The sequence below is a fragment of the Ambystoma mexicanum genome, chromosome 5p (assembly GCF_040938575.1).
Source record: "Ambystoma mexicanum isolate Mex_15411 chromosome 5p, UKY_AmexF1_1, whole genome shotgun sequence".
Lineage (NCBI taxonomy): Eukaryota > Metazoa > Chordata > Amphibia > Caudata > Ambystomatidae > Ambystoma > Ambystoma mexicanum.
The window spans coordinates 500,071,995-500,144,083 of NC_090930.1; the positions used below are offsets into that span (position 1 = coordinate 500,071,995).

The window sequence follows — 72,089 nt, forward strand, 5'->3', positions numbered from 1 at the left end:
TCTTCGACCCATGTCAGTAGTTTTGCAAGCTTTGGTCATAATGGCTTGCATCCATTCTGTACGATGTCAATGATGCCTTGGTAATGACCAGTGACCATGCAGGCTCTACAAATTACTACTCCTTTCTCCCATCCGTCCGGTGAAAGCACTGTTCCCCAAATCTGCATTTGGCCTCTGTTCTTCCAACTTTGAGCCTCTTCTAGAGTTTTTCCTTGGCCATTTAGCTTCTGATTCACTTCCCATCTTATTTCTGCTCCTTTCACTCCAGGTTTCTCGTACCGGATTACATGGTTCCTAGTATGAGCTCTGTTTCTTGTCTTTATGTCTTGAACATAATCATCTTCATCGGGATAGGCTGTTTCAGTTGCCCATATTAGGGAGGCATCACTACCCATGAACTGGTCTCTAGTCTTGCACATGGCTACGTTCGAAAGACAGTGTGCTGTCTAGATATCAATTTCTACAGCTACAAAGATCTTGGACTTCCCCATGCTGTATGGAAAAAGTGCACAAACAAAGCATTCCCCTTCAGAGTTTTGTCTTCCAACCTCTTTCATGTGCTGGTACCAAATGTTTTTTCCCAAATGTGCTGTGCAGTCTAAGTAATTGTTTAGTTTGTTGTCGTCTCCATGAATGCTTCTCTTGATTCTTAAGGTTTTCATGTAGTTTGCTGGGTATCAGGTAATATTATCCCCATATATATGGTCACCGTACATAATATCGCCAGGAAAAGGTTGTGGCGATATTATATGGGTGACCATATATACGGGGATAGGGGCAGTAAAAAAAAAAGGGGTTTGAGGGTTGCGGGGGTGTCCCCCGCATGTTCCAAGCAATAATGTCCCCACAAAAAACTGCCATTTTTTGGTCGATATTTTTGCATGCCGATATTTTTGTGGGACATTATTACATGGAACCGTCTGCTATCACTACATCCCGGAATGCATCTATATCGCTCCTTCTTGCTGGAGGATTCTCAGGTATCCTGGCCCATGGTGCAGGCCTCCTCATTTGCGCCATTTGAGTGGAGGAAAGTCCGGCAATTCTTTCTATTTCCTCTTGCCTCTTCCTGGCTCTGGCTAATGACAGCTATATGGATTCTGCTATCAGCTGTGCTCGTGAGATCTTCTTTGAGTTTGTCTTCATCTCCATAATGGTCTCGTCTCAGGGGTGTTCATTACTGCCATTTCTGTTGGTCTCTTCTCCAGCTCCTCTAGTCTTTCCACTATGTCTGCTTCCTTCATTTGGCTCTTCACTTTACTTGTAGTGATATTTCTCATAGTAGGCAGTCTTTTCTTTTCCCATGCTTTGGATTGTGGTTCTGCAGTCATTGACATTAGGCCTGTTGCGTGTGCATTCTGTGCTTGCATGTGTGTGGTTGTCAGTAATCTTGTCACATTCATGCTTTGCCGACCCTGTCTCCAGCTTTTCAATTCATCTGTCACCACAAGTGTATGTGTGTCATTGCTAAGCACATCCATCTCAAGTTCATTTATTCCATCATCAGATCTTCTAGGGACTGGAATGACTATGTAAGGTCTGGGAACTTTCGTGGGTTTCATGCGCACATCATTAGGTGGGTGCACTGGAATATGAACGCTTTGTGCACCAATAAAAAATGCAGTTCTGATTGTTAATGACAATAAAGCAATGATAAATATAATACACAAATTCATTATGCCCCTGTATGTCAGACGACAGCATTTACTTCCAGAGAAACGTGGACTTCTGTCCTCCTACGGGAGGACAAGGTTGCTGCTCTGGATCCCCATCTCGATCATTCGCCAAAATGTTAACTTTTATTATACTCCTTTAAACAATATTGTCTTTCAGATTCTTTGTTGTGAGTTTCAGGTGTTACACAATTGTTCCCCCTCTTGTGAATAATGAATCGTCTATTATCTCAGGATACAGTTATTTTACTAGAATATGGGAAGTGTCAAAATTAAGTGATAATTCAGCAAGTCTCTTTACTGTGCATGTTCAAAGTATGTCAGCTCCCAGTCTGTGCCCCAGATCTGCTTCATTCCCGAAGACATGTTGCCTTTGTTAATGGAAAATAAGAAAGGAAATCTCTGGCAATGTTCTCTCGATCTGTCCCTCGGCAGAAAGTCTAAAATCTTCTCAAATAGTTCTGCTGATGGTTGGAGGGTTCCACTTGCATCACTATTTCATGCAAGAGCATGCCCATCTGTGTAGCTAGCTGGATCTCTGATGAAGGTTAGGATGTCAACATCGACAGGTCTCCCCACTAGCTATGGAAAGTAAGTAATTAAATGAAAGAAAATGTTGCTGGCCAACCTACTGTCTTCTGGTGACAGGGACATTTGTCTTGTCTTGCTGAGGTTTGGTACGATTTGCTCTCATTCAATATAAACAGTGTATGTATGTTCCGTTTGCGTGGAGTGCAACTAAGATCACAATGTTATTTAGAAGTTTGCTTAGATGTTCTGTATTTGCTGGATCTCGAAGAAACGTGAGTACATCTGTTGTTCTTCTGACAAGATTTAGACAGCCTTTAATTATACGAAAGAACAATGTATTGACAAGCTCATTTACTTCCTTCTCTGCTTGGGACATTTGGCTTCTCCTTGCTGTATTCAGGAAGTAGGAGGAATTGCTCGGTGATTACAGTAAGCAGTCTCTTTATGATCTTTTCGTTTTCAGGATCTTGAAGAAAGACAGTGACACTTGTGAGCCTCCCCACCAGTGACAGGTACGATCCTAGCACTAGATTGAAGTATCTCACCACATCTTTGGTGAGGTCACTACTGTGGGACACCATAAGTGATTCCAAACAAGGTCTCTGTGTGGAATGAGTCGGGGTACTTTATTTTCTTCCATTTTATGTGTCTTCGATCAAAATTTGGCATGTTGTTTTCTCGTCACAGTTTTAGTGTGTCTCAATCCAAATTTCAAATTAAAAAACTATGTTATGTTGTTGTTTTGTAAGTACAATTGTCTTCTTCACCCTGCAACTAGGATGCACAGAGTGTCCAGTTTATCTGTCCTTATCCTCCTTTTTTTTCTCAGAGGGCTGTCCAAAGCGAAACCACAACTTTCTCACAAATGTTCCTTTGTCTTTACTTTGCTGTTTTGTCATGCGTCCTTTTTCTTCCTCATGGATCTCATCTGCACGTGCTGTGATTCTTCCCCATCGCTCGTAGTCTCCTCACGGTGGGGTGCAGGCAGGGGGGCTTCTCCGATGTAGGGTTTGTTATCACCCAGAAAAACCCAAGCTCTCCTGCCTTGTAGTTTCACTGCAGAGGGAGTGCAGTCCTCCACTGTAAAGGGACCGTTAAACCTTGGCTCGTCCCACCTTTTTTTTCCGTATGGTTCTTTACCAAGATGATATCTCCAGGGAAAACGGATGGTACACAAAGTCATTGAGCTGTGTCTGTAGTAGTATCTCCTTCTGTGTTCCGTGCTGCACTGCACCCTTTTCGTCATCGCTGCAGCTGGTCTGAAATTACAGTAAGGCACAATGTCATGCAATTCAGGTAATTTTGCATTTCAGACCCTAAGATTTCTCCTGTTGACTGGGCATCACATCTAGCTCTATCTCAGGATATCAGGGGAGTGCGCATTCTTCTTCCTGTGGCTATCTCGTGTGGCGTAAGATGATGGTCGGAACCGGGTTGCCAAGGGAAGGCAGTGCAACCATCCCTTTCTTAGAGTAAGCTTCAACTTGACTATCCTTTCCTTTAATAAGCCATTGAGCTTCTCACAGATTCCATTACCTTGCAGGTGATATGCTGACGAGAACTTATCCTTTATACCAAGCAGCAAGCTAATCTGTTCGAAAGTCTCATTTACAAAGTGAGCTCCATTATGTGATCTCATGAATTCACACACCCCCCACCTGGGGAATGCTTCTCTCACTAAAATATGGCCGCAAAGGTAGAGTCTGGGTGTGTACATGGACCTGCCTCTATCCATCTAGAGAATGGACACACCACAACAATTAAGTATCTGTACCCGTTACATACTTGAATCAAGTCGACGTAATTGACATGCAAGTGCTGAAAAAGCCCATTTGGCCTGGGTTTGACTCCTCTCATTACTTTTAATGTGTGTCCAGCTGTAAATTGTTGGCAGATTATACAGTTCACTATAAAAAATGCAACGTGCTCGGTTATATTCGGTATGAACCAGTCTTCTACGAGCGCTGCCGCTAGATTTCCCTTTGTCATGTGTGCCGGATAATGTAGCTGCTCCAGCGCTAATTTTTACAGGGCTATAGGCATCACCAGTTTACCAGTGCTGTCTTGTCGCCACAAACTGTCAGAGGGGTTAAAGAACACCCTCACCTTTTCCATACATTTTTCTCTTCCTGTGGTGCCTCCCCTTGGAGTTCCATCAACTGTGTTTGCCCTTGATTGTTAAAGCTCTCAGGTCTAGTTCATGCAATCATCATTCTCTCATTGGTATGGGTGACTTCCACTTCCATGTTCGTCTCATTCTTGGATGCCATACATTTGGCTTCCGTGTCTGCTGCTTGATTTCCGCGTGAGATAAAATCTGTCCCTTTCAATGGCGAGTATCATCACCAATAATTCTGCAGCCTGTGCTGAACAGTGAGATGGTATTCGTGCACTAAGGAGTACTCGAACTTCTCCATTTGCGGTGTGTTTCATTACAGCGACGCCTGTATATCTTTGCCCATCATTTTGACCGATTCTCGAAGAACCGTCAATAAAGACACTTTCGCCTTCTTCCAAAGCATTTTCTTTTACCCTGGGAATTTCATCATAGAATTCTTCATAGTTCGCACAGTCATGTATTGGTTCTCCTTCAGTGGCTGGCTCTGCTGTAAACGTAGCTGGGTTCACTATCTTACATCGGACTACCTTAATCGATGGATTTGATATAACCACTTCATAAGCAGAAGCTCTCTGAGATGTCAGTGTGCCCTTTGGTTTCTCTGGAATAGCAAATAGCGAGTGCTCGACGTACAACGTCATTGAGAATCCCATTACAATGGTAGTAGCTTTTTCGATGTGAACGCTGTGGCAGCCAAACTTTGTTTGCAAGGGAAATGGCCTTTCATCACTGGGACCAAATTCCCATTGTAATATGCCAGGGGATTGTGCCCCAATGTGGTTCTCTGTGTGAGCACTGCCGTTATTACGCTGCCATTCATGTGTGAGAACAAGTAAAATTTATCTGCATAATTGGGAATTCCTAAAACTGGTGCCGTGCAAATAGCTTTTTTGAGTTCAGCAAATCCTTCCTCCATGGTTTCAGACCATTAAATTTTTCCTTTCGTTACTTGGGCCTTCTTTAAGGCCTGAAGCAAAGGCTTGGTGCCTTTCATAGTTGAACAGGCCTAAGAAGCTCTGCATCTGTTTTATCGTGTGTGGCTTAGCCATGTTCAATATAGCTTCAGCCCTTTCTGGGGTCACTCTTTTTCCCTCATGCGAGATCAGATGGCCAATGTACAGCACTTCTTGTTGACAATATTGTAGCTTTTCCTTGTCAACCTTATATCCTTTCTCAGCCAGTATAGTCAATATCTGAAAAGAATCGTGCCTGCATTGCTCCTCTGTCGTGCTGCAAATTAAGATGTCATCCACATATTGCAGGACAACGCTTTCCAATGTAATATTGCTTAGGTCCCTCTGTAGGAATCTGCTAAAGATAGAAGGAGACTCACAGTATCCCTGGGGTAGCCTCGTGCTTTTCAGACGCATCTGTCTGAATGTGAATGATGTCAGATCTTGTGAGTCACGGTGCAATTGAATTGAGAAAAATGCATTTTTCAAGTAGTCAATCACCGTGAAATACTTTGCCTCAACAGGAATATTACATAAAATTGTAGCCGGGTTAGGGACTAAAGGGAACTCGGCCTCAACAATATCATTTATTGGCCTCAGATCTTGAACAAGCCTCCAAAACCCTCCTTTACTTTTTTTCACAGGGTACACTGACGTATTATGTCAGAAATTGTCTTAAAAATCCCTTCATCTGCCTCTCTGGACATGGGATATTGTTTTGCTTTGGGTAAAATTGCTCCTGGTTTTAGCTTACTTTTCACCTCTCCAACTCCTTTCAATAGGCCTACGTCATAGGGTCCTGTGGTCCACACTGAGACAGGCACCTGGGCCATGTCGTCATCAAAATATTCAGGACGGTTTCGTTCCAACATCATTCTCTGAGGCACTTCCCTTTTGATCATTCTCACCCAAAAGGTGAGACTGACCTCCACTATGGTCTCTTCCATACCTGCTTGCTCTTCAAACAGATCGTCATCAGTGACGTCAGTCAATCGGTATCCTTCTTCAATGGCAATTACTGTGCACCATTGTCGGCCTTTGTCGTCATAACCATCTATGAAGGCCATTTTCCCTCATACTACAGCTGTGTGTATCATCAAGGGAAATACTTGTCCCTTTTCCTCGTGCATAGGTATTCTTGGCCTGAATAAAAATTCATCTGGGGTCCTCATGGTTTTGTCTGCAAGACCTGGCAGCCCTGCCATTAGTACACACATTCCATACACAAATATTTCTGGCTCTAATGGTGTAGCCCTCATAGCTGTGTGTCCTGCGTATGCTCTAATCATTTTGCAAACGTTTGAATAGTGCATTCCTGGAGTTGAACATATGCCCTCTTCCGTGAATGAGATTGTCATATTTAGCTTTGTCATTAGATCTCGCTCCAGAATGTTTACTGGGGTCTGTCGTGAGTATAATAAAGGCACATTCATCTCACATTCTCCTATAGAGACTGGAAGTGTGTTTGTGACGGGAACACGACTTGTAGCTCCTGTGAAACTCTGGGTATTTATGGCATCACCAGACAAGGAAAACATGCCTTCGCGTATGCACCAACATGATGCACCTGTGTCAACCAAGAAGGAATATTCTTTATCCCTATAACAACATCCACCCTAGGTTCCCGGTGAGGGTCTGGTGTCACTGATAGGATAGAACACATCAGGGCTCCCAGTGAGCTGTCCTAGTCCATATATAATTTGAGCCCACCGTGTGCTGATGGATTTCCCCCATTCCCAGTGTTACTTCCCATTCCAGGGTTCACTGTCTGCTCTGCGCTCATCGTTTGTGGCAATTGCAACAGTGACTGTTGGGACTGCCCTCCTGGAAACCTCACTATATTCTGAGGTTGCAAACCTTGTTGCCCTCATGACGCTTGTTGTTGTTGCACCGTGTGATTCTGTGCAACTCCCTGTTGTGTGAAGGCAGGTGGATTTGCCACGCCTGCTCCTATTCCTGGACTGTTTTGCATCATGCCTTGATTTCTGCATGTCCGTGCTAAATGCCCTGTCATTCCACACAACCAACATACTGGAGGTGGTCGGATCATTTGCCCATTTGACATGTCTGGATTGCCATTTTGCATGTTTTGGAAACATCCTTGATTATTCTGGAAACCTCCCTGATTACTCTGCCATCATCTTCCACTAAATCCTCTTGCCCTGGGGTAAAATCCAGTACTGCACTGATTATTCTATTGTGGATTATTGACCTGCTGCATGCTCGATTCAGCTGTGCTAGTTATCATGGCTCCCTCAAGAGCATATTGAAAATTTCTTCTGCGCCAATTTTGCTTCCTCACCCTTTCGTGCAGCTTCCCTTTTGTGATTCTTTTCTTGCAGTAGCCTGCAATAGTGTGCGACGGTCAGCCGTATTTCTGATCAAGGTTTATCCTTGATTCCTACCGATTTCTTGAGCTGTTTCTGTACCGGCTCTGGCAGCCCTTGGCACAATATATGGTAGAACACAGGCATAGATTTCCCCCAAGATTCATGAGTCTCGAGTACCCACACGTCTTGAAAATTCGGTATGTAAATCAACGGATCCTCAGACTCCTTCATTTTACGTGTCCTTATAGCTCCCATGTCAGAAGTGCCTGGGTAAAGCACTCGTAGTACCTTCCATACCGCGGCTTGGCAATTGTCAAATGGAGCTCCGTCATGCGTGGTATTAATTGTGGTCACACTAGGGTAACCTGCCGTGTCCACACATCGTCTGCTCTCTCACCAAGTATGGCAATTAAGAGACCCTTGATATCCGCTTTAGGTAACGTGTTCCCTCCCGTCATTTTTTCTAACTCGTGTATCCATTTTCCTGCTTCCGATGTCAACATTGGAAACTTGTTTTTAAAATGTTCTCAATCCATGTGTGGCCATGGAATATATTGTGGTCTTGCTCCCCCTGTCTCGAGTAACGGAAATTGGGATGTATAGCGCTCTCTCTCTTCTCTCATTGTTCTCCTATCTACTGCAGGGGTAATGTTCCTGCATCGCCGCCTGCCTGGCAATGTCCTAAGCCTGTTCACATAGGGCAGTGGTGGCACCCCCCTCTGACCATGAGATACTTCTTCGTGTCGGTCTGACTGCGTGACTGAATCTGATGCCCTCGGTGCAGACTCACTAGTGTCTGACCATCTTATCCCTTTTTCCCTTGGGAATCGTCTTTCGCTCCTTCTCTCTTCCTCCTTTTCCTCGCGCTCCTCCCTTTCGGAGTCGGACATGATCTGTCTCCAACTCGTGCCACTTCTTGTGTCTTCTTTGTTCCTACTTATTTCTAGTCTATCCAGGGATAGTTCTCTATTCCCACTACATCGGGAGACATCCTCAGTATCATAAAGCTGAGGGCTTTCTAGGCGCTCGTCTTCCCCCTCCCCTTGGGGTGTTTGTTCTAGCCCCAGTTCATCATATATTCTATTGATCATTTCTCCGATGCTTCTGGTGTTGAAGTCATCTTCAATATCCGCCCTAGATGTGCCTGGCACTGAATTGTACGCAGGAAAGAATTCTTTGATGTCTTCCTGATCTACCACTGGATCAGGTTTTTTAACCTCTCTCTCCAGATATTAAAGATCGCATGCTCTCTGTCTTCGTTTACGTTCTACATCGTCATCAAATTCTCTGTGCTTCCTCGCCTCTTCTCTGACCCTACCTTCTTACTTTTTCTTTTAGTTTCTACGTTCATCTGCCCTTCAGATTTCCTATTCCCTTTGTCTCTTTATTCTTTCCTCTCATATTCTTTGCTCTTCCTCTAACTTACTCTGCTCCTGTCTGTCTTGATCACTGGCTGCTCTCTGTTTGCGATCGAGCTGTCTTCCTTGCTCTTCGCGATATAACTGTTCTCGACTTTGCTTATCTTTTTTCCTTATTCTTTCGTCTCTCAATTCTTTCTCCTTCTCCTTATTCTGTACATTGTCTAGACTCTCCTTTTGTTTCGCATCATCAATGCCTTTGCCATCGAGTTTCAATAAAAGTTGCCCTCCCATCCATTCGTTTTTTGCAAATGCTATCTCATCAGTTCTATCTTCACTTCCTTTCCATCTTTTACCTTCTCTCTCCTTGTCGAGAGATGCACTTGTCTAAGTCTGGTCCCTTCTCTCATCATCGCGTCTCTCCTTGTCCCTTGGGACTATGGAGGTGATATCCTTATCTTTATCCTTACCTTGATTTTCTTCACTACTTTGCTTAGGTGACTCATATGCCGGGTTGCTATACCCTGTAGCTGCTTTAAGTTCTCTCAGTAGGTATAACCCCTCGTCTTTATTTTCTTCAATCTTTGTTTTGGATAGGGCGGGTGGCGCCGTAGGCATCTCACCCGCCTCTGAAGATACATTAAGTATCCAATCTATTGGCGGCTCCTCTCCCTTTTCTTGTTCATACATCTTCTAACGCTCTAGAACAGCTAGGCGTTTGTCTAACTTTTTGCCCGTGTATGTGGCGTGCAAATATGTCATCATCTGTTGCAAGACAGCTTTAGATAAGGACCCGCCCTGTGGTCATGGCATAAACATCTTGTGGGCAGTTCCTTTAAGCCACTCTGTACTGTATTGTTACAGTTTAGGTGCATTTTCGGCGGTGTCCGGTCAAATGTTCGAATCAAAAGGATCGAATGACCTTGACAGTAAAAGGACCGAAAAAAAGGATCGATTTTTTTAAAATGTATTTATTTATATTTTTTTTAGTTTAGCATGTATAAAAAACTTTTTTATAAAAGGAAAACCGGGGGCTGGGTGGGGTGAACCCCCCCCCCAAAAAATGTGATCCTTTTTTTCGGTCCTTTTACTGTCGAAAAAAAGGCATTCGAGGCTTTTGTTTTCGAACATTTGAACTATAACCTGTTTCGGCAACTGTTTGCACAGGTGTGCTAATGGAGTTATGTCCTCATTGTTTAAATCTGTTCCCTTTCTCCTTATATAACACTTGCCAAAGCTTCACGTGACTTAAACAATTCCCACAATATGAGCGAGCACCAATCACTGCAAGCTTCAATCACGATTTTCTCCCCCAAAATTTTATATCTTCTATTTTACTCAAAAAACATCAATTTGTATACTATGATATCTCAGTTATTCAATCGGGTAAAATTTAAGTCAGTTCTTCTAAAGAAAATGTTCAATTTATGACCTCACAACAAATAACATGTAAGACAGATATTTAACAGACTAAGCGAACACCAGCTGGTCACATGTATCTCTGTCTCTAAAATTACCCCGACATGGAGTTTAAACGCATCCCTTTCGCGGCACCTTAAATCGCTGTGGTAGTCTATTCGTTCCCCTTTATTTGGGACTCAGGATACACATTTCTTCTAGCTGCTATATTAGCGTAGGAATAAGACGAATCCTCTCTCTTCTCGGGTGTCCTCCCCGGTATCTTTCCTCTGTGTATTTCATTATTCTCGAGTCATTATTCCCTTCCCCCTATATATATACATTCTTGGTATATTTTGTTTTCCCACCTCTCTCCGTCACCTTTTCCCTTCGTTTGTTCTAAAGCATGCACTTTTGCCAAAATACATAGGGCAACATTACGAGTTGGCCGGTAAAAGCGGGTTCATTACCGGCATGCCGGAATGAGCGGGTCCGTGCTCGTATAAACCAGCTAACAGAGGGTGATTACGAGTGCGCGAGCACGCGCGTTCCCCCATGCCGGTTGTGGCAATACCGCCATGCCGGTAAAGGGCCACCAACCCCCTATACTGGAATTGCGGGGCCCGCCCATAGCGTTACCGCCTCATAACAACCCCTAAATACCGGCACAGTAATACCGGCACAGTATTACGGTGTTCGCCAAAAACGGACCCGGAAATTACGTCATTGTGCAGGAATGGGAAATGGGCCGGCGGCCATCTTTAAAAAAACACTCCATTGCCATCCTCCACAACCACGAGTTCTTTTGTGTTGTTCTGTGGCAGGATAGAAGCAGGATGTCCAAGGCTACCAAGAAGGCGACCCAAAGGAAGAGAAAACAGCGTTTTTCAGACGCTGAACTAAGCATGTTTGCTGACACCCTGGCCCAGCATGCGGACACGATCAGGAGCACTGACATGAAGCATGCAGCCCAAACCAAAAAAAAAGAAGTCTGGCAGGAGGTCGCACAGAGGGTGTCGGCAGTGGGAACCACCCCAAGTAGTGTGCGTGACTGTAGGAAGTGGTGGGATGACCTCCGCCTCAGGGTGAGGAAGATCCTGGCGGATAACAGGAGGGCCGCAATGGCGACAGGCGGGGGCCCACACTCCCCAGTGAAGTTGACGGCATGGAAGGAGACCGCCAGTACCTTCATTGACCCTGAATCCATCGAGGGATTTGGAGACCAGGAGGCGGGCGCCGCATTATCCACAGAAGAAGGTGAGTGACCCATCACATCCATGTAGGCTAAACCATGATGTGGCACAAGTGATGTGGAAGTGAGACTAGGCAAGGCAATGCATGTCCCAGGCCCACATCAACATATCCAATCAAGAATGTGTGGCACACCCTGCAACACACGCATGCTGAGTGCCAATCCCAATGCCTACACAATTGCAACATGACCCAACCGCGCCCATGGAACTCACCACACAGACACCATACCAATGCCATGCCACCAGCCATGCATTAATTGCCCATATGCCCCCTCAGAACACCAAATGCCACAGCCCAGAAATAATTTGATGCATGAATGTATGAACATATCGCAGCGCAATACATCATAGCTGCCATGTGACACCATCACTGATGACCTGCATCCCTTCTATCCCCCAGACACCGATGAGGAAGATGGAATGCAGGACAGGGGTGCAAGTTCATCCACTGCATGGCAAGGGACCAGGGCCACCACCACCCCCCAGCCCAAGAAACTACCCAGAGCAACAGGCAGTGTGCCACACCGGGCAGTAACCCTGCAGGAGACACCTGCAGCCACAGTACAGCATCAGCCACCCACAACAGTGGGAGGCGTTTCCATTCCTGCTCCGCCAGCCACCGTGGACGTTGTGGATACAGAAGTGGAGAATGAGGGTGACATTGTGTCCGGCACACCCACCCCAAGCCCTATTACCAGCCTACACCACCCTACAGAGGCCGAGAGCATGGACGATCCCTGCCTCCACGACTCGGACCTTGGAGACTCAGACATACCCCTCTTTGAGGAGGACTGTGCATTGGACATGGGCCCCGCGCAGGTGCCATCCTCGACCCTGCCTACCACCACCCTGCCATCCACCACCCTGCCTACCACCACCCTGCCATCCACCACCCTGCCTACCAACACCCCGGCCACCAGTACTCCTGCAGCCAATGACTCCTTCGAGGCTCGCCTGTCAAGGGTTGAGGCCCAACAGGAGTCGATGTTCGAACTCATGCGGCAACAAATATCCAATGGGAATGACTCCATGAGGGCCATTGCCACAGCCATTGCAGCCAACACTGCTGCTGTAGAGGCATCGACACGTGCCATGAGGGAGTGTATGGGGGCACTTACACAGGCCCTGCTTGCGAATCTACCTCAAACGCAGTGCCCACACCCTGGGGCAGGCATGGGACTGATCATCGACACCTCCACTGCCACATCCCATTCTACCTTGGCCCAATCGAGCCCTGTGCGGTTGACGCGGAGGAGTGCACAGCGCTTGACCATGGCACCCCTGGATCCCAAAATTGCTAAGAAATAGAGTGGGCAGACAATGACATTTTGAAAATGTACGTTGGTGAAGGGACCAGTGTTTGTTGGACATATGGGGACATTTGGGGTTTGTAGGGTGGGTGAGGGAGTTTACTTGGGTATTTGTGGGGTTTGTAGGGTGGGTGAGGGAGTTTACTTGGGTATTTTCGGGGGTTGTAGGGTGGGTGAGTGTGTTCACTGGGGGTTGAGAGGTGATTATGTTCACATTATCACGTGTCTGGAAAATATACCCGTTGTGTGCAAGAAAATCATTGGCTGGACATACTTAATTTTCTACATGTACATTTAATCTGTGATGGTGTACAGTGGGGCAATTCTAACAAAACAAGTGTGCATGTCCACATGCAGACAGTGTGTCACAGGCACATTACATTTATGGTCCCTGTGTTTCAGAAGTATTCATCAATTAGTGCTTGTCGTACAGCATGGCCATCCCGTGCATCACGTACTGGCAGGGGGGCTCCTTCGCCTCCGTCTCCATCCCCTTCATCCTCACCCGGCCCATGCATGTCAATGTCAGGTGGCAGTGGTACATTCCTTCGGACGCACATGTTGTGCAGCATGACACAGGCCATGGTGATCTTCGCCACCTTCTCAGGCCTATATAGGAATGCCCCACCAGACCTGCTTAGGCAATGGAACCGCACCTTCAACAGGCCAAAGGTCTGCTCAATCACAACACGGGTACGAGTGTGCACACAATTGTACTCCTCTTCATGGCTGTTCTGCGGGTTCCGCACAGGGGTAAGTAGCCACGGCCTCAAGGGATATCCTCCATCACCTGCAAGCAGATACAAATAGGTGTGTGTCACTGTGAACTGCCACCTTCAGGGAGCACAGTCATGGCAGCAGCTATTTGGTGTGGCATGCACATGTCCCTGTACATGTACAAAATAGTCACCTAGATGCAATGTATACTGTAATGCGGTGTGGTACACTGGATGGGGTTCAATAGATGATGCAGGGTGTAGTCATGCATGCTCTGGCAGATGTGCTGTGGTAGTGCAAAAATGTTTGGCCTCCAAATCATGCTGTATATTCTTTACTATGCATGGTCACACTAGCCGCATTGCCACTGTTGCCATCCTATTCAGTCATGCATTGCTTGCCATCACCATGGTGCCCTGGTTGTGCTTCTTACTTGTTGTCATCCATATGCAATATTTGTGATATATGGCCCAGTGATGTGTTATGCTCCGTTTGGCTGGTTCAGGTGAGGAGTGTTTAGCTCTGCATGCATTCTCCACTCACTGGCTAGTGCCACCCAGGTGCACTATTCCCCCCCTTTTCCCACCCAGGTGCACTATTCCCTTTTCCCACCCGGGTGCAGTAGGCTCCCCCCCTTCTGCATCTGCACACATCAGTACCCCACAGCATGGCCATGGCCTTGTTGTGCAACTCACCGAGCAGCCAGGCACGTGGTCCAGCATGTCGCTCCATGTGACGGGGTAGCATGGAGTTGCGCAGTACCGTGGCATCATGTGTGGATCCAGGAAATCGGGCACAGCAATGTGTGATGATTTTGCTGGAGTCACATACCATTTGCACATTGATGGAGTGGTATTGCTTGCGATTGCGGTACACCGCCTCTATGGCATGGGGGACTACCAATTCCACATGGGTGCAGTCGATGGCACCAACACATTGGGCATGCCTGCCAGTGCATGGAAGCCTACTTTGGTTTCGGCTATCTGGGTGCTTGTGTGCTTCAGGAGGGCATCCAGCACTTGGTTCAGCACGCGTGAGAATAGTGGTTGTGAAATGCCATGCAGCTGGCCCACTGTGTGTTGGTAGGTGCCTGTGGCCAGGAAGTGTAGCACAGACACCACCTTTAGTAGTGGGGGGATGGCAGTGCGTATTTCTATGTGGCTGGCAATGTCGTTCTGTATCATGTCCACTATGGTGGTGATGGTGTCACGGTTCAACCGGTACAGGGTGTGGATCTGCTCAGGGGTTAGGTTGAATGGGCTGGGTCTGGTGCGAGGGATTGGTGGCTGCCTACGAGGCACTGGTGGCTGCACTGGTGGTAATTGCTGGGCCTGTCTCACCCTCCTTCTCCTCCTGCATCTCCTCTGTGCTGCCTGTTCTTGATCCTGTAGTTGTTGCTGTTGTTGCTGTTGTTGCTGTAGTTGTAGCAGTATAGGCATGTCCTCCAGCGCCATGATTGCAACTGCTAGTGGTAGCATTTTGGTGTAGGAAGGGGTGTGGTGTGTAGGTGTGCTCCTTTTGTACTGGGCCAATCTACATTGCCTACACCTGTGGGGGGGGGGCGTTGTGGTGTGTGGGTGTGCTCAGTTTATACTGGCACAGCCTCCATTGACTCCACCTGTGGGGATTGTGTGCACCTGTGGCAGCTGCCTTGTATCCTTCTTGCTGTTTGCGGGTGGTCCGCGATGCCTGTATGGCTGGCATGGTGCAGCCCGTGATTACCGGCTTCGCGATGCCGGTATTTGCATGTATGCGTGGGTTGGAATTACCCCCTATTTCCGGCATGCCAGTATTTGCTCCCTGAAGGGGTGCGTGTACGCGCCTATGCCGCTATTAGCGGCACTGTTGTTTAGTGTGCCGCTAATACCGGGTTTGCGGGTCGGAATGCAACGGGACGGTAAACGATGCCGGTATTACCATACCAGCATCGTTTTGCCTTACCGGCATACCTCGTAATGAGGCCGATAGTCTTTTTCACTCACCGTTCACCTGTTTCTGCTCTGGACCCTCGGGATCACCGCCTTTGTCACCGCCTTCTTCGGCTTTTCTCCCGCTCAGCTGCCTGTAGGAATGGGAAGGGGTTACGTGGGAAAGCACAGGTCCCTTCAGACCTTGTTCTTCAGGTTTTATTTTCTTACACTACTACTGTCTATGGGGTGCTTCACGGTCTACTCAGCCGAATGGCAAAGGATTTGTGATATTTCCGAAGACCTGGAGTTACTTTATGTCGACGGTCAATGGGTGTCTTATTCTAATCGATAATCGATAATCATCAATCTCTGCTACCAAGTGTACTCCGAGACCCCCGGCCGGCCCAGAGAGCCGAGGCTTGCTCAGAAGTACTTTAAGTCAAGATAGCTGCACCCATGATATGGATGGGGGTGCAGATTTCTTACTCCAACACCAATCAATAAGGACAACTCAATGGTTTGGCAAAGGGAGTCCGTTTAATGACAAGTACAAAAAACAAGGAGTTATGGATATCAGCAGTGATGCGATCGTCCTTCTCGCTTCAACTCCAACGAAATTCATTCAAGTTCTAACATTTATACTCTGAACTCGTCATCATTGACGTATAACACTCAAAAGTTAACATGCAATTCAATTAGTTAGGAAAAGGTAACTTTACTATAGGTACTATATCTGTATATGGTAACGGAGTGAGGGGATTGGGTAAACACTGTCAGGTGGGCGTCTAAGCCCTTCGTTTTAAAATGACTACTGTAGACATCACTAAAGGTACAACGTCTCATTGGTTCTACTAACTATAGGACCCTAGATTATTTGGTCCATTGTGATTGGGTTGGCACCAACCCCATGCATACTTTTCCACTTCGCTTAGCAGCATGCAGAATGGTCAGCCAGGTGCGGGGTGCCCCTTAGTTGCCCAGTCTTCCTCCAATTATGGTTACAATCAATCATCATTTTAGTAGCCTTGTGTCAATTATTTCACTGTGATTGGCCTCGAGACTGCATCTTCTGTCTTGAAAAGTTGTGATATCTCTGCCTGTTCAGGTGCCAAGCGTAGGTGTGAACCCTCGCTTCTTCTTGCTCGGCTTGTCACGTGATTCTGACACCATGAATTTGTCTCTTTCCTCTCAATTTGTGTATTTGATTTTCGATTCACCCGCCACCTGCCTTTGCCTTCTTATCTCGACCTTTCAGAGGCAGGATATTCTGTTCTTAGTTTCAATGAAATGTAGCTACTGTTTGCTTCTTCTATTGGTATGACCTTGGCTTTCCTGACACGAGTTGCTTCTGCTGAGTTTCGTTTCAGCCGTCTCTTCTCGTTTTTGCTAAATATTAAGCTTTCTCGTGTGGCCTTTAGTAACCTGGGTTGATTCTGTTTCTTAGAAATATACTTATAATACTGCGCTTCATTTGAGGTAGATTATATATAATGGCGCTTGCCATACTACTCTTCTACTAAGCATAGCAAGCCACACTGTTTTCTTAGCTTTCTTGCGGTTCCAATATATTTACAGGTGTAAACTGGTCGAATAACTTCATCTTGCTTACAGCTTAATCTTCTTTGCATTTCGACATCATCCTTTCACTTTAGATTCACGATATCCTTATTCATGGCGTTTTGTCTCTTTGCATCATTCTCTGGTTTTTATTTCTTCTATCTGCAAGTAAAGTCTGGGCCATCGTGACGTCACCATTCGTCTTTCATTAAGGCCTTTTTGGTTTCTTCAGGGACTGTACTCAGACGATCTTCATTTTGTTTCATTTGTTGGTAAGGTTTTCTCAATGGGTACCTTACTGTCCATGATTTTCTTAGTACTGGTAGGTCAACAGGTGCTGTTCTTCTAATAGGTACTGGGCAGAGCCCTACTGCGGCTCTCTGCTGGTTTATTTGCTCATCATACGTCACATATCTCGGTGCGAACGTTCCTGGTACTTCAAAATGGGCAACAGGAGTGCAGGCTTTATTTGGGACCACCTCTACACTGCTTTAAACCCTCTTTTCTGCCGTATAGTCTGATCTTCGACTTCCAAAATTGTTCAGAATCTGAGATCCGTGACATTATTAGGGGCCTTAAGCCCACTAATTGTGCAGGGGATCCTTGCCCTACCAACATCTTGCGAGACGCCCTGGATGCTATCACTCCATGGATCACTGTGTTCCCTTTCTGACTAAAATTCCTGATAGAGCTGCATACTTACAATTGCAAAAAATGTGTAGAGGCTAATAAACTCCTGAACACTCACCAGTCTGGCTTCAGTGCTCGTTATGGGACTGAAACCGCCCTATTGAACCGTAAGTCTAAGATTCCCGTGATCGTTGAAGGAGAACATCCGGCATTACTTATGTTGCTGGACCTCTCTGCAGCTTTTGACTTGATCGACCATGATCTGTTACATGAGAGACTACTTAACATCGTCAATTGCTCAGAGGGGGAAGCTAACTGGATCACATCTTTCCTATGTCCGAGAACATCCAGGGTGACAGCTGCAAAGTTTGAAGCCCTTCATTTTCTTTCTTCCTGTGGTGTGCCACAGGGGTCATGCTTGTCTCCCATTCTGTTCAACATTTATATCAGACCAATTATGGATCTTCTAGACAAACTAGGTGTCCAGTATGCTGATGACACACAGGTCCTTTTTCAAATTGACTGGTATGTATGACAATGATACTAATACTGTGAACAATATCTACCAAGAAATCCAGAACTGGATGGCTTACAATTCCTTGGCACTCAAAAACAGTAAATATGAGTTGGTCATATTTGACTCAGGGCTGTGTCTTAAGAAAATTGATGCGAAATTCTCTCAGTGTATCATCATGGACAATATCATTCCTGTCTCCAAAAGTGTAAAAACATTGGGTGTCACTCTTGACTCTGAGTTATCTATGAAAAAGCATGTCTCCAACATTCGCTCCTCTTGAGGTCTTGTTATCAAACTCCTCCATCAGATGCGTCCCTATCTTAACATTAAAAAATGCTCTCTTCTTGCTACAACGCTAATCAATTCCCACCTGGATTATTGTAACAGCCTACTTATTGGCATCTCTAAAGTTAATTTTACGCGTCTACAGGCGACACAGAACGGTGTCATTAAGTCAGTCTTTGGTCGCGCTAAGGGTGACCATGTCTGTGATTTTAGGAGAAAGCTTCACTGGGTGCCGGTCAAAGAGAAAGTTAGGTATAAGACTCTGTCCCTTGTTTTTAAATGTGTACACTCAGTTGCACCTTGCTACTTTGAAAAAAGAATCTGTACCCTTGTATGCTCGCTTCCCGATGATCATAGTTTTTAATAACATTTACCTTAAGGCCATTTTACCTCGCATAGCCACTTAGTGCGTTCAAAGAACACTGTAACCCCATAGTTGTTCGATCAAGGATGACCGTGTCATCTGCATAAGTGAGGCAATTTATGGGGGGGTGGTTATTCACAGATCGTAAACATGGTTCAAAGTCGGACACATAAAGACTATATAAGGTTGGGGCAAGCACACAGCCCTGCTTCAACCCTCTGTTTGTAGAGATAGGTTTTCCCAGGTTGCCTGTTTGTGAGAGGTGTATCTGTACCTGAGTATTGAAATGCAACTGCTTAAAGAAATATAGGACAGAATCATCTATCCCCCAACTCTCCAACTTACACCAAAGTTTTCCTTGATAGACACTGTCAAATGCCAAGCTATAATCAACAAAGCACATATACAATACTTGGTCCGGGGTTTGTAGTGTATCTGAAAGTAAAGTGAAAAGAATCCACAGAAGATGTCTCATAGAGCAATTTTTCCTGAATCCCGTCTGCATGAAATTCAGTAGGGCTCGGTTTTTGGCCCAGTTTGACAGTGTCTCAAATAACATCTTCAAAATATCTTGGATCCACTGTCCAACATAGCCAATAGTCTATAGTTCTCAGGCAACTGCCAAAGGCCCTTCTTATGGACACGGATTAGCACAGATTGTTGTCAGGTCCTGGGGACGATGCCTGTCTCATAGATGTGGAAAAATAGTAGCTGCAAAGCCACTTCCCAATATTCGGGTTTGCTCTTGAAAATTATGTTACAAATTCCATCCGGGCCAGCTGACCAAGAACCAATAGTTTACTGATTACCAGGTACATATCTGCTTCCTCCACCATCCTCCCAACCTCAGTGTTGACCATCAGCATGCAGGATGGAGTTGGAGAAGAATCCTGTTCCACCCAGTAGTTTTCCCTGACATAAATTTCCCAAGGGGTCTCAGTTACAGCACACACTTCAGGGGCCGCGCCCTCAACCATGTTAGATCGAATAAGGTGCCAACCTATCCTGGAATCTTTGATTAATGTATTCATCATTATCCAAGTGGCGCTAGCCTTGCTGTGTCAGTAATTTATAAGCCAACGTTTATATATATACCTTTTAGGACAGAGATTTCTCCTTTCCGCACTTTAAGGCTAGTATGGTATTTCCTTCTAACCAGGCAAATGACCACCCTTAACGCATTGTGTATAGGCGCTATATAAATAAACTATCATATCATATCATATATCTCTTCCTGCTGTCAATCACTGCATCATAAGGGGTTCCCGGCTTTTTTATTCCACACCTAGTAATGATGGACCTGTCATATTGTGGTGCATACCTGGCAACCAAAGTATCCAACTTCCAACTACAATACTGTACTGTCAAAGTCCCCCTAGCTGCCACCCTCATCAATCTAGCATTTAGTTCTTGTATATATCCATGCTGAAGGGGGCCCCTAAGGGTCCCTCGCGATATGGAAACAAGGCAATAACCATACACGAAAAGATGCGCCAGACACGAGGTTCAAATTCCCAATGCTAGGGTTTATTGCAAGCAAAAATAGTCCCAATTGGCCAATTCTGGTCTCACGCCCCGTGACGTGAGTTTCCTAGACCTCGAGGGACGCAAGAGAGCGAACTACGTACATCAGTTACATATATACAAAATGCATATCATACAATCAGCTATGTCATGTTTAACACCCTCCTTTATTAAGTTTCTTTGAACTTGGGATGACGATGGACATTTCCGACGGATATGACAATTATGACACTTTCGATGTCTATTCTAGTAACAATGTGCAATTTAGAAAGTGCGGAGGCATCTTTTAGTTGTTGAACAGAGCACGGTGGTTCTGTTCTTGGAAGCAAGCTGTACACAGGGGAAGAGCCACATTCCATGCTTTGCTATCTATGAGGTGCTGTTCGTGTCGTCGGAGCCGCCACGCTCTACAGGGTTTTGCGAAGGGGGGCCGTAGGAAGAGCATAATTCAAGCCTTTAGCTGTTTTATTCTAACATATTCTACCATTTTACGAGACTGGCTGGCAGCTGTGAAGTGATTAAATGCCCTGCAGCTCTCCCTGAAGGCTACAGCGAGGGAGCGTGGGCATTCCTTTCTGGGCTACTCATGAGGAGTTTCAACAAACTCCTCAGTCCCGCGACCTTGCCCTTTCATATTCAGACAACAATGTTAACAGTTGAGCAGAGTAAGCAGAATCCCCAAGAATTGCAAGCTGCAAAGCAGTTTTAGACAGAAAGCAATGAGCAGTGGTTAACAAGCAAAATGGCGATTCTTGCTACATTTAAAATGGCCGCTTGTTGGTCAAGCATAGCAGTCTGTATTTCTATAATTCGGTGCATAAGACGGTTGGCCTACGGCCATCAAGTTAAGTCTGTCATTCAAATGAAGGGTATTCACTTTTCCAGATTGACAAACCCTCCTTTTGGCCGTATGCCAAACGTCTTATTCATTCATTGTATCCTCCTCCAATGAGGATAAGTCTGGGGTATCTATGTCTGAACCTTTTATGCTATCATGAGCATCATCTTCATCATTAATGTCTATAGCCATGAATTGTTTTACTGTTTTTGTTTCATCAGTGTCTCTGTTATTCTGGCCATGCGTTTGTTTTCCCTCGACACCATGTGCATACATCCCTTAGTACATCCATCAGTTATTTCAGTGCAAACTATTGGTAGGCATTGTATGCAACAGCCAAGTACCACCATTAGTATCGAAATTAACTTCCATCCCCAGGATCGCAACAGTCCCCACAACCAGGATCCTATCCCCCAACCCCCTTCTTCAGTAGAGAGTGTGGAACTTAGGACATGTAATTTCCGGATTGCTTTAAATATTGTAGGGGAGTAATCATCTATATACACACAGCATGCAGTTTTTACGAGTTTGCAAACTCCCCCACGATCAACTAATATTATATTGAGAGCCATCCTGTTTTGTAGTGCCAATTAGTCTTATTCCTTTCTCTTCTAATGTCATATTCAATAAAATATCTGTTGTTGAATCTATTGTATTTTTTAATATTCTAGACAGTTTTCTCATATTGTAGGAATTTTCTATTTGGGACAAGAATGGTATAAACGATTTGGCTATATCTATTGCTATCATTCCATCCTCGCTACTCCTTTGAGTTCTACCTTTTGTTTGTCTGGCTACTTCTGCTGTTTCCAAAAGGAACACTCCTGGAAACAGTAGACCTAGGTGGCATGTACCTCCCAAGTTCCTAGGTAACCATGGATATGCTTTTTCCCCACATATAAAGTAAACAGGGTCCCCTACGTACACGGGTTCTATTTCGTGCTTTAAAACCACTGTGTTCAGGCAGTTGCTAAACATTCCTACTTTATAGGAACCTTTTTTCTGCAAACATAGGGGAGCAGTTTCGGGGCTGTGATCCACTGTATAGGCAGGGGGCACAGCATCTTTATTCCATTCATCCCTCATTCGAAATGTCATTACTGATGTTTCTTCTGCTGGCGGGGTTGGTCTATTCTGCCTATGTAATCTATCTCGTCTTGTTGTCTTTCGTGTATTCTTCCTCATGGGATCTGGTGAAAACACGCAAGCTTTGTGGAATATGGAACAACCCACAGGTCTCATGATCACTTCCTCAAATTCATTCATAGTGGTCTCATCTAGCTGACCCGTATTACTCTTGTTCCATTTCCCAAAGAACATTGCACTCAACGATACTTCACATGAATAAACCAATGGTAACGGTTGTACATACCAGCCTATCCCTTTCCCTCCGTGCTGTGGTAAATGGGCACAAACCCAACAATGTTTTTTCTTTAAAACTGCATGGGTCATGTTCATGATGAGCAACAATGTATTGTTGCTGTATCCTTCTCTATGTCTTTCTTCCATTGGGGGCAAAGTACCAGTGATTACATGAACCGGGCTTTCAGTAGCTGCTTTTAGCAAAAGTGTTTCTAAGGGGTGCGCGGACTCCAGGAACCATAGTGTAATAGCTGTTATTGGTGGTACTACCATACTTAAGAAACACAGGACCAATGTCCAAATCAGTACCTTATTCCTTTTACCATGCTTTTTCCCTAAATTTACAGTCTCTAAATCTATCATCTTTTCAGCCGGGGTGCAGGAGGAGGCTGAAACCGGTCTTGACTTGTTCTTCATCGTCCTTCTTATTGCTGGCAAAGTTCGTCGCAAATGTCTCTCGTTCTTGATGCCAGAAAAGTTCAACAAAAATTTCACCGTTCAATTCTGCCAGCTCTTTCACAGCCTAGATCACTTATCCACTCCGAGCAAGATTAGTTGTTCTTTCTCCCACTGCTCAGACGATTTCTGAACAGTTCTTTATTGATAGAGTACTATGTGCATCCAGCTTGTCCCGCTCTGGCTTAGGACACATATACTCTATCAGCCTTAGTACTTATGTGCGTCCAGCTTGTCCTGCTCTGGCTCCTGGCACATGTACTTTTATAAGCGCACCGAGGAGCCGTGAGTCTTGAATTGTCCGACTTGCACAACTCTCACACTTCTCTCCTCTACCCCCTGGCTCCTACTCCGTCCGTGAGTGGAACCAAAGGCAAAAGAAAATCACCAAAGATCTGCGGATTACTTTGCCTGTTGAGGCCGCAAATTATACCGTTTCACTCCTGGTATTGTATGATCCGTGAATAGTGCCGTTGCACTTTCAGTATCAGGCTCAGTGTCAGCCTACAGCACAATGATGGGTAGCGATGAGCGCCGTGGCAATGATGTAGTTTCTTTCGTTGGCTTTGGTGCGTTTGCAGAGACTGGTGGGCGCCAAAGGGGTACACGCGTTGTTTCTGCTCGTGTTTGCAAAGCAGGGTTTGTGTCGCTCGGCAGTGATGTTGTTCCTTCTGAGCAACGTTGGGGCAATTTTCGCCCTTTCCCCTTACTGGCAGCCTCCTCGGGCTCTGTTTCGAGTTTCGCTTCTCGCTTGGGTTTTGTTTCAACTTTCACTTCTCGCTCAGGCTGATGCTGTGGCAGTGGACTGGCAACAGTTTCTTTCGTTTCCGAGATCATTCCCTTTCTCTGGTCGTCGGAAGTTGTCAGCAGTCCTGGGAATCTTTTGGCATGTGTTGCATGGATCCATGCCGTCAGCCCGTCCACTCGAATGGCCGTTTGCGCTGGCAAAAGTACTTGGTAGGGGCCGCGCCACCTGGGTGCTAATGCTGTCTTCTGCTCAAAGTTCTTTATCAGGACCCAGCTTCCAGGCTCCAGCGAGTGCCCCGGTCTGGTGTATCGCACTGGTAACGCCTCCTGCACCTGCTGATGAATTAAACGCAACTTCTGCATTAAAAGGCCACAGTACGTGCTTAATATAGGATGCTCAACCTCACATAATCTTTTGGGCTATGGTGCACACCATACATTTGCCGGTCTCCCCATTATAATTTCATAGGGGGAGAGCCCAGTTTTAGCCTGCACAGATGTGCACATGCACAATAGTGCTAGGGGTAATGCATCCACCCAACTCAACTTGCTCCCAGCACAGATTTTAGCTATCTTTGACTTTAAGATACCGTTATGTCTCTCAACAAGCCCGGCAGAACTGGGATGCCTGGAACTGTGGAATTGTTTCTATATTTGTAGACCTGCACAGATCTGTAGTACTACTGCGCCCACAAAGTGTGGGCCGTTGTCTGACCACAGGACACAGGGCAACCCAAACCGGGAGAAATACTCTTTCAACATTACTTTTGCCGTTGACATGGCAGTGCAGTCTTTTAAAGGGTATGCCTCCACCCACTTGCTAAATGCACAAATCACAACTAACACATATTTGTAGTTCTGGCACCTTTCCATTTCTATGAAATCAAAATGGATCACCTCAAATGGCATAAAGGGTGGGCCAAAACTACCTACTGGAGTCACGGTTCTCTTCCCTACATTGTGTTGCAGGCACGTAATACAATTCTGAACTAGCCTTTCTGCATTCTTTTTTATGTGCTCATTTTTCCATACTGTGGACAAATGCTGTACCATTTTCTTCACGCAAATGTGGGAAGGGCTATGCGCCATCGTAACCATTGCGGTCACGTAACAATTTGGCAACATCCAGTTCTTTGTTTCCTTGTCCACCCAACATCCTTCCAAATCTAATTCAGCAGAGCCCTCAGCCCACCCCTGAATCTCTTCGGTCGTAGCCTCAGCCTGCATTTCTTTGACTGTGGCAACTCCATTCTCTATCATACAAGGTACTTCCTCAGTCTGTACTGTCATCATTTTATTTCCCAAATCTGTGGCTGTTTGCTTCGCAATCCTGTCTGCAAATGCGTTTCCCTCTCCCACTTAACATGTTACTTTTTTATGCGCCTCGCATTTCACTATAGCTAAGCGCTTTGGAAACGTGAGTTCAGACAACAATCACACAATCAAAGGCCCATGCTGAATCCTGGCCCCATGTGATGTCAAGAAACCCCTCTCAGCCCAGAGTCGGCCAAAGTTATGAACCACGCCAAAGGCGTACTGGCTGTCAGTATAAATGTTCACATTCAGATTCTCAGAGAGTTCACAGGCTCGGGTCAGTGCTATTATTTCTGCGGCTTGTGCCGAATTGTAGGGGATTCTTCTGCTTTCTACAACACTCTCTAGGGTAGTAATTGCATATGCGGCTGTTGATGTGCCATCAGGTAATTTAAAACAAGAGCCATCACAAAATAACTCCCCATCTGGCTCTTTCTGTGGGATGTCGCTCAAGTCAACTCTTCCCTTCGTTTCTTCTTCAGTGACCATTGAACAATCATGGGGTGGTGATTCGTTGTCACCAATTTCTGCTATGGGCAGTGGCATTAATTCTGCAGGATTCAATGCGCTACACCTCATAATTTGGATGTGGGGTGCAAACAAGATGAGCTCATATCTTGTTAGTCTAGCAGAGGTGAGGTGTTGCGTCTGTGTTCTATTTAATAGAACGTCTATAGCACGTGGCACCATCAGAATTAAAGTGTGCCCCAATACCATTCCTTCCATTTGTTTCACTGACGCAGCAGCCGCTGCGACGGATCGCAAACATCGTGGTAGTGCGTGCGCTACAGGGTCCAGCGCGGAAGAATAATAGCCGCATGGCCTATTTCTTCCACCTTGTTCCTGTGTCAAAACCGCCAATGCACATCCTTCACTCTCGCTCACAAATAGTCTAAAGATCTTTTTATAGTTAGGAGTGCCTAAAACTGGCGCAGCACACAATACAGCTTTCAATTGCTCAAACGCGTTCTGACATTCCTCATCCCACTGTAAAGGCATCACTGCATCCTTTTTAGTTAACTTTATCATCGGCTTCATAATCAACGCAAAATTACTGATCCATTGCCGACAATAAGAGGCCATGCCTATTACAGCTCTCACTCCTTTTTGAGTTTTTGGAATAGGCATACTAGAAATACTTTCTATGCGTTCTGGTGTTAATCTTCTCCCTTCTTTCGAAAGTAGGTAACCCAAATAAGACACCTCTTTTTGATTATACTGGAATTTCTTCAAACTTGCCTTGTGACCATGGGTCGCTAGGTGTGTCAATAGTAATATAGTACTCTCTTTGCAGATCTCTTTTATGTCAGCAGCTAGTAATAAGTCATCTATGTACTGCAAGAGTACGCAACCTTCGGGTAATTCTAGCATGTTTAGCTGCTCTTTTAGCGCTCTGCTGTCAATGCTCGGGCTTTCTGTGTATCCTTGTGGAATGCGTGTAAATGACCTCCTAGAGTGAACGCAAACAGATATCTACTGCTTTTATCCACTGGAATGCTAAAGAACGCGTTCTTCAGATCAACTACACTAAAGTATTCTGCAGTGGCCAGTATCATTGTCAGTATTGTTGTGACATCTGGGACCAAAAGGGAATTGTGGGTCTACCACTTTGTTCAATGCGCGCAGATCAATTATGAAACGATAGGGTACTTCATTGCCTCCTTTCTTGTAAACTGGAAGAATAGGGCTGTTGCACGTGCTACCTGCAATTTCTTCAACCACCCCCAATCTCACCAGGTCAGTAACAATACTTTTTAATCCCTTCTCACCTTCAACAGAAATTTTATACTGGGGAATTCGTCGTAATGTAACACCTTCTTTCAAAGTTATTTTTGCTGGCTCTATTTTCAAACATCCTACATCGTTATCATGCATTGCCCACAGACAGGTTGGTACTCTAATTAGCTCTTCTCGTAACACTTTTGACATAAATTCCGTCACCGGTGCATCGTGAGGCCACATCGTGAGGAACACCCCATCTGCCGTACAATGTATAACTGCCCCCAATTTTCTCAACAAATTTAATCCTAGCAAGTTCTCCCCACAATTTTCTGTCAGAAGAAATGGACATTGTTCCGTAAATGGTCTTATTGTAATTGGGACAGCTTTGGACATGGGGTTAATTACTGGTGTACCTGCGAACCCTACAGAAACATTCTTTTGCCCCGACAGTGGGATCTCCGGAACCAAGTGGTAGTCTATCGAACACTTCTGTGCCCCTGTATCTACAAGGAAACGGTGCTCCTTATTCCTGACTCTCATTTCTACGTAGGGTCCTCTCTGATTCACGGGAATAGACACTGGTTCCGACCCCTGCCGTGGGCTGTCCTATCGCGAAAGTAACACATCGTCCGATGTGTAGTCACCGCTGCTGCTATAATACGTGTTTGGCTGTGTATCAAAAATATTCCCATTTCCCCCTCGTTGTCCTCCTCTCTGATCCTTTCTCTGTTGGCCCTGCCCGCCCTGATTTTGGTTCGAAACACTTTGGTTCAATGCCTGGTTCTGTTGAGCTTGGCTTTGACCATAGGATTCGTTTTGAGTACCTCCATTGGTATATCCCTGCTGCTGCTGCATGCTATTTCTGCTTGGGCCATTTGACCCCTGATGTCCTCTATGAGGCCTTCTCTGACCAAACCCACCTCCATTCTGTAGGTGCGGGCATTGCGCTCGCCAGTGTCCTTCCTCTTTACAGTATGCACATTGATTTACTCCCAATGACACCCCCTGCATATTATTCAAATTTCCTCTGCCTTGTGCATTTCCTCTACCTCTATTGTATCCAATGACCTGCTGCAGTAACACTCCTACTATCGTTCGGATCGCTTCTTTTCTCATCTCCAATGGGTACCCATTACATATCTCACTTACTTCCTTCACTGACGTTCTTTTGTTCGACATCCATCGCATTGTTTCCCCCACCCATGCCTGCAATCTTTGTTTATCACCTATTTGTCCCGGTACCGGCAAATGCTTTGCACCACCTGAAAAAACTCTCGGCCACGATTTTTGCATATACAACCTCGACGCCTCCTTCCTACCTTTCTTAATACACTCACTACTATATTCAGGTATAGCAAACATTTCAGCATATCTATCTTCCATTTCATTTTTCAGTTCAATGAGTTTGTACACATGTTTTCTTACATCCTCATCTCTTTGGTCACTGCGTGCTAACTTATTCAAATCTAACAATCATTGTGGCGGTAAATTCCCAAGTATCTTTTTCCATTCTCCCACCAAAATTTCCCCCATGCATTCCAACACTATCTGTCTCTCGTTACTTCTTCGGTACCCATACAATGAGGCCAAAGCTGCCGTCCCATCGTTTCCTTCTATGTACCTTTCTGCCTCTCGCTGTAATTCAATCTTTCTTTCTTTGCTGATCGCGCTTCGAGTTACTTGTCCAAATCTTGTTCCTTCAGCCCCGGCTCTCGCCTCCCCGGTCTCAATTTCGACTTCAGGAGGGGCGGATGGTGCTGAATCTGTCTCTGGAGCGGGAGATGCAGATGGGACAAGTGACACAGGTGGCATCTGTGAAGGGCCTTCCTGGGTGCTGGGAAATTGTGTGTCTGCGGTCTGCGCTTGTGGGAGGGCTCGAGCTGTGGGTGGGGCTTGGGTTAATGCTTGCGTGAGGGGAAGTGCTTGGGCTTTGGGAGGGGGTATGGGAGCTACTGGTTGGTCCTGCGCAGTCACTACTGGCGTGTTTGGTTTCGATTCTGGTTTTGAGCCTCGACCCGTATTAGTTAACAAATGTTCCATTAATTCGTCTGCTATGTGTAGTTCGCGCTGCGGGTATACTCCTTCTATGTTCATTTGCTCACGTCTCCCTTCCCGTCTTAGACTTGCCCTCCACTCCTCCTCTTCCTTTTCTTCTGCTACCTCAACCTTCGATTTGTGCCTACGCGAATGCTTCTCTCTACTCCTAAGTCGGAGCATTGCTTCCCTCCTCCAATCTTTGACAGTCTCAAAAGCTGCGGGTCACGCTTTTTTCCTAATCAGCACCCTTTCTAGGTTATCTATCCTCGCAATCTCAAAACTACCATTAATCGGCCACTGATGGTCCTGTTGCTTTCTAGTTTGCCTATGCCAAATTTCACAAAATATTATCGCACCCACACCACATTTTGCATACATGTCATAAGCCGGTGTTCCCCCAGGCGGTGCACTTTGGCCATATTCCAAGGACTGTCTCAACCGCAGCTGAAAAGCTCATCTAAAGTGGACAGTACTCCAGGCACGTTTTTAACCTTCCCCTTTGGTTAGCTAACCTTTACCTGGACGTGTGAATTTGCAAAATCAACACTCTACCAAAAATCAGGTTTTTATTTGAATCGGGGAATGACTCACCTGATAAAACAAGTCGCCTGTCCTAACGCAACCTCTCCCAACGTCGTGTCTGTGCTTCTCTGGCTTCTGCCTCGTCTCGGGACCCTCGCCTCCTTTGCCCTCTGGCCCGGTACGTCGATCAGGGATCAGATGTGTGCAGATCTGCGGAAGGAATCTCTCCTCACTTCTACAGGGCGCCCCATACACCTCTTGATCCCGGCTCGATCGTCCCGTCCTCGCCGTTCGTCCGCCTTTACTCCGTTACAAGGTATACGATGGGGCAAGTGGGGGAGGGTCCCTGTTCGGGCGCCATCTTGAAGGGGGCCCCTAGGGGTCCCTCGCGATATGGAAACAAGGCAATAACCATACACGAAAAGATGCGCCAGACACAAGGTTCAAATTCCCAATGCTAGGGTTTATTGCAAACAAAAATAGTCCCAATTGGCCAATTCTGGTCACACGCCCCACAACGTGAGTTTCCTAGACCTCGAGGGACGCAAGAGAGCGAATTACGTACATCAGTTACATATATACAAAATGCATATCATACAATCAGCTATGTCATGTTTAACATCCTCCTTTATTAAGTTTCCTTGAACTCGGGATGACGATGGGCATTTCCGACGGGTATGACAATTATGACACTTTCGATGTCTATTCTAGTAACAATGTGCAATTTAGAAAGTGCGGAGGCATCTTTTAGTTGTTGAACAGAACACGGTGGTTCTGTTCTTGGAAGCAAGCTGTTCACGGGGGAAGAGCCACATTCCATGCTTTGCTATCTATCTATGAGGTGCTATTTGTGTCATGGGAGCCGACACGCTCTACAGGGTTTTGCGAAGGGGTGGCGTAGGAAGAGCATAATTCAGGCCTTTAGCTGTTTTATTCTAACATATTCTACCATCGTACAAGACTGGCTGGCAGCTGTGAAGTGATTAAATGCCCTGCAGCTCTCCCTCAAGGCTACAGAGAGGGAGCGTGGGCATTCCTTTCTGGGCTACTCATGAGGAGTTTCAACGAACTCATTCAGTCCCGCGACCTTGCCCTTTCATATTCAGACAACAATGTTAACAGTTAAGCAGAGTAAGCAGAATCCGCAAGAATTGCAAGCTGCAAAGCAGTTTTAGACAGAAAGCAATGAGCAGTGGTTAACAAGCAAAATGGCGATTCTTGCTACGTTTAAAATGGTCGCTTGTTGGTCAAGCATAGCAGTCTGTATTTCTATAATTCGGTGCATAAGACGGTTGGCCTACGGCCATCAAGTTACGTCTGTCATTCAAATGAAGGGTATTCACTTCTCCAGATTGACAATGCGTCCAGCGAAGTCTATTTCCCTGGACATTAACCATATGATTGCCTGCTATCTGCTGAATAATTTCAGTTTCAGAGACATGGAGTGTCATATTCAAAATAACATGATCACTCATTGGTACTGGTAAGATGTTCAGCAAGGGGGAATGTTTACAAAGTGGGCCATTCAGAAAGATAAAGTCAAGGCAGCTATAATGTCTGCCATTAGTCAATGTATGGAGTAAATCATTTGTTGGCAGATAGAAAAGCTGTAGATTGAATTCCCCCAAACAAGTCCCTTCAATCCTGACCCTGTTTATGATGTTTGGTTTTAATTCCTACATTTCCTGTAGACGCTGTATGGCCCATACACATAACAATTCACATTAAAATCTTGTCTTTAAAAAAAATGGCATATTTTGAGAAATCTACAAGCAGGTACTCGCCTCACCTTACTGACGACTCACAATACTGAAGTGACACAAAGTAGCTCCTCCCATGGTTCATGCCTTTTGAAACGCAAATAAATATATAAATAAAGAAACAAAATGATAAAGACCTTGTTTGCAATGTTTCCTGCTTAACCACAAATACTGGTCAAAGTATTTTGGACACAGGCCATTAGCTGTGATGCATTCTCAATACGCTTAGGACTAGCGGATGATGTCATTGGTTCAAGCAGGAACTTCACTATCCCCTTGGCACTTTATTCTTGCACTTCCTTTTTGCACATGACACTGATGTAAGGTACACTGGTGCTGTAAAAACGGCTGCAAAGTGGTGGCAATTTCACGTCACAATTTTACTACCGCATTGTGGCACCACTCTAATATAGGTGTGAAGCAAACGTGCAGGATGTACCTCAAGCAGTTTGCTGGAGGTACAACATACACTTAACCCCCAAAACGTTGCGAATTTACAGCGTGGTATGACCGCTCCCAGGAAATGAATCCATTGAAAATCCTCACGCAATCCTATGCACTCAAAAAATGTGGCTTTACACTATCATACCAGCACTCATAATCCCTTGGTAATGGCAGAAGACCAAATAACGATAATGTTAAACAAGTTTGGAAGTAAATCTTCAGATTAACCATCGATGTATGGTCAAACTCGTAATGCAGCCTAATCTTTCTTCAAAAACTGTCTGTCCCTTTGATGCTTTTGCTTTTGCTTAAATGCAGTATTTATTTCTTGGCCTGTTAATTCAGTCTTCTATAAGCCTAAGGAAAGCCCAGCATACTAGGAGATTCCAGTAGATCCACCTGCGAGGCAGACAAGGTCAGCAAGACACTGCATCTCTAACTTCTAGAAAAGGGCAGGGTCAGTGATAAATACTTAACCTCAAGGAATTGAAACAGGGAAATGGGCGAGAATAAATGTCACGTGTATAGAAGGGCTTAAAATCGCACCCTCCGTAGGGAAAACCCGAAAATTAATTCATTGAAATGCTTGTGCCAAATCTGTTTTAACCACGCGGGCTGGTCTTGATCGTACACTTTTCTTTCATGTATATGCTCATCTGTGCCATTACAAATCATGATCAACCATATGCAAATCAATCGATTAGTGTACTCACACGTGTCATTGCAAAGAAATGTTCAGTTTTAGTCCCTGATATCGTCTTACTTTCCTTTATGTCACATGAACCTCCTCTTGTCAACGTGCTGGAAATTGTGCGGTAGACAATGTTAGGGCTCGAGTGATGTTTTATAAATAAGAGTTACACTTTTATTTTTGCATTAATAATTTTGCACAAATTATTCCATGTTTCACTTTTTTTTTTATTCCATGAGAAAGCAAACTAGCTGACACGTGTTTTGCACATATTATTGTACTTTTTCAGGGCGATCGATTTCTAAAAAACGATTCTAGAAAAGGAAAGGAACAGCATGTACTCCCGGAGAAGAGTTCAGTGGTAATTAACTGAGGGCCGGAAAACTGCTATGCAGACAAGCGGAGAGAAAGTGGCTTGCCTGCTACTCTAGCAAAGCTAAAACTGCTTTTCGCCAATCCTTGACAGCCTATCAGAAAGCACTGTCAATCAACCGAAGGCGCTGTTTGAATTGGTTCAGTCTCTACTCCTACCAAGATGGGCCCTCAGGTGCCGCCTTCACAAGACCTTTGTGACGCGTTCTCCTCCTTAGTCCACGCTAAGATCATAGCCATTCGGGAAAATATCTCCAGTGGGGCGGGTCCACCGGCTGCTAATGCTATCCCTGATGTTTCTCCTCATCCCAATGCTATCTGGTTCACTTTCCCTATTTTCTCTTACCAAGATATAATTGAGGCGATCCACCGTCTCAAATCAGCCTCCTCTGCTGATACCATCCCTCTGGCCCTCTTGAAGGAAATCTCGGGTGACTACCCCCCCCCAAGTCACTGCGGCAGTCAACGCCTTGTTTCATGACGGGGGTTTCCCAATACCTCTAGTGATCCCCTTGCTGTAAAAACCTTCTCTGGATACTGAGGTGCTTGCCAACTTTCGCCCTATCTCCCTCTTGCCTTTTCCTGATGAAGGTGCTGGAGGCTTTGGTCTCACCCCTGCTCTCCACTTTCCTGAAGTCCTCTGGGTTTCTTGACACTTTTCAATCTGGGTTACAGCCTGGCAGGGGTACGGAATCAGTCCTGAACTCTGTGCTGGATGACCTAGTTCGCTTGGTTGATCAGGGTGGTGACAGAGCAGTTTTGCTTTTAGACCTCTCAGCTGCTTTCGACATGGTCGATCACCCCACCCTGATCTCCCGTCTTTCTGCGGCTGGTCTTTCTGGCCAAGTTCTGGGGTGGTTCTCGGCCTTCCTGGCCAATCAGTCCCAGTCAGTCTCTCTTCATCCTTTCCCTTCTAAATCAGTATTGCTTTCTGTAGAGTCGCTCAGGGATCCACTCTTTCTCCTATGCTATTCAATATCTATATTAGGCCTCTTCTGCTTCTTATCTTATGGTTTCCACTATTTTTATGCCAACGATACACAAATCCTGGTCTGCCTGGATCTCACCCGATCTGCATTGGCGGCGAAGCTCTGGAGGTGTCTTGAGGACCTGGGTGCCTGGATGGCGACCAATTGGTTAAAGTTAAATGGCAACAAGACTGAGGTCCTTGTCGTTGGTACAAACTCCCCTCTCTCCTTCTGCACAACGGATTTTTGGCATGTCTCCCTTGGTCCTTTTCCTCTGCCATCACCCTCAGTCAGGAATTTGGGGGTTCAAATTACCTCATCCCTTTCTATGGATGAGCAGGTTGTGGCAGTCTGTACATTTGGCCATTTCAAACTGCGTATCCATCGGAAAAACTATTCCTTATATTCCGGCTAAGTGTGAAGCCCCTGTGGTGGCTGCGCTTTTCTTGAGCAGAGTGGACTATTGCAACTCACTCTACTTAGCTCAGCCTTGTTTTCTCATCAATCGACTTCAGCTGCTTCAAAATGCTGCGGCCAGGGCTATTCTCAACTCCCGTTTGGCGCCCACATGTCTCCTCTATTGAGGCAGCCCCATTGGCTGCCCATTGAGAAACTGATTTTCTTTAAATCCATGTGCATCGTTTATCTTGCCTTCTATGGGTTAGGGGCAGAATACATACAGTCAAAGTTTCCACGCTATTTGCCTGCTCATTGGGCCTCATTATGACTCAGGCGGTAAGGGGTTTACGGCGGCGTAAACAGCGCCGACCCTGATCCCGCCTGATTCCGAGGTCCCTTAGCGCCATGGAGGTTTTTACACCTGCTTTTAGCAGGTGTTAAAATCCATGGCGCTAAGGGACCTTGATGTTAATTACACCACCGTAATTTACGGTGGCGTAATTAACGCCTTCCCCACTCCCATTATGCCCTATGGGGCAAAAATGGGAATGGGGAGGGGTAAATGGGGATTGGGGACTTACCGCCCCGCCAACCTCGGAATGGGGCGGTAAGTCCGCCAACCACCATGGCGTAAACGTAGTTTACTCCATGGTGGTAAAGGTACGACCCAGGCGGTAACTTACTGCCTGGGTCGTAATGAGGCCCATTGTCTTCGATCTCAGTCCGCCCTCCGGGTGCCTGTCCCACGTATTAGACTAACCCGTATCGGTGGTCGTGCCTTCTCGGTGGCCGCTGCTCGCTCTGGGCTATGGCAGACCATTTCTCTTTCTGTCGGTCATTGAAAACGTTTCTATTCTAAATCTCTTGCTATATAATTTGCTGCTCCATGCTGCTAGCGCCAAGATACCCTCGGGCAAACGTGCGCTTAACAAGTATAGGTAACATAACATAACAATTGATTTTTAAAAAAAAAAAAAATACAATGCGCTGAAACCCGATTTGATGCTGCGCTGGACACAGGCATTGCTTGTGATCTTAAAAGTAAAAAAAATTACTCATTTAGATTTTCTTTTTAATGAAATACTGCGGAATGCATTCATCAATATATACATTCTATGTCAAGATCGGAGACAAGCATTATGCTTTAACTCTTTAATGCCACTCTTCACAGCAGCCTCTCTGCTTTAAAACACACTTCTCTTTCTTTTTTGTAAACAGTAAATAACCAAAAGAACAAAACGTCCATCCAAAACGTAAGGGACTACAAATCCCCAGAAGTCCCTAGTGTTCCTGTAGTTTTGTGCTTTTTCCAACAACCAATCCTGGCCCACTAGCACACTATCCACGTCATGTCATGTCCATAACTCCTCCTCTTTCTATGCTGCTCTTCCAAGCAGATAAGTACTTTTGGCAGTGCTCTTTTGCATAGCTCTCAACCTTTCATGGCCCTTGGGCGGGTGAAAACACCCGATTTTGCATTGGGCGGGTGAGAGCCCATTGATTCCTATGGGCGTGTAGGGGGCTTGGCGGGTGAGAGAGCTGCCTAAGTGGTGGGTGACACCCACCAAATGCAAGTGAGTTGTAAGGTATGCTTTTGTATTTTTCATTAAAATGCATTAACAGGTGCTGAGATTGAGTGCCTATTTGTAATGATCTTATGTGTTTTCACTGACAGGTATGATCGAGTGCTGAGAGGATTTTAGCTAGTATTTTTAATGATCTTATGTGTCTCCATTGACAGGCATAATCGAGTGCTTAGAGGGTTCCAACTAGTGTTTACTGGCAACGCGGCTTAGTCCACAGTGCGCGTGACAGCGTGGACAAGCCTGAGCGTATGCCGGACGCAACCCGCATTTAGGGTCAGAGAGGCGCAGAGTTGGACCTCCGGACTGATGCTCCTCCACCCGCCACTGTTGCGGATAGGGGGAAGGTGGAGTGAGAACAGCTTATCCAAAGATGCTAAGTGGCCCCTGGGGACCAGCCGGGACCACAAGCAATGACGCTCAAGCGTGGTGACAGGTGCTCTCCACGGGGCACACCTTAAGTGGCGGAGAAGGGAGAAAAGCACCCTTCACTACCGCCGACACGTATAGACGCAATCCCACCAGGGATATCCTGTCCTGCTACGTGGTATCTCTCAGAATGGGCCTCCAGGGCCCTGCGTGCGCCCCGCTAGAAATAAGGGACACAAAGCCTGTGATAACGGGTGATCTCTTATCTTTATTTCTTTTCACACTGCCGCGAACACGGCAAATCCCATGCGCATTAGTTCCTCCCAGTGTGACAAGCCTCCTCGTCACATCAAGTTAACTGTCTGCATGCAGGACATGACAAGGGAGTGAGCCATTCAATAAGATGCAGACACTTGAGGAAAGGCCATAACGTTTCAGTGTGCATGCATGTGCAATAGTAATTAATACGACGAAGCACGAAAAGGTTGACAGTGAAGTGTTATGGTTCACAGGGTCAATTACGAGTGCCTGCTCTCCTAGCAGCCTGCAACGGTCAGGCATTGATTGGCACTATGCACCTATTAACTAATTGTGACATGGAGCCAGACAGCTCTTCTCCAGTGAGGAGGAGCTGGAAATGGATAAGGATTTGTTCCTGGGTTTCAAGAGGGTACTGGGGGTTTCGCTGGCCATAGCCATGTAACAAGGAGTCCAGCCCATTCATGAACGGTTACAGGCACTTGAATCGCTCATCGTGACAAAGAACATGGCTCCAAAAGAAAAGGAAAAGAGAGCTCAGTCCAGGTGAAGGGACCGGGGCATCATGCCCCATGGGAAAAGGGGTGTCTAGGGGGTGCTGAAGACCAGAAGAGCACCCCATATTCTACCCCCATCCCCAGGTCTCCAAAATCGGGGCCTACAGCCGCCCCAGGAGGAAGCTGACCCATTCAGTAAGCTGAAATGCACTTTTCTAGGGAAATCGACAGTGCCAGTCCTCTTACCCCTTACCCCAGGGGCGAAAAACACAGGGGATGCCAATGATGGCGAGACTCCCTCAGAAAATGAGGAAGATGGCGACATCTAGCAGGACAATAGCAGTATAGTTGAGCGCAAAGTTATCCAAAGACACAACCGATGTAAGGGATGTAAGGGACGACATGGGTGACATGTTTCGATCCCAACAGCATACGACACCCCCAAGTCGAGTGAGTGACTACCCTCACCCAGGGTGGCCCAATACATTGCACAGCTCATTAAGAAGCCCCTAGAAAAGGAAGAGCACTTCTGAACGAGAACTGAGTGCCCTAGGCTGGATTTGCCCAGCAAAGTAATGGACACCCTAGAATTGGATGTGAAATTGGTCACATTTGTGACGAAGGCGACTAAGGACCTCAGGGATGGGGTGGACCGGGCCTGGAAGAATTGTCAGGACAAGGTTCTGGACATAGCCAGATCCCTGGCAAAGATTATGGACCTGGCATAGAGGGCGAGCCCATAGATGTGACTAGACTAGCGAGTTTGGTACAGAGGGCGGTATGCCTGCTAGGCAATGCCAGCTGCGCTCTGTCATCAGAAAGGCAGTGTAGTGTGCTGCTTAAAATCGACAGCAAGTTTGGAGATCTGGCGAATTGTGAAACGGGCAAGGCTGAACAAGGTCTCCAATTTGTGGAGATGTCAAAGTTCGTAGGGACCTACGCTGTGCTGGAGAAAACACAGACATCTATTAGCAAAATATTTCCAGGACGTGTTTTTATAGGGACCGGTCAGCATAGGTGCCGATCGACCGGTCGCTTCGACTTCACGAGGAGCCCCAAGGCCCTTTGCCTAATACTGGGAAAGCTAGCAACAAGACGCCTTCTCTACGTCCAGCGGGAGAGGACCCTGAGGGCAGTGAGGTTGTGGTGGATACAGACAACAGAGCGGTAACAGCGGTAAGTGCACATGGCAAGAGTTATCCCAAAGTGGGGGGAAGGACGCAGCTCTGTATAAGCAAGTGGCCGTAGCTATCAGCGATGCTTGGTTCTTGCCGACCATCATAGGCTTCAAGTTAGAATGTGTATGTCCCCCACAGCAAGACCAGTTCCCAGCAAAGCACAGAATGACAAAAGAAGAGGGAGCTCGCCTAGACAGCGAGCTAAGTGACATGGTAGTAAAAGGGGCAATAGAGCCATGCTTACGAGAGCGAACAGGGTTCTACAGCAATATGTTCCTGGTACACAGGAAAGGAAAAGTAAGGCCAGTGATCAATTTGAACGTTCCGAACAGTTGGCTGGTCTATCAGCATTTCACAATGGAGGGCATACAACTCCTCAAAGACATCCTGCACAAAGCAGACTGCCTGGCGAGGCTAGACTTGAAGGATGCATATATCACAATCCTAGTAGCGCCGCAGTGCAGGAACTTCCTAAGGTTTTTGTGGAAGGGTTATAGCTGGCGTTTCACCTGCCTACCCATCGGACTAGTGTCAGCCCCCTGGGCCTTTATCAAAGTCATGCAGCCAGTGGAAGAAGCCATCAGGGACAGAGGGATCAGGATCATTGTCTACCCATATGACATCTTGATCTTAGCGCATGACAGACAGACATTGGCAGCGCAGGTTCCATGGGTGTCCTCTCTACTAACTTCATTGGGTTTCCTAGTCAACAAGGAGAAGTCAGAGTTAGTACCGAGGTAGAGGATGGAGTTGTTAGGGTTCATTATAGACACCAGGAAGGCCACGCTAGAGCTTCCCTTACATAAGATGAGAACAATAAAGAAGGAATTAAAGGCGATGATTCTGAAGGCGCATATTTAGCTTCGGAGTCTAGCCAGGATAGTGGGTCTCTTAGCATCGTCGATCCAGGCGATATTTCCCAGGCCCCTTCACAACAGGGCCCTGCAAAGGCTTAAGATCAGACACTTGCAGGGAGGGGTCTGGTACCATCAGATGGTCCATCTAGACGAAGACGGGAGACTAGAACTAGAATGGTGGCTCCAGAATATGGAATCCTGGAATGGCCATATTCGGAGATGTACCGGAGCTGGTGATAGAGTCGGCGGCAAGCAGAGCAGGCTGGGACACAAGATGAGTGACACTGCAAACAGGGGAAAAAGGTCCCACCAAGAGTTGCAAATGCACAAACACACTTTTTGGAGCTTTTGGCGGGCTCATTCGCAGTGAAAGCTTTCGCCAAAGAGAGAGTAAGCTGCTGCATCCTGTTGAAGAGGGACAATATCTCAGCAGTGAGGTGCATAAACAGACTAGGGGGAACACGATCGAAAATGCTAGTAGAGCTAGTGAAAGACTTCTGGCATTACTGTCTAGAGAAGAAAATAGCGAAAACAGCACAGTATCTCCCAGGGAAGCAGAACGTAATCGCGGATTTGAACTCCAGGTACCTGGAGGATGTGAGCGACTGGAGGTTGCACAGGCCACTGTTCTTACAATTACAGGAGCTCTGGGGACAAGTAGACATAGACCTTTTCACCTTCAGGTTGAACACACAAACGCCAATGTATTTCAGCTGGAGGTTAGACTTGTGGGCATTGGGGATGGACGCGCTTCTCCACAGATGGTCGGGGCACTACACTATGCGTTTCCGCCGTTCACCATGCTGACGAGGACCCTGGCAAAGGTGCACAGGTAGCGAGCAGAGCTAGTAATAGTTTGTCCATTGTGGAAGTCGCAAGCATGGTTTCCAATTCTGATTTAACTTTCTTCAGATTTCCCGATAGTGATTCTGCCTCAATCGAACCAGCATGCAGAGTTTCAGGCATTGCTAGTCCTTCTCTGTCCTTTCAGTGGTTGCTGCAGAGTGTATCAGAGACTCCTGGGTGCCTTCCACCCTTAGGAGCTATGACACCGCTTGGGCCAAGTGGGAAGAGTGGTGCTCAACCCAGCATGTTTATCCCGTTTTGGCTCCTTTAGTGCAGGTCCAATTTCTTGGCAAGCTTGGCGCATGATGGTAGAGCTTTCCACACCATAGGAGTCTATGGGCCTCCCAGGCGTTAACCATGGCGTTATTAGCGCCATGGTTGATGCCGGTAATTTACCGATTCCGCCATGGTGAATGGCGGAATTACCGCCCCATTCCAAGGTTGGCAGGGCGGTAATTCCCCATTCACCATTGGCCCCTCCCCATTCCCATTTTTGCCCCCATAGGGCTCAATGGGAATGGGGAAGACGGTAATTACGGTACCACAAATTGCGGTACCGTAATTACCTCGAAAGTCCCTTTGCGGGTTCCTTCCTTAACGGCTGGTAAAACCAGCCGTTAAGGTGGGGACCCGCAAAGGGACCTCGTAATTGGGTGGTAGGGGGTTAACAGTGCCGACCACCTTTTACCGCGTTGTTAACCCCTTACCGCCTGGGTCGTAATGAGGCCCTATAGGTCAACCATTCCCGCAGGTCATGAGAACTTTGACGGAGCCACCATAGGTGAACGTTAGGCTTTTACAAGGTATCAAGATGCGTAAACCACAAACGGCCAGATATTCAGTGCTTTAGAACGTAGAGGTGGTCTTTCGACTGTTTATGCAGTGGGCGGCGAACACCTCCTTATCTATTCAATGTCTCTCTATTAAGCTGGCAATGTTGCTTTGCTTGGTGTCATGTAGGAGAGACTCAGACATGAAGGCACTAGAGCTCAGCAGGAAAGTCTTTTACCTGGAAGGGATAGCCTTTCATATCACTAAAAGAACAAAAAGCAGGTCCTCGTCATCTCATAGTCATACTTCCCTGAGGATCCAAGTTGTGCGTAAGCCCGGTGCATGAAAGCCCACGAAGAGGCTACCAAAGGGGTGAGACCCCGTGGAGTGGATCAGCTTTTGGTTGCACAAAGGAAAGCTTTTCATGCGGTAGCCTCGGCCACTATTGCTAGGTAGGTGCGGTAAGTAATGCACGTGGCAAGCGTAGACTTAGAGTTGTTTGGAGCGCATTCAGTTAGAGGGGCAATGGCGTCCAAGGCATTTGCATCAGGTGCTTCTTTGCCGGGAATTATGAAGTCAAATGATTGGTCTTCGAAGGGAACGTTTAAGACCTTTTATTTTAAGCCTGTATCATCTTTGGCTGCAGTAGTGATAGACAGCTTCAAGCAAGCATAATGCTCGCATCCGGTTTTGACATAGAATGAAATTACCCAGGCTTATAGCACCAGGTAGTCTTGATTCTATTAAAGACACAGAGGCAAGCATTATCTCACCCTGAATACGCAGGGGGATTTGCTGGTGCAAACATGCATGAAAGATTATCTAACGATATAAGCATATTGGCTTGTTATGTGAATATGTTTCGGAGCAGAGAGGTGTTAATGATGGATGTGCGGCATGGGCTGCATATTCCCTCCCTGATGTTGGTCTTTTGTTTGCTTCATAGGTGAGGACCATAAGTACTGTTGAGCTGAGCCGGTGGACTTAAGGGAGGAGAGTACATGAGTCAATATATGGTTCAAGGCAGAGCAAGTTCCCGCGTTTGTGTGGAAGTCACCTGATGGGTTCGCACTGATTTGAGAAGTTGGACGGTTGTCGTTGGTTGGATCATCAAAGAAAGAGGAGGAGATATGGACAGGACATGACATGGATAGTGTACTGGGCCAGGATTGGTTGTTGGAAAAAGCACAAAACTACAGGAACACTAGGGACTTCTGGGTATTGGTAGTCGCTCACGTTTTGGATGGAAGCTTTGTTGTCCTCTCCACCTCAGAGGAGGTTACCTGCATCAGAGCCTATGAGGAGCTCCTTCATTCTCATCCTGGCAAGGCCTTTCCATCATGGTCGCCAGGATACATCTGATGTTTTCTCCCTGGAGGCCTGAAGACCGCCTCCCAGCCCTTGGGATTGGTTGGGGCACAAAGAAGATCGGATGCCCATAGCCGGCAGGCAATGCCGGCCCCTCTACCGAGGCCCCCCTCTAATGACCCATTTTTTGTTTCATATTTCCTATCCCTCTCTCCACCTCAGAGGAGGTTGCCTGCATCATAGCCATGAGGAGCTCCTTCATTCTCATCCCGTCGTGGCCTTTCCATCATGGTCGCCAGGATGCATCAGATGTTACTGCCTGCACCCTGGAGTCCCTAAAACCGCCTCCCTGCCCTTGCGATTGGCTGGGGCACAAAGAAGAGCAGATACCTGTAGCCAGCAGGCGATGCCAGTCCCTCTCCCGAGTCCCACTCTTATGGTCCATTTTTCGTTCCATATTTCCAGTCCCTCTCTCCACCTCAGGAGGTTGTCTGCATCAGAGCCTGCGAGGAGCACCTTCATTCTCATCCCAACGAAGAGTCCCTAAGACCGCCACCTTTGCCCTTGGTATTGACTGGGGCACAAAGGAGACTGGATGCCCGTAGTCGGCAGGCGATGACGGCCCCTCCCCTAAAGGCCCCCACTAAGGCTCCTGTCTGAGCCTGTCACAGCACCAGATTTTTCTACAAGTTTGGCTCAAGTACTTTTATCGCCTGCACTGGTAAGCAGATAACAATTATAACGGCCCCCCCAACACTTGCCTAGAGACTCTCACTTTCTTCACCACTATCGCGTACTTTCTCCCCTTATCCACCGATATATGCAGCTCAAACACAACCTTTATTACCACCCGGATTGTATGACCCCGAGTACTGTTATGTACATGATGCATCAAGGTGTTCTTTAAACTCTGCTAACTTTTCATTTCCCATGCCCTAGAATGCTTTGTGAATAACTCAAACTTAGCTGTTCCTTGATCTGTGTAATCGTCCCACTTCTGGCTCGTACAATGCCTTGGGTAATGCATTAAGGGTTTTTTGGGACTATGTTAACATTCTTGTATAAACCCCACCCCAACATGATGTGCGGCTTTACCATACCTATCTGACTCTAATGTTGCCTGATATATCCCCCATAACATGAGGTGAGACTTTGCCAGTTTATGTACACATACCATTATATGAACGTAACCATAGCTTTATTCATGCACTTTTTATGTATCATGTACTTTCTGTAACTAGCACCTAGATGCCTGGGGGCTTTGTGCGCTGAAACAAATGCAAAAAATAAATCAATAAAAATACTGTTAAAAAAAAGAGAAATTTGCTTTAAAGAGAGGCTGCTGTGAAGAGTGGCATTAAAGAGTTAAAGCATAATGCTCGCCTCTGTGTCTTTAATAGAATCAAGACTACCTGGCGCTATAAGCCTGGGCAATCTTCATTATATAAATTTAAAGAAAATTTGTGCACACAGCATTATCGAAACCAACCATTCAATACTTGACTGTCTCAAGTTTGTACGTTACCTGAGAAGAATAAATATTTTTGAGTTTAAAAAAGGGTTTCAAGAAACCAGTCTAAAAAGAGATTACAGAAGAAGTAGTAAGCAATATTGTGTGAAAAGTAACAAATGTACAAAGATCTGTAAGGAATAGAAGCGCTTTATCCAAAGTGATTAATGATATGCCTTAGTTTCCTGTGAATGGCATAATTCTGCATAGGGTTTCCAAAACGACTGGCAAATCATTGTGGTTAAAAAAGAGAGATTTGGAAAGTCACCTCTGATGGTGTCATCACTTCCCAGCTGTGACCTCTCCCCATGTGCCCAGGGGATGGCAGCTTTTACCTGAACCTGACCTTGTATGCGGCTATATGTGGGAGGATCACACAGGAGGAGACAACCTCCAGGGGAGTAGCAGAGCACCATCAAAGGCGGCATGGTATTCCCCTTCCTCTAATGAGGATACCCCATCCATACCCAATGCCTTAATGCATGTTGTTACACTTCTCCTCATTCCCCTAAGAAAGAAACTGAAGACCTACTAACAAGATTTGACATATCCTTCACAACTCATGACAATTGCTCCTCCGACTCTGCTTAAAAGCTATTCAGAACTAACTTGCACTTGAAGATTTCTGAGAATGCTCACCCAGACTTTCCCTGTAAAACATCAAAAATGGACTTCCATTCCCATAACTGTAGGAATACTGGGACGAGGAAGATGAGCTGAATGATGCAGAGTGGGAAAGACCAAGCACGCAAATTGTGCTTGTTTTGCTGTTCAAAAAGTGCCTGGATATATTACACAGAACTCTTAGCTGCTTTCTCCTCCAGTGCACTGAACGAAAACCTTGTACGCTGGGGAGCAATTATTCACACAGACACTCAATTGCACTGCTAACTGGCTTTTTACAGCCTCTTCATTCATACCATTGACAAAACATTAAACTAATGGATAAATGCAGTAAAAAGTACTAAATGGTTGAATGAATGCTATACATGTGGAGAATAAAAGACGTCTAAATAAAATACATCACTGTTGACACAGCAGGAGAAAACATCCTGATCTCGCCAGGAGTCACTGAAAAGCCCTGAAACAGTCCAGGAGAGAGATCTCGGCATCAACAGGCCTAGAGCGATGTGTCCATCCTCCAAGTGTAGCTTTCTACTGACTGCCTCAGCACCCCTCCTTTTAAGCCCTTCGCAATCGCGAAGTGGCACCTTCTAGAACTTTCTGGCTCTTTAAGTGTCTACCCATTGGCAGCTCTCAAAGCCCCCAGCATGAGTGACCCATGATAACCTTGAAGGAGCAGAACTCTTCACTTTCTCAAGAAAGCATGAAAACAACTCCATAATTCACATTCAGTTTTGACAATGTCCTTGGTAATGTTATCAGGTACAAGCCGGCACCTGCTTATTTTAGCCTCTTCACACACAGTGTCCTTGGATGAGCAGTGCAAACTAACATAAGCAATGAATAATGTTGGAAACATGTTTGCCAGTGGTTCACATCAAGTGCAGATTCCACTGAGGCCTGGAGAAAATGTACACCATGGCGTCGAGTCTACCAAAGTGCACTGCGCACAAGCGCCATGTTTTGGTCCAAAGCATTACAATCCACCCTTGGACATTTGACTTCCCTAACTCAGTGGCACCAAAGTCGGGTTTTAGAACTGGCAAACTATCATGGATACATTCAGCATACACTGAATGCAACAACAGCAAAAGGTTATAATCACAACAATTACACAAATACAAGCAAAGGCGTAACACAGAGTACCTCCAACATCTGGAATCCAAGAAAACAGCCAGTCCCACCAATTCATGTTGTGGTATTGTGTTACCTGTTTCATTAAATTTTGGCTATGATTTTCAATAGACTGGGAATGGTCACTCAAATTAAAACAGCACATTCCTTCAACTGCGTTGCAACCCAGGTTATGTTTTAGCAATAGATAATCAGTAGCAGTTCGATTCTGTAAGGCTGGGTTTCATGTAGTTTCTCGCAGCTCCCCTGATCTTTAGAAGTATGATTGAGTCCTATCCCGATTAAATCTGCTAATTTGATTAAAGATTTATAGCCCCCTCAGCTAATGCCTAAACTCCCACCAATGAAATTGCAAGAGCCAAAATCTCAGATTTTGATAACAAGTGCACATTTGAATCACAGTCTGGAGATAACCCTACAGATTCAAATGTTGATCTTCTCATTCGATGTAAGGCTGGTTGCAAAGAAAACATAATTAATCCAAACCGTGTTAAGGCACATGGTCCTCCAGAAATGTTAGCAGGAATGTAAGTATGTGTGATGTTGCCACATGAAAAAAGCCGCCCTCTGAAGTTTCACATTGTTCAAATGACTAGCAGCTACAACTGTTTGATTACATAACATCGTATTATTCACGCTGGTGCATGTGCTTGGAGTGTGCCAGCACAACTGCTTCTCAAGCACAGTTTGGTTGTTCTCTTTGGTTACACTCAGATGTTGATATTTGCCAACCTCTTTTGGTTCACAGGTCATACGATAGCAAACGTCTTGGGTGACATTGTAAGTCACTATCTGAGTAAGGTTTCTCCATTTCTGGTACGTTTCCTGGCAATACCGGCAATACTCGTAGACAGAAAATGACTGCCACACATCGGAATCCTCCACCAAAGAATCATTATGCATAACTCCAAAAATCTGTCTCAAAATTGAAGCAGGCGTCGGCACTGCTACCAGACATGTGGTCATCAAGTCTACTGAATTATGCACGTCTGTCAAAAAGAAATGTGAGATGTTCAAAACCTTTGATGCGAGATCGGCTTGCATGCTCTCTGTTTGGGCAATCATCTTCGAATAGTTCTGCTATGCTAACAACATAAATTGTACATGCGGTGATAGTGTTTTTTGGAGGTTGTACCTGGCGTGTTCTCAATGCTTTGGAAATCCTGTTCCTCGGGAGGCCTTTGGACATCATTCCTCAGCATTGTCAGACTCACATTGATCAGTTGCGCAGATACAACACCTCATGTTTACTGCATTGAGCTGCGTTATTCTCACAAATGGGGTCCACTTAGTATCAAAATTAAGCCAGCCAGGCAGAGGTTCTACAAGGCAAACCCATAAATGGCATATCAGTGTTGATAATCACTCTCTTAAATAGCATTTGTGCCCTTTAATGCTAATCCAGATCTGGGGGAAGTCAGTTCTGGTGGAATCTGTACTCCAATCCCATTTTCAATCACCATCATACCTCTGGATTGTAACCTGATTTCTTTGTGAGAATGCAAGTCTGCCCCTGCAGATTCTGGGGTTGTGCGGTATGGAGCTAAAGCACCTGGCGTTATTTCCCAGTACAATAAAGTCTTTTCAGCTGATTTGGGTTGCATCTGCAATACAGGCGTCAACATTCATATTAGCAGTGTCTAATTATCATTCAATGGCCTATTATTCAAAATCTGCACAGCATCAAACACACAATCACGCCAGGCATTCAGGCTGCCATTGCCCGATTTGCGCAATTGGTCCTTCAACAAACCATTCAAGCGTTCAATCAAACCCGCCACTTGGGGGTGATACGGTACATGATGCAGCATCCACACGGGCTCAGTATTTCTGCTGAGTTCCTGTTTGAAGGATGCCGGAAACGCTGCAAGTATGGGTTTTAGCAACAATCTTGGGGGATTAGACACAAGAGGGACACTTGGTCCCTGGTACTGTGAGTGATTTGTAACTGGCTGATGCGTCACTTTTCAATAGGAAGAAAATCACCATTGTTGTGTAAAACAAACAGCAGAGTAGTTAGCCTGTGTAAAATCAGGAAGGCTATATAGGTGAGAGATCACCATTTGTAATTTATGGGGAAAACTTTTGATTGACTTGGATGTTTTTTTGTGTGAAGTGGTACATATTTTTATTTCATGTTGGGTTTCAGACTAACAATCAGGAATGATGTGTCTACGATGTAAAGGTTAGTGTACATGGTTTAAGATATATTTTCTTGGACTTTTGTACAGACCTCAAGTGGCCATTAATGAGAATTTGTATACATATTTTCTAGGTTATTTAATTGAATGCAAGATTAGAAGAACACTGTACAGGTCCTGAAGACAGATAATTTATCCGAAACACGTTAGCTTTAATTGCTGGAGGAGTCTAACTGAAAGTACAGACTTACCTCGACAAATAAGAATATTGTTCAGTGTTTGTTGATTAAATAATAGGAGAAAAATTCAGTGTTACTTAGGAAACACTGGGGGATATAGAGCTTGAAAGTGTTATGATTTGCTTATGAAAAAATGCATAATTGTTATCTTTATAGATTTTGAGTATATTTTGAACTGTGTTTTGATTATACACTACCGCATTGAAAAGGTTGTGTCATTTATAGATAAACAAAAATATCTTTGAACATTGTTTTGTGTTCTTCACATACAGTTGATTGACAGTTTTTTTTTGTTGCAAAGTATTTATAACGTTATGAATTCAATTAGGGATATAATTCGCATAGGAGTGCATTTGGATCACCCACTGACGACATTGGATTCAATTATACGGTACATGATACAGCCACTCAATGTTCTTTTCTTGACAGAATTCCTGAATTAACTTACCTTTGAAGTGCGAGCCATTGTAACTCTGAATTTGTAAGGGTACACTGTAATACAACATAATCTGATATAACAGTTTAATAGTGTTGATTTGTGTGGCTCTCTTGCATGATATGATATATGATACATGATATATGATAAGTCATTTATAATGCGCCTGTACACAAATGTTTCTAGGAGCAACAAGACAAAGGAGAGAAGACAGAGGGAGGACAAGACACACAATCTTACTAGGCCTTGTGTCATTCAGATCGTACAAGTGCGAGAATGAGAAGTGCAAGGGGAAAGGGCGGGGGGAAGTGCATGGGAGAGGGGAGCGGAAAACAGGGCAGCAATGCTCTGAGTAAGTACTGCCAAGGCAGTGCGGCTCTGGGTAGTGCAAGGAGAACAAGGGACTGTAGGATTACAGTTGCAGCCCCTAAGTGTGTACTAGGCCCAGAGGCAGTGCAAGGGTGACTCAACAAGAAAGACCCTGGTACCCATTGAGAATCTGAGGGTAGCCAAGCAACCAATCAGTACAGTAGACAGTTAGGTCAGGTAGGTCAGCAGAGGAGGGAGAGAGAGACAGCAGAGGAGAAGAGGAAAGTTTTGAGCTGCTTCCGGAACTTCAGGTGGTCTGGCTCAAGTTTGAGAGGGGCACGGAGGCCATTCCAAAGGGAGGCTCCTGCAGAGGAGAGAGATCTACCCCCACTCTCTGCCTGGAAAAGTGTCTAACCCTTAGAGAGTGTGAGGTAGCTGAGCAAAGTACTCGAGAAGGAAGGTATCTTGGAAGTTGGATGTAGTGAGGGCCCGGTCCCAGAAAGTCATCTTGTGGACAGAGCAAAGGGTCTTGAACTTGATCCTTGCAGCCAGCGGGAGCCATGTAGAGATTTCAGGGTTTGGAGAGATACGGTCCCTGGGCTTGAGGCCAAGGCTACGTCTTGCGGTCCTGTTCTGGACTTGTTGCAGAGGGCGGAGAGTAGAGGAGGGCAGATTGAGAAAAAGGATGTTGCAGTTGCATGGCAGCACCATCAAATATCCAGAATATGTGCCCACAATCATACATGCATACCGACAACCTTTACTGATTGGAAGAGGGCCGATATAATCAATTTGCCAGATTAGACCCGGCAACTTACATCTTTGTAAGGTGCCCTGGGCAATGTGAGGGGTGGGTCTAAGCTGCTGCTTGACACACCGGACACTGCAAAATTATTGTTTTCACTACCTCTAAAGGTATACTAATCCCCAGAGTTTGTGCCCACCTGCAAGTAGCCTTCTCTCCCATGTGTCCACATTTCTGGTGTCCCACTTGGCCAAATCCTCAAAATCGCCCTCCACATAGGAAATCTTGGTGTGTTTGGCTTCAATAGAATTAAACCAGTGTTCCAATGAGTCAGTAGTGCAATTGAATTGAATTGATATTTTATTTCTATCGCTATGTGCATCCACATGATACACTGTTACCTCACTTTGTGATAGCATTTCCCAGATATCTTGCCACAGCTCCTTTCCCCACAATTTATTTTAATGAATTTTCCACCCATTCTTATGCCATGTCGTCAGCCACATAGCTATTCCATTAGCCACTGACCATGAATCTGTGTACAAATGACAATGACCAGGTATTTCTTTTTTCAAAGCTTGATATACTGCTCTTTCCTTTACCGGACATTGTTAGGATCTTTTTTGTCATTGAATAATATGACACACAATTCCAATAATGCTCATTTCCTATATAGTGAGCATAGCCATCGGAGAACAGTGTTCTGTCTGTTCCACTGGCAAATGCCCATAAGGTATTCCCCATTGTATTGGAGACTCATGCATTTCAGTCACTTCCTGCGGATTATAATCTACAGATGGTCCATTAGCCACTTGCTCATGTAGTTTTGCAACTCCATCCTTTCCTGATTTGGCTGTATCCTGGATGTACCATTTCCACTTGATTATACTGGCTTCTTGGGCATGTCCTATCCTGTTTGTTGTAGGCAAACCTAAAAACCATTGCATAATTGGGATTTTGGGCTTGATCATTACATCACAACCCACTGTCATTTGTTCAGTATCAACAAGAGCCCAACAACATGATAGCAATTGCTTCTCAAACAGAATGTATCTATCACCAGCATTGGGTAATTTGCGACTCCAAAATCCCAAGGGACCCGTTTTCGGTCTTGCTTTTGCCACACACTCCATTTAGCATAATTCTCATGTACATACACATTCAATTCCATTTCTCCTGACTTCAAAGGCCCTATTCAAGCACACGGTGCATAGTGTCTTTTGCCAAATCAAACGCTCTCTGTTGTTCCTCTCGCCACTCATAAGTCTTTTGCGTCACATTGTAGAGTGGAGCCAATATCTGCCTAAAATGTGGTATATGCTGCCTCCAAATCCCAAACAACCATATGAACTGCTGAGCTTGTTTCTTGTTCACAGGAGTGGTAAACTCGGGTATCTTATGCTGGGCTCTAAGCACCATCTCTCCATGCCTGTTATGCCACGGAATTCCCAGAAATACCACTGTCTCAGCTGGCCCTTGAATTTTATTAGGGTTAATCTCCCACCCTTCCTTCTTCAGGCCATCAGTGATTACTTACAACTTATTTCACACACTTCACTCATTTTTAAACTGAATCAAAATGTCATCAATGTCATGCAAGATTTGTATGTAAGGTTTACACAGTATTTTGCCCAAATGTTCTGCCACCAGCTGGTGACAAATTGTTGGGCTGTGCAACTACCCCATAGGCAACCTCGTGAAGGTATACTACCGCCCTTCCAGGAAAATAAAAACTATTCCTGGCACTGCTCAGCAATTGGCACAGAGAATAAAGCATTCGCTAAATCTGGCATAGCATACCAGGTTCCCTGAAACTTTTGTATGTTCTCAATCAAGGTGACGGTATCTGGGACTGGAGGGACTAAAGGGGGAGTGTATTTATTCGATTCTCTATAATCCACAGTCATTCTCCAGCTCCCATCCCCTTTTTCACGGGCCATACTGGGTTATTCCAAACAGTAGTAAATGGACGTAATACTCATGCTTCTACATATTCCTTAATGGTATCAGCAATTTCCCCCGAGAATGCAGTATTGCTTCATAGATACTTGTGTACCAGGTCATTTTCAATGTGCCTACAATAACTGGTGTGCAGGTTAATGTGTTCACTCCAAACTGATAGGTTTTACCTCCCAGTCCTAGAGACAACCATTCCAGAATGTCAAAACCAATTATATACTCAGGGATCGGGACAATCAATACTTTATATTTCTGCTTTGACAAGTTGCCCATCTTCATTTCCAATCCTGTCTGTACTGCTGGGGTTTCCTTACCCCCCAGTCCATTAATGGTAAAGTGTCGACCTTTAAACTTAGAAGGATTTTCATGAATCAATGTGGCCTCCTCCCCGGTATCTATCAAAGCTCAGACCTCTTGTGTGTTAGCATGCTTCCAAAAGATCTTAACATTAACATGAGGTCATCTGTCAACTTTCATAAGAGCTGAAGCTGCCGGGGTTTGGCCATAATTCTAGACAAATTTATAGTGAGTGTGTGCAGACTCAGACTCTAACATTGCACTCACTGTTTTTCTCAAATCAGCCTTCATTGGCTGGTACCGGGAAGGGACTCCAATAGTCCCTTTGTCGAATTCCTCTTCAGGAGGAGCCGAAGGTGAAGTTTCCCTTTGCGGCGTGGTCACCACCTGCCTCTTAGCTTGATTCTAGCTCTCCTTCCCAGCAAGTCCTCTCTTCTTTTATAAATCATACGTGTCCCTGGTTTCAATACCGTCAATTTCCTCCTGTGGTACACCATCTTTCAACAATGCCAAAAACATGTCCTTTCTTAACATCCAGGAGTCTATGCCATCTTGTCTCTGGCCCCCCGTTCTTCCCTCACTACGCCCCTCTCTCTCAGTAGATCCTCAGTGTTGTCCCATTCACCCAGATCTGACAGTTGCTGAATTGCATCAACCACATCATCAGTTGGTTTCCCAGTCATACCTACCAACAAAGTCATGATGACACTTGTACATGTTGGTGAGGCTGTTCTTATGATCCTATTCCTGGTTGACACAGACAATGACACCACCACATGTGCCGAGTCCTCTACATGAATGGCCTCTTTCACAGCATGCTCTCTGATTTTCTCTACCTCCTTTAATGAATGTATACCACTTCTTTTCTTCACTATGCCAATGGGTAGTAAGAGGATATAATTACGTTTATAGCCTAGGGCGACTTGGTTCAACAATGACTCCTGCGCAGCCTCGCCTGGAGGAGGGCCTGACTGCAATTGATCTTGTATATTGGTGTCACTGGATAGAGCTAGAAAGCATGGTAAATCGGTGAGGTCTACTAATTGGCCTCCGGCACCCCCATCAAACATTTGCACCATCCAGGCGAGCAAAGGCTCTCCTGTTTTCTGCCTTAACTGAGTAATAATCTCACCAACCTCCTGTTGTATGTATTCCTCTAGTGTAGTCAAATCCACACCTCCCCTCCTGGGTTATGGGGTTGGGGGCCAGCCCTACATCCCATTACCAGTTTAGCATTTACTGTCTTTTTGTCATGTTTCTATTCATATTCTATGTCCTCCTCTGAACTAAACTCTGAGTCAGTGGAGTTGCAAATAACACCGGCCCACCGATCTGGGTCCCAGTCCACCCCTGCCATGGTGATTACAGCTGCCACTTTCCTCTTATTTATGTTACCTTTCCGTTTTTTATATATATACCGGGCAACCTTTACAGCTGCCTGCTCAGCCACCGCTTGATATTTGTCTGCCTTATCATGCCAAAGTTTCATTTGTAATTGCTGCATTAGCGCAATTTGCTTTTCAGCAGCTAACTCTTTTTCCAATCATTAAAATATCTTCCTTCAACTGAATATTCCTCTGTTACATTTTCTGTATGCATGCAAAAGAATCCATCCCAGCCTTCCCAGTGCGCCGAATACTTTTCCCTACGCCACTGAAACTTGCTGTAAACAATATACAACCTCTGTGGGTTCCATATCACCTAGGCACTCACCCCACGGTTTACACACAAGACCATACTGGGGCTAATTTATCATATGGACTCTTTGCCCACCCTGGAATCATAGTAATAACCCCACCAGCAGATGACCCCTTTTCCTTTTTCTTAAAGAATGTGTTCATATTTACAATAATCTATTTACAGTAACCTATTCACTGCAACCTACATCCAGTCGCACAAAGAGCGCACACAAAGCACTTATTAAAGCAGCCTGACTCCCACTGCAAAAACTCACTTCCAACATTAATATTGCCCACCAGCGTTCAAGCACAAGTTATTTGGTACCCGGAACTCTTCATCACAAGGTATCCTGCTTACAGTGCCAAAATACTTTGCTTTTCACAAAGCAACCGGATATATTAAACAGAACTCTTAGCTGCTTTCTCCCCCAGTGCACTAAAAGAAAATCTTGGACACTGGGGAGCAATTATTCACACAAACACCCAATTCCACTGCTAAATGGCTCTTTACAGCCTCTTTATTCATACCATTGACAAAAACAATAAATTAACGGATAAAATGCAGCAAAAAGTACTAAATGGGTGAATGAATGCTATACATGCGAAGAATAAAAGAAGTCTAAATAAAATACATCAGAGTTAACACAGCAGCAGAAAACTTCCTCATCTTGCCGGGAGTCACTGAGAATCCCTGAAACAGTCCAGGAGAGAGATCTCGGCATCAACATGCCTGGAGTGATGTGCCCTTCCTCCAAAGTGAAGCATTCTACCTGACAGCCTTGGCACCTCTCTGCAATCACGGGGTGGCACCTTCTAGAACCTTCTGGCACTCAAGGTTTCTACCCATTAGCAGCTCTCATAGGTCCCCAGCCGGAGTGACCAATGGTAACCTTCAAGGAGCAGCACTCAACCATTTCTCAAGAATGCATGAAAACAGCTCCATAACTCCATAACACACATTCGGTTTTGACAATGTCCATGTTAACGTTATCAGGTGCCAGCCGGCACCTGCTTATCCTAACCTCTTCGCATACCATGCCCTTGGATGAGCAGTGCAAACTAACATAAGCAATTCATAATATTGAAAATATGTTTACCAGTGGAATAGTATGAGCAATGTCGAAAATATGTCTATTCACTGAATAGTTCCCATCAAGTGCAAATGTCCACCATGGCTTTGAGTACACCATAACGCACTGCGCACAAGAACCATGTTTAGTCCAAAGCATTACAGTGCTGTTGTTGTTCGGAGTACATACTGATAGCTTTTATATTTCAACTGCAGCAGATGGCAACTGTAGAGAACTGCAAGAGAGAGAAAGCTGCTTCTCTCAGTGAGGACCAGGAGACCATGGGGCCACAAAGAGTTCCGTGGAGCCTTCCAGCTCAGAGAGGGAGAAGAGGAAAGCTATTCGCTAGAGAAAGTATGCTGCAAGAGTGCCAGAAGCTAGCATAGGCCTCCTGGGCATCTACAGGTGTGCAGCAGCAGCCTTTGCCTACCTAGAGCCTAACATGAAGCAGACAGGCCGAGAAGGAACCAGGGAACACAGAGAAGTTGAGGAACAAAGACAGGAGGAGAGATGCTAAACATAGGTCACTGGCTTACCTGAGGGGAACGAAACACACCAAGAACCAGTGAGTTACCAGAAGGGAAGCAGAGACACCGGGGTGTAGTGGCAGATATGGCATGGGAGAATAATTGGAAAGAAAACAAATAAGGCAATTGAAAGAGAAGGGGCCTGTGAACTGTTTATTGAAAGGGAAACCAAAGGAAAAATAAGACACTTGCATGAATGTCAATGTGTACAATAAACATTAAAGAAAAGCCCTGGCATGATAGTGCATGATAGTGCACCAGGCAGAAAAAGCAGAGCCAAGAAGATATTACGTTGGAAAGTGGGTGCAGAACCTACATGAAGAAAAGTCCCAGCAGGAGAGCATACCAGGCAGTTACAAGTGTGTTTAAGAAAGCCCTGGCAGGAGAAGTATACTAGGCAGTTACAAGTATGTTTAAGAAAGCCCTCCCAGGAGAAGGATACCAGGCAGGTAAAGGTGTGTATAAGAAATCCCTGGTAAGGAAACATACCAGGCAAGAACAAATTGAACAGTGCATAAGAAATACATCATCAAATGGGTCCTGAGAAGGATATATCAGCACTAAGCCCAGGGCTGTTTAAAACTAGAGAGAACATGAGTGAGAACCTGGCAGGGAAGTACACCAGGTATCCTAACAGGAAAAAGATCCAAGTTGTTTTGAGTATCAGTTGTATTGCGAAGGAAGAGAAACTGAAGGAACTGATATCTTTGAACAACAGAGGTAAGAGAAATCCAGGGGAAGGGAATCACCCTTTGGAACAAGGAACTTTATCCTTTTGGAACTTGTGTTGTGTTTAGTTTAGTTTATTTTCTTGTATAGCGCACAAAGCCCTCAGGCATCTCAGCGCTTAACTTAAGACACGGTTACAGTAAGTGCCATCAATGGTGTAAGAGGATTCAATTCAACACTACAGCTAAGTCAATGCCTAGTCTGGGATACTGAATGGAAACCCTTATTGATATATCTTTATGTCCAGTTCATGCGTTCTGGATGACTACCCCTATATAACACCCCTCTCTTTGAATCCCCCTGACCCCACTGAGCCAAGAAGTAGTTCTGTTTTGCAAGTTAAAAGGTTTATTTGATAATTTAAACAATAGATATATATATCACACTTTATAATAATTTAATAATTGAATATCACACTGAATCTGAGCAGTAATCAATAATGGATAGTCTGGCACTAGCACACTTCTTTATAATCAATGATGAGTGGTTGTAGGATGGATAAGATAGCAACAATACTTTATGGTTTCAAATGGATGCAAGGTGGAATGAAAATGCAGTACAGAAAATACTCAATATGCGTTCAACAAAACAATGTAATCACTTTTCTCTGGAAATGGAAGGAAAGCACACAGTTCTCAGAAATGCAATCAAATGTAATTCAGTTCACCCCAGCAGCTTAGACTACAGAAGTTGGAAACACAGGCCCAAAATGCTTTTATGTGTGCTGGCAATGAAGTGAAAAATATGCTAAAATGCTTTTAATTCCCTCTAGAGGTTCAGGGTGAGTGGTATCAAGTGAATATTAGTCCAGGCTCACTTTAGCAAGGATCTAGGAGTAACTAGCAGGTTAAACGAATTTTTGGCAACTGAAAGCAAGAAAACTGCTGTTTTCACACGTTGAGAAATTTGCAAATCGTGGCAAATTCGCGAGTGCGTTTTTCGCGATTGCAGCAAAAGTATCGGGAGTAGGAATGCGGTTCTAGGTTCGTAGGAAAGCCACGATTCCCAGCTTTCAGAGGAAAGTTACTGCAAGTCTCTAAGACAAACGGTCACGGAGATATGAGCGATATGGTAAAGGTCGTTTTTCAGATTTGAAATGTTAAAGTTCAAAAAGACAAGTGACAGCTAGCAACTAGAAATGACAGGTGACAGCTTTACAAATGACAGGTGACAGTTAGGAGGCAGTTCTACTTAGATTAAAATAGCTTGCATTAGATTATTTTAACTAAGAGATTGGTCCTGCACAGTTCTGCTAGGTACTCACACTATATTCTTGAATTAAATGGGCCTCGCCACGGATCTGGTCAGGTTTTAGACTGGACTCTGGTCTGGTCTCTGCACTTCACAGTGATCTGGGTCAGCTCTCTGGTTCTGCTAACAGTGGTCTGGGTCAGCTCTGCTCTCTCTCTGGTTCTGGATATTGATAGATTTGAAGTCTGGGTCTCTGGATGTGGTATGGTCCGGCAGAGCGCGTTGCAGCAAATGGAATTGAAGGTCCCTATCTGTCCTGTCTGTCTGCTTTTATGTGTTTTGAAAATGGGTGTGTGTGCAGCATCACTAAGCTCTACCCCTCTCCACTTGTCATTGGCCACTTCATCCGCTTCCCCTTGATTGGGGGAATGAAATGAAGTGTCATCATGATGAGGTCTGTTTATGGTACAGAGAACCCACCCCTGTCAAATTACACAAATCTATATTTTGACCCAAAAGACATATTTGCACAGGTACACATTTGTTTAAAATTACATGCACCCATCACATATCACAGGAGGTATACCCTGTCCAAATCTGCTCTTCCTGGGAGCTTGCATTCAGAAATGGCAACATTTGCACTTTTTAACTGATTTCGTAATATCGGACATTACCCCAAATTTATACACATGTGCGCAAGGAGTATGGACATTACTTGATGAAGTGTCAGATTTTTAACATGCATACATTTTAAGTAATACCCTCTTAACTGCTAGCTTGCCCCCAGAACATCACACAAATTGGAGTTTGGGCTTGAATTGAAGGTACATTTTTTAAATTAAGGCTCTCAAAGTTATACATTTCTGTCATTTGATTACAAAGAGTGTTTCTGGAAAATATATATTTTGCTTTCAATTCAGTTCTCAGAGTGTTGGAGTCCGCCTCCAAGACTTGGGTGGGTCAGTCACATGTGTCTTCTGGCAGGCAGGCCTTTGTTGACAGGAAACAGTCAAAATCAGCATATCCTATTCAATTGCAAGAGCCTATTGTGTGGTTTCCAGGAGGCTCCCAGCCAGTCTGCCTTCTATCAATCAAGAGGTCATGTGAGATTCTAACTCCTGGTGTGAATCTCTAAAGGTGAGAGGGTTTCCCAGGCTTCAGGCCTCTGGGAACAGCATGTGGCTAATTTTTAATTAAAATGCAGCCTTTGAAGTCAGCTGAGTCAAATCCCTTTGTCAGCAACTGCACTCAGTTCTCCTGTCAGAGTTTAGACCGCTAGCGCCACTTTGAGGATTTTGTTGATACTGCATGCAATTTTGGGATCTTTCTTGGATTAATGCATTCTAAACAGGAATGGTTCTTACATGGTAGTAAATCCTTGCTTAACATTGTTTTGATGGGGCTCCTTACAGTAAAATGGTTATGTGGAACCCCACAAAAGGGTTGAATCTTTAAAGTGGTCCAATGAGTCACGATTTCAGCAACTTTTTGACATCAGTAACAGTGGATTTTGTTAACAAAGACCTTTCTTTACACTAGTGGGTGGCAAGTTAGGTAACCATTTTGGGTGTGCGCACAAACTGCATGGTTCTCCTGTATTCTGGCGCACTTGTGGGCTTTTTGGCCATCTTGGATTTTCTAAGCCCACAGCACCAAATGTTGCAGCATGATAGCTCAAACGTGGGTCAGGACACCCAACAGATCCCCCCACGTGACTGCCCTTTGAATTTGAGTCGATGGGGAGTCGGGTGCACAAGGGTTTTGACCCACGCACTGGTCTGTCCGCATGATCTTCTTCCAATTCTGCAAATGGCACAGTTCAACATCTTTTCCTCCATCCGGTCCGATCGATCGGTTCTCCTCTCCGGTCCTGATGGGAGTATTGGGCGGTACACTGGGCCCCTTGCGTCTCTGCTCCCGGTCTCCGGATCGTCCTCCTTGGCCCGTCTCCCAGTTTTCTTTCTCCTAGGACGACAAAGGAAGAGCGGCAATACCTATTCATAAACATTTTTCCACCACTGTTGAGATAGTGGGGCAGCATATGCATTTCATCATAACGAAACATTACATTCTTATTTTGAAAAAAAAAACAGTATAACTAAGAGACAGTTTCATGCAAATCACAATATTTTAGAGACTAGATGTGGTATGTTTTATGGTTGGAACTGAATTAGTCTGAGACAGTACCCGCTAGGATTCCAGAGGATTCCTCCAGTTGTTGCAGAGTGTGCCTGGGATGGCAACATTTCAACTGGTTTATGTGGACCCACTTGTCTCCCCCCGCTGCCAAAGGACCTTCGGGGATGTGGATTTTGTAGGCCACAGGGGAGATCTTGTCGATGATCTTAAAGGGTCCCTTCCATGTAGGCAAGAATTTCCGCTGTTTGGCCTGGTTCCTTTGGAAATTGTATAGATAGACCCGGTCCCCCACCTGATATTCCTTCCTGGACGTTTTCAGGTCATAGTGGGTCTTCATGCTATCAGCTGATCTTTCTAGATTCCGCTGAGCATAAGCAAAAGCATGTTGAAGGTGTTTCCTTAAATTCTCCACATACTCATGAGTTGTGGAGGCATTTATTAGTGTCTGCTCTTGGGTCCTGTAGAGCAAATGCTGAGGAAGCACCATCTTGCGCCCAGTCATCAACTCAAATGGTGACATTTTGGTTGCAGATGAAGGGGTAGATCTGATGGCCATTAGGACCAGAGGTAATCGGATATCCCAACTTGGCCCAGAATCTGCCACAAACTTCTTTAATATGCTCACAATGGTTCGGTTATATCTCTCTACTGCCCCAGAAGAAGCTGGCCGGTAAGCAATATGTAACTTCCTTTTGACCCCCAGTATCTCCCACATCTTTGTCATTACTTCACTGGTGAAGTGGCTACCTCTGTCTGACTCAATCCTTTGAGGTAGACCAAATCGGGAAAAGATGTGGTTAATCATCAGGGCAGCTGCAGTTTCTGCCTTGCAATTTGGGGCTGAGAGACATTCCACCCACTTGGTAAACAAGCATGTCACAGTCAACATGTACTTATTCCCCCTAGCAGAGCGAATCACGGGGCCTACAAAGTCGATTTGTAAATCTGACCATGGCAGTGTCATCCCCCTCTTTTGGAGAGGCGCACGGTGCGTGAGGGATGATGGCTGAAATTGTGCACACACAAGACACCCCTTCAAGTATTGGTCGAGGTCCTGCCCCATGTGTGGCCAGTAGGCAACCTCTCTTAAGATTTCCAATGTTGTGTGAAACCCCCTATGACCGGCGGTGGCCGCATCATGGGCGTGACTTAACATCAGGCTTCGGAATGAGGTAGGAACCACCCACTGATCGTGGCCAGCTTTGGATTTCCTTACCAGCAAACCGTCTTGGATTCGGAACATTTTTTGGACATTTCATCAACACTCTTAGGTCCTCTTTCCCAATGTAATCGGTATCCGTCAGGGGAAAGTTCTCAGGGTCCTCAAGGTGCTGGTAAAATTTACCAATTATTGGATCCCCCTTCTGAGCGGTAATCAAATCAGCATCAGGGGTCTCCTTACTCCATTGTGCAATTGAAAGGTCGTTGTGAGCATTTGTCTGGGACCTAGTGATAGCAGTGACCTGGATTTCCCCCAACAGGGACTCAATCTCAATTAGATCCCCTTGGATGGCCCCGGTTTTGGCCAGCTGATCAGCTAAGTCATTTCCAGTTTTGTCTGGTCCCTATACTTTGGAATGACCCTTGATCTTCTTCCAATAGATGGTCATTCCCTTCGAGGTGACCAGATCATCAATGTTTTGGATCAACTTCCCATGTTTCAAGGGTTTGTTGTTAGCACATAACATGCCTCTGGTTTCTCCAGGTGCTCCACGAACCCGTTCCGTACATAATCCGAATCTGTGATTATGACCAGTTCGTGGAGTTGATGCTGGACAGCAGTGAGGATGGCCTGATGCACAGCCATCAATTCTGCCACCTGACTACTTCGGGGACCAATTTTGTATCCAGCGGAGGGTTCTGGGGACTCATTCACCCATGCATTCCCTACGCCGGCCACCAGTTCTTTCTCCCCGTCGTTGTCAACATGGTAAGAGCATCCATCCACATACACAGTGGGCATTCCCTCACACTTGTCCTCTTCAAAGACTTTGTGTGGGGAATTAAGGTATGCCTCCGTGTTGTCCTTGATTTTTAGACTTTCGTCCTCGAGACAGTTTTCTCTGGCACAATCATGCAAGTCAGCCAGACCTTGCGCGAGGGGACTCTTCTTGTTTTGGCCATATCTGACCTCCACAGGAAAGCCTTGCATTGACAGAATCCAGGAAGTAATTCGGGAATTACTCACATTTCCGGCCCGGATTCTATCACTTTGGAGATATTGCAGAGGCTGGTGTGGAGTCTCCACTATGATGTGTTCCCCAGGGATAAACGGGCGGTAATTATTCAATGCCCACACCGTTGCCAGGAGTGCCTTCTCACAATCGTTGAATTTTTCGTTGACTCCCACTGCAAAAACTCACTTCCAACATTAATATTGCCCACCAGCGTTCAAGCACAAGTTATTTGGTACCCGGAACTCTTCATCACAAGGTATCCTGCTTACAGTGCCAAAATACTTTGCTTTTCACAAAGCAACCGGATATATTAAACAGAACTCTTAGCTGCTTTCTCCCCCAGTGCACTAAAAGAAAATCTTGGACACTGGGGGGCATTTATTCACACAAACACCCAATTCCACTGCTAAATGGCTCTTTACAGCCTCTTTATTCATACCATTGACAAAAACAATAAATTAACGGATAAAATGCAGCAAAAAGTACTAAATGGGTGAATGAATGCTATACATGCGAAGAATAAAAGAAGTCTAAATAAAATACATCAGAGTTAACACAGCAGCAGAAAACTTCCTCATCTTGCCAGGAGTCACTGAGAATCCCTGAAACAGTCCAGGAGAGAGATCTCGGCATCAACATGCCTGGAGTGATGTGCCCTTCCTCCAAAGTGAAGCATTCTACCTGACAGCCTTGGCACCTCTCTGCAATCACGGGGTGGCACCTTCTAGAACCTTCTGGCACTCAAAGTTTCTACCCATTAGCAGCTCTCATAGGTCCCCAGCCGGAGTGACCAATGGTAACCTTCAAGGAGCAGCACTCAACCATTTCTCAAGAATGCATGAAAACAGCTCCATAACTCCATAACACACATTCGGTTTTGACAATGTCCATGTTAACGTTATCAGGTGCCAGCCGGCACCTGCTTATCCTAACCTCTTTGCATACCATGCCCTTGGATGAGCAGTGCAAACTAACATAAGCAATTCATAATATTGAAAATATGTTTACCAGTGGAATAGTATGAGCAATGTCGAAAATATGTCTATTCACTGAATAGTTCCCATCAAGTGCAAATGTCCACCATGGCTTTGAGTACACCATAACGCACTGCGCACAAGAACCATGTTTTAGTCCAAAGCATTACAGTGCTGTTGTTGTTCGGAGTACATACTGATAGCTTTTATATTTCAACTGCAGCAGATGGCAACTGTAGAGAACTGCAAGAGAGAGAAAGCTGCTTCTCTCAGTGAGGACCAGGAGACCATGGGGCCACAAAGAGTTCCGTGGAGCCTTCCAGCTCAGAGAGGGAGAAGAGGAAAGCTATTCGCTAGAGAAAGTATGCTGCAAGAGTGCCAGAAGCTAGCATAGGCCTCCTGGGCATCTACAGGTGTGCAGCAGCAGCCTTTGCCTACCTAGAGCCTAACATGAAGCAGACAGGCCGAGAAGGAACCAGGAACACAGAGAAGTTGATGAACAAAGATGGGAGGAGAGATTCTAAACATAGGTCACTGGCTTACCTGAGGGGAACGAAACACACCAAGAACCAGTGAGTTACCAGAAGGGAAGCAGAGACACCGGGGTGTAGTGGCAGATATGGCATGGGAAAATAATTGGAAAGAAAACAAATAAGGCAATTGAAAGAGAAGGGGCCTGTGAACTGTTTATTGAAAGGGAAACCAAAGGAAAAATAAGACACTTGCATGAATGCCAATGTGTACAATAAACATTAAAGAAAAGCCCTGGCATGATAGTGCATGATAGTGCACCAGGCAGAAAAAGCAGAGCCAAGAAGATATTACGTTGGAAAGTGGGTGCAGAACCTACATGAAGAAAAGTCCCAGCAGGAGAGCATACCAGGCAGTTACAAGTGTGTTTAAGAAAGCCCTGGCAGGAGAAGTATACTAGGCAGTTACAAGTATGTTTAAGAAAGCCCTCCCAGGAGAAGGATACCAGGCAGGTAAAGGTGTGTATAAGAAATGCCTGGTAAGGAAACATACCAGGCAAGAACAAATTGAACAGTGCATAAGAACTACATCATCAAATGGGTCCTGAGAAGGATATATCAGCACTAAGCCCAGGGCTGTTTAAAACTAGAGAGAACATGAGTGAGAACCTGGCAGGGAAGTACACCAGGTATCCTAACAGGAAAAAGATCCAAGTTGTTTTGAGTATCAGTTGTATTGCGAAGGAAGAGAAACTGAAGGAACTGATATCTTTGAACAACAGAGGTAAGAGAAATCCAGGGGAAGGGAATCACCCTTTGGAACAAGGAACTTTATCCTTTTGGAACTTGTGTTATGTTTAGTTTAGTTTATTTTCTTGTATAGCGCACAAAGCCCTCAGGCATCTCAGCGCTTAACTTAAGACAAGGTTACAGTAAGTGCCATCAATGGTGTAAGAGGATTCAATTCAACACTACAGCTAAGTCAATGCCTAGTCTGGGATACTGAATGGAAACCCTTATTGATATATCTTTATGTCCAGTTCATGCGTTCTGGATGACTACCCCTATATAACACCCCTCTCTTTGAATCCCCCTGACCCCACTGAACCAAGAAGTAGTTCTGTTTTGCAAGTTAAAAGGTTTATTTGATAATTTAAACAATAGATATATATATCACACTTTATAATAATTTAATAATTGAATATCACACTGAATCTGAGCAGTAATCAATAATGGATAGTCTGGCACTAGCACACTTCTTTATAATCAATGATGAGTGGTTATAGGATGGATAAGATAGCAACAATACTTTATGGTTTCAAATGGATGCAAGGTGGAATGAAAATGCAGTACAGAAAATACTCAATATGCGTTCAACAAAACAATGTAATCACTTTTCTCTGGAAATGGAAGGAAAGCACACAGTTCTCAGAAATGCAATCAAATGTAATTCAGTTCACCCCAGCAGCTTAGACTACAGAAGTTGGAAACACAGGCCCAAAATGCTTTTATGTGTGCTGGCAATGAAGTGAAAAATATGCTAAAATGCTTTTAATTCCCTCTAGAGGTTCAGGGTGAGTGGTATCAAGTGAATATTAGTCCAGGCTCACTTTAGCAAGGATCTAGGAGTAACTAGCAGGTTAAACAAATTTTTGGCAACTGAAAGCAAGAAAACTGCTGTTTTCACACGTTGAGAAATTTGCAAATCGCGGCAAATTCGCGAGTGCGTTTTTCGCTATTGCGGCAAAAGTATCGGGGGTAGGGATGCGGTTCTAGGTTCGTGGGAAAGCCACGATTCCCAGCTTTCGGAGGAAAGTTACTGCAAGTCTCTAAGACACACGGTCACAGAGATATGAGCGATATGGTAAAGGTCGTTTTTCAGATTTGAAATGTTAAAGTTCAAAAAGACAAGTGACAGCTAGCAACTAGAAATGACAGGTGACAGCTTTACAAATGACAGGTGACAGTTAGGAGGCAGTTCTACTTAGATTAAAATAGCTTGCATTAGATTATTTTAACTAAGAGATTGGTCCTGCACAGTTCTGCTAGGTACTCACACTATATTCTTGAATTAAATGGGCCTCGCCACGGATCTGGTCAGGTTTTAGACTGGACTCTGGTCTGGTCTCTGCACTTCACAGTGATCTGGGTCAGCTCTCTGGTTCTGCTAACAGTGGTCTGGGTCAGCTCTGCTCTCTCTCTGGTTCTGGATATTGATAGATTTGAAGTCTGGGTCTCTGGATGTGGTATGGTCCGGCAGAGCGCGTTGCAGCAAATGGAATTGAAGGTCCCTATCTGTCCTGTCTGTCTGCTTTTATGTGTTTTGAAAATGGGTGTGTGTGCAGCATCACTAAGCTCTACCCCTCTCCACTTGTCATTGGCCACTTCATCCGCTTCCCCTTGATTGGGGGAATGAAATGAAGTGTCATCATGATGAGGTCTGTTTATGGTACAGAGAACCCACCCCTGTCAAATTACACACAATCTATATTTTGACCCAAAAGACATATTTGCACAGGTACACATTTGTTTAAAATTACATGCACCCATCACATATTACAGGAGGTATACCCTGTCCAAATCTGCTCTTCCTGGGAGCTTGCATTCAGAAATGGCAACATTTGCACTTTTTAACTGATTTCGTAATATCGGACATTACCCCAAATTTATACACATGTGCGCAAGGAGTATGGACATTACTTGATGAAGTGTCAGATTTTTAACATGCATACATTTTAAGTAATACCCTCTTAACTGCTAGCTTGCCCCCAGAACATCACACAAATTGGAGTTTGGGCTTGAATTGAAGGTACATTTTTTAAATTAAGGCTCTCAAAGTTATACATTTCTGTCATTTGATTACAAAGAGTTATCAGTGTTTCTGGAAAATATATATTTTGCTTTCAATTCAGTTCCGGATCGTCCTCCTTGGCCCGTCTCCCGGTTTTCTTTCTCCTAGGACGACAAAGGAAGAGCGGCAATACCTATTCATAAACATTTTTCCACCACTGTTGAGATAGTGGGGCAGCATATGCATTTCATCATAACGAAACATTACATTCTTATTTTGAAAAAAAAAACAGTATAACTAAGAGACAGTTTCATGCAAATCACAATATTTTAGAGACTAGATGTGGTATGTTTTATGGTTGGAACTGAATTAGTCTGAGACAGTACCCGCTAGGATTCCAGAGGATTCCTCCAGTTGTTGCAGAGTGTGCCTGGGATGGCAACATTTCAACTGGTTTATGTGGACCCACTTGTCTCCCCCCGCTGCAAAGGAGCTTCAGGGATGTGAATTTTGTAGGCCACAGGGGAGATCTTGTCGATGATCTCAAAGGGTCCCTTCCATGTAGGCAAGAATTTCCGCTGTTTGGCCTGGTTCCTTTGGAAATTGTATAGATAGACCCGGTCCCCCACCTGATATTCCTTCCTGGAAGTTTTCAGGTCATAGTGGGTCTTCATGCTATCAGCTGATCTTTCTAGATTCCGCTGAGCATAAGCAAAAGCATGTTGAAGGTGTTTCCTTAAATTCTCCACATACTCATGAGTTGTGGAGGCATTTATTAGTGTCTGCTCTTGGGTCCTGTAGAGCAAATGCTGAGGAAGCACCATCTTGCGCCCAGTCATCAACTCAAATGGTGACATTTTGGTTGCAGATGAAGGGGTAGATCTGATGGCCATTAGGACCAGAGGTAATCGGATATCCCAACTTGGCCCAGAATCTGCCACAAACTTCTTTAATATGCTCACAATGGTTCGGTTATATCTCTCTACTGCCCCAGAAGAAGCTGGCCGGTAAGCAATATGTAACTTCCTTTTGACCCCCAGTATCTCCCACATCTTTGTCATTACTTCACTGGTGAAGTGGCTACCTCTGTCTGACTCAATCCTTTGAGGTAGACCAAATCGGGAAAAGATGTGGTTAATCATCAGGGCAGCTGCAGTTTCTGCCTTGCAATTTGGGGCTGAGAGACATTCCACCCACTTGGTAAACAAGCATGTCACAGTCAACATGTACTTATTCCCCCTAGCAGAGCGAATCACGGGGCCTACAAAGTCGATTTGTAAATCTGACCATGGCAGTGTCATCCCCCTCTTTTGGAGAGGCGCACGGTGCGTGAGGGATGATGGCTGAAATTGTGCACACACAAGACACCCCTTCAAGTATTGGTCGAGGTCCTGCCCCATGTGTGGCCAGTAGGCAACCTCTCTTAAGATTTCCAATGTTGTGTGAAACCCCCTATGACCGGCGGTGGCCGCATCATGGGCGTGACTTAACATCAGGCTTCGGAATGAGGTAGGAACCACCCACTGATCGTGGCCAGCTTTGGATTTCCTTACCAGCAAACCGTCTTGGATTCGGAACATTTTTGGACATTTCATCAACACTCTTAGGTCCTCTTTCCCAATGTAATCGGTATCCGTCAGGGGAAAGTTCTCAGGGTCCTCAAGGTGCTGGTAAAATTTACCAATTATTGGATCCCCCTTCTGAGCGGTAATCAAATCAGCATCAGGGGTCTCCTTACTCCATTGTGCAATTGAAAGGTCGTTGTGAGCATTTGTCTGGGACCTAGTGATAGCAGTGACCTGGATTTCACCCAACAGGGACTCAATCTCAATTAGATCCCCTTGGATGGCCCCGGTTTTGGCCAGCTGATCAGCTAAGTCATTTCCAGTTTTGTCTGGTCCCTATACTTTGGAATGACCCTTGATCTTCTTCCAATAGATGGTCATTCCCTTCGAGGTGACCAGATCATCAATGTTTTGGATCAACTTCCCATGTTTCAAGGGTTTGTTGTTAGCACATAACATGCCTCTGGTTTCTCCAGGTGCTCCACGAACCCGTTCCGTACATAATCCGAATCTGTGATTATGACCAGTTCGTGGAGTTGATGCTGGACAGCAGTGAGGATGGCCTGATGCACAGCCATCAATTCTGCCACCTGACTACTTCGGGGACCAATTTTGTATCCAGCGGAGGGTTCTGGGGACTCATTCACCCATGCATTCCCTACGCCGGCCACCAGTTCTTTCTCCCCGTCGTTGTCAACATGGTAAGAGCATCCATCCACATACACAGTGGGCATTCCCTCACACTTGTCCTCTTCAAAGACTTTGTGTGGGGAATTAAGGTATGCCTCCGTGTTGTCCTTGATTTTTAGACTTTCGTCCTCGAGACAGTTTTCTCTGGCACAATCATGCAAGTCAGCCAGACCTTGCGCGAGGGGACTCTTCTTGTTTTGGCCATATCTGACCTCCACAGGAAAGCCTTGCATTGACAGAATCCAGGAAGTAATTCGGGAATTACTCACATTTCCGGCCCGGATTCTATCACTTTGGAGATATTGCAGAGGCTGGTGTGGAGTCTCCACTATGATGTGTTCCCCCTGGATAAACGGGCGGTAATTCTTCAATGCCCACACCGTTGCCAGGAGTGCCTTCTCACAATCGTTGAATTTTTCGTTGACTCCCACTGCAAAAACTCACTTCCAACATTAATATTGCCCACCAGCGTTCAAGCACAAGTTATTTGGTACCCGGAACTCTTCATCACAAGGTATCCTGCTTACAGTGCCAAAATACTTTGCTTTTCACAAAGCAACCGGATATATTAAACAGAACTCTTAGCTGCTTTCTCCCCCAGTGCACTAAATGAAAATCTTGGACACTGGGGAGCAATTATTCACACAAACACCCAATTCCACTGCTAAATGGCTCTTTACAGCCTCTTTATTCATACCATTGACAAAAACAATAAATTAACGGATAAAATGCAGCAAAAAGTACTAAATGGGTGAATGAATGCTATACATGCGAAGAATAAAAGAAGTCTAAATAAAATACATCAGAGTTAACACAGCAGCAGAAAACTTCCTCATCTTGCCAGGAGTCACTGAGAATCCCTGAAACAGTCCAGGAGAGAGATCTCGGCATCAACATGCCTGGAGTGATGTGCCCTTCCTCCAAAGTGAAGCATTCTACCTGACAGCCTTGGCACCTCTCTGCAATCACGGGGTGGCACCTTCTAGAACCTTCTGGCACTCAAAGTTTCTACCCATTAGCAGCTCTCATAGGTCCCCAGCCGGAGTGACCAATGGTAACCTTCAAGGAGCAGCACTCAACCATTTCTCAAGAATGCATGAAAACAGCTCCATAACTCCATAACACACATTCGGTTTTGACAATGTCCATGTTAACGTTATCAGGTGCCAGCCGGCACCTGCTTATCCTAACCTCTTCGCATACCATGCCCTTGGATGAGCAGTGCAAACTAACATAAGCAATTCATAATATTGAAAATATGTTTACCAGTGGAATAGTATGAGCAATGTCGAAAATATGTCTATTCACTGAATAGTTCCCATCAAGTGCAAATGTCCACCATGGCTTTGAGTACACCATAACGCACTGCGCACAAGAACCATGTTTTAGTCCAAAGCATTACAGTGCTGTTGTTGTTCGGAGTACATACTGATAGCTTTTATATTTCAACTGCAGCAGATGGCAACTGTAGAGAACTGCAAGAGAGAGAAAGCTGCTTCTCTCAGTGAGGACCAGGAGACCATGGGGCCACAAAGAGTTCCGTGGAGCCTTCCAGCTCAGAGAGGGAGAAGAGGAAAGCTATTTGCTAGAGAAAGTATGCTGCAAGAGTGCCAGAAGCTAGCATAGGCCTCCTGGGCATCTACAGGTGTGCAGCAGCAGCCTTTGCCTACCTAGAGCCTAACATGAAGCAGACAGGCCGAGAAGGAACCAGGAACACAGAGAAGTTGAGGAACAAAGATGGGAGGAGAGATTCTAAACATAGGTCACTGGCTTACCTGAGGGGAACGAAACACACCAAGAACCAGTGAGTTACCAGAAGGGAAGCAGAGACACCGGGGTGTAGTGGCAGATATGGCATGGGAGAATAATTGGAAAGAAAACAAATAAGGCAATTGAAAGAGAAGGGGCCTGTGAACTGTTTATTGAAAGGGAAACCAAAGGAAAAATAAGACACTTGCATGAATGCCAATGTGTACAATAAACATTAAAGAAAAGCCCTGGCATGATAGTGCATGATAGTGCACCAGGCAGAAAAAGCAGAGCCAAGAAGATATTATGTTGGAAAGTGGGTGCAGAACCTACATGAAGAAAAGTCCCAGCAGGAGAGCATACCAGGCAGTTACAAGTGTGTTTAAGAAAGCCCTGGCAGGAGAAGTATACTAGGCAGTTACAAGTATGTTTAAGAAAGCCCTCCCAGGAGAAGGATACCAGGCAGGTAAGGGTGTGTATAAGAAATGCCTGGTAAGGAAACATACCAGGCAAGAACAAATTGAACAGTGCATAAGAAATACATCATCAAATGGGTCCTGAGAAGGATATATCAGCACTAAGCCCAGGGCTGTTTAAAACTAGAGAGAACATGAGTGAGAACCTGGCAGGGAAGTACACCAGGTATCCTAACAGGAAAAAGATCCAAGTTGTTTTGAGTATCAGTTGTATTGCGAAGGAAGAGAAACTGAAGGAACTGATATCTTTGAACAACAGAGGTAAGAGAAATCCAGGGGAAGGGAATCACCCTTTGGAACAAGGAACTTTATCCTTTTGGAACTTGTGTTGTGTTTAGTTTAGTTTATTTTCTTGTATAGCGCACAAAGCCCTCAGGCATCTCAGCGCTTAACTTAAGACACGGTTACAGTAAGTGCCATCAATGGTGTAAGAGGATTCAATTCAACACTACAGCTAAGTCAATGCCTAGTCTGGGATACTGAATGGAAACCCTTATTGATATATCTTTATGTCCAGTTCATGCGTTCTGGATGACTACCCCTATATAACACCCCTCTCTTTGAATCCCCCTGACCCCACTGAGCCAAGAAGTAGTTCTGTTTTGCAAGTTAAAAGGTTTATTTGATAATTTAAACAATAGATATATATATCACACTTTATAATAATTTAATAATTGAATATCACACTGAATCTGAGCAGTAATCAATAATGGATAGTCTGGCACTAGCACACTTCTTTATAATCAATGATGAGTGGTTATAGGATGGATAAGATAGCAACAATACTTTATGGTTTCAAATGGATGCAAGATGGAATGAAAATGCAGTACAGAAAATACTCAATATGCGTTCAACAAAACAATGTAATCACTTTTCTCTGGAAATGGAAGGAAAGCACACAGTTCTCAGAAATGCAATCAAATGTAATTCAGTTCACCCCAGCAGCTTAGACTACAGAAGTTGGAAACACAGGCCCAAAATGCTTTTATGTGTGCTGGCAATGAAGTGAAAAATATGCTAAAATGCTTTTAATTCCCTCTAGAGGTTCAGGGTGAGTGGTATCAAGTGAATATTAGTCCAGGCTCACTTTAGCAAGGATCTAGGAGTAACTAGCAGGTTAAACGAATTTTTGGCAACTGAAAGCAAGAAAACTGCTGTTTTCACACGTTGAGAAATTTGCAAATCGCGGCAAATTCGTGAGTGCGTTCCTAGGAAAGCCACGATTCCCAGCTTTCAGAGGAAAGTTACTGCAAGTCTCTAAGACAAACGGTCACAGAGATATGAGCGATATGGTAAAGGTCGTTTTTCAGATTTGAAATGTTAAAGTTAAAAAAGACAAGTGACAGCTAGCAACTAGAAATGACAGGTGACAGCTTTACAAATGACAGGTGACAGTTAGGAGGCAGTTCTACTTAGATTAAAATAGCTTGCATTAGATTATTTTAACTAAGAGATTGGTCCTGCACAGTTCTGCTAGGTACTCACACTATATTCTTGAATTAAATGGGCCTCGCCACGGATCTGGTCAGGTTTTAGACTGGACTCTGGTCTGGTCTCTGCACTTCACAGTGATCTGGGTCAGCTCTCTGGTTCTGCTAACAGTGGTCTGGGTCAGCTCTGCTCTCTCTCTGGTTCTGGATATTGATAGATTTGAAGTCTGGGTCTCTGGATGTGGTATGGTCCGGCAGAGCGCATTGCAGCAAATGGAATTGAAGGTCCCTATCTGTCCTGTCTGTCTGCTTTTATGTGTTTTGAAAATGGGTGTGTGTGCAGCATCACTAAGCTCTACCCCTCTCCACTTGTCATTGGCCACTTCATCCGCTTCCCCTTGATTGGGGGAATGAAATGAAGTGTCATCATGATGAGGTCTGTTTATGGTACAGAGAACCCACCCCTGTCAAATTACACACAATCTATATTTTGACCCAAAAGACATATTTGCACAGGTACACATTTGTTTAAAATTACATGCACCCATCACATATTACAGGAGGTATACCCTGTCCAAATCTGCTCTTCCTGTGAGCTTGCATTCAGAAATGGCAACATTTGCACTTTTTAACTGATTTCGTAATATCGGACATTACCCCAAATTTATACACATGTGCGCAAGGAGTATAGACATTACTTGATGAAGTGTCAGATTTTTAACATGCATACATTTTAAGTAATACCCTCTTAACTGCTAGCTTGCCCCCAGAACATCACGCAAATTGGAGTTTGGGCTTGAATTGAAGGTACATTTTTTAAATTAAGGCTCTCAAAGTTATACATTTCTGTCATTTGATTACAAAGAGTTATCAGTGTTTCTGGAAAATATATATTTTGCTTTCAATTCAGTTCTCAGAGTGTTGGAGTCCGCCTCCAAGACTTGGGTGGGTCAGTCACATGTGTCTTCTGGCAGGCAGGCCTTTGTTGACAGGAAACAGTCAAAATCAGCATATCCTATTCAATTGCAAGAGCCTATTGTGTGGTTTCCAGGAGGCTCCCAGCCAGTCTGCCTTCTATCAATCAAGAGGTCATGTGAGATTCTAACTCCTGGTGTGAATCTCTAAAGGTGAGAGGGTTTCCCAGGCTTCAGGCTTCTGGGAACAGCATGTGGCTAATGTTTAATTAAAATGCAGCCTTTGAAGTCAGCTGAGTCAAATCCCTTTGTCAGCAACTGCACTCAGTTCTCCTGTCAGAGATTAGACCGCTAGCGCCGCCTTGAGGATTTTGTTGGTACTGCATGCAATTTTGG

General features: G+C 45.1%; 1 long non-coding RNA gene across 1 annotated transcript; it reads left to right on the top strand.

Moving 5' to 3' along the window:
* Nucleotides 1–35,447: 35,447 nt before the first annotated feature.
* LOC138481044 (uncharacterized) lies at nucleotides 35,448–43,104 on the top strand. The gene is made up of 2 exons (XR_011274187.1): nucleotides 35,448–35,647; nucleotides 41,367–43,104. It is a non-coding gene; the product is annotated as an uncharacterized lncRNA (long non-coding RNA).
* The last annotated feature ends 28,985 nt before the right edge of the window (nucleotides 43,105–72,089 follow it).